Raw genomic sequence first — 72,089 nt, forward strand, 5'->3', positions numbered from 1 at the left:
TGTCTGTAACCTGAGGTACCACTGTACATGTACCCTGGTTTTTGAACTTAATCTGTTCTGCAAGTCTGTTCGACTCTCGAAACCATTTGAAAACCAAGGTGCGGCTTCCGATTGGCTACAGGAGCTTCCTGCACTCAATTGGAAGCCACGTCGAATGTTCATCTTCCGAAAAACCTTCACATACTGGAACACTTCTGGATTTGCTGCATTCAGGAGCCGAATTGTTCGGGAGCCAAGCCATTCAACTACCAAGGTACCACTGTACTGTGGTACAAGTGTGCATATAAAACAACATACAACATTAAAAAATGCATTCCATGTGGAAATATTGCTTTGCAAAAATGTGTACCTTAGGAAAAATTCTGCATCAAAATGCGTATCGTAGGAGAAATTAGCACAAACATGGTAATGAATTTTCATAAGAAACTTTTTTTTTTAAAAAAAGCAACTAATTGGAAAAATGAGAAGCTACAAAAAACCAAGATCGACATATTCACCCATTCCTACTTGCAGATTAATCTTATTTCAACACTGGTCTAGGGACATACACTGGAGCACAGTAGGATGGATAGTGGGCACAGAGCAGAAGACACAGCACACAAAAATCTGTACTCCATTTCCTCAGTGTTGCCACCTGCCCCTCAGTATTTGATGTCTGAGCCACCTCATCCTGCTTTGTAGCAGAAGTGGCCCTGTGTGTGTACATTTCCCCATTATTTAGAAGTGAAGTGAAAAACACTTGCAAGATGATCAGATATTGCAAAAGTATGATTTTCAAAGAGTTTTGGTTTCACTGTCCTAGTTAGAGAAAACCATAGTTTGCTGTGGTATTCAGATCTGTCACTATGGTTGCATAAATAATAATTCTTCCAGTTCAAATCTCAGAGCAAACTATGGACTGTTCAAAGTGACAAAAGAAGGTTGCATGGAAATAAGCATGTGAATGATAGCAAAATCATGGCTTGACTGTGTGAATGAGCCACTGTGTTAACCTGCACTCTCCAATCTCTTGTCTCCAAATATCAGAACATTTTGCATCTCTCCCCTGTGCTTTGTTTTTGAAATGGCAGGAAAGACACAATACAGATATAGCGTTAAAGATCAGAAGCCCAGCCATGTGAATTTCTCTCACTTCGCTTGTTTATTTGATCTCAAAGAATGAAACAAGTTTTCCCTTTTTACAAGGCTGTCTGAACAAACCATTTTTGTCAATATTCAGTAATATGTCCAAATTGGTAACACAGAGAGAGTGGGTCTTAGTGCTCTTTTCACACTCCTGAACTTGAGTAATACAAGGATATTTTAAGTGAATCTCACTCAGTTCAGATTGGGTTGTATTGATTGGTCTTGGTCTTTCATAGTGAGGCAGATGACTGAAATACTGACAATAGTGTTCTCTTACACACAGGCAACCCGACTTAAGCTATTATTGAACTGTTATTTCCACTTTATTGTCTGCCTATAATCTTCTCTAACGAGATCTCCAATGCCACCCTAATTCACCTTTTTAGTCTGCTAAGTGTTTTTCTACGGCCTATGTCTCTTCATTAAAGCCCAGATTTTCTTACACTTCTTAAGTCTTCTCATTAAAAGGTAAAAACTTCACCAGTAATTATTTTTCTTCTTCTAGGCTACACCAAATTTCCAGCCTTTGTTTTTCATCACAGAAAATAATGAGCAAAGACATTAGGATTTGGTTTCTCAAGGGCTAGTGGTACTGAAATAAAGATCCCTTGTCAAATTACAGCCATGGAGATATATTTCAAAATTCTATTAAAAATGTTGTCGTGTATGTAGATGGAATTAATACAATAGAGAAAGAGGTACAGTGAAAGATTTATTTTCAGTTATTTATATTTTGGCAGCATAAGCAAACCTCCTTCATCGTGAGATTTTCTCTAGCGCAAGAGTGGGGAAACCGTGGCTTTTCAGCTGCTGCTAAATGACAGTTCCATTAAGGTTCAGAAACCATGGTCAGTGACCAGGGATAATGGGATTTGTAGTTCAGCAACATCTGGAGGGCCAAAGGTTCTCCACACCTGATCCAATGCATCTTTTGAAGAGTTGGTTGCAAGTGGGAAAGAGCACCAGTTTGGGAAATAGAAGGTGACAGTTATGGCATGCCATGTGGAATTGACATTATCCCCAGATGGAAAAACTCACCTTTTGGTTGCCTGTCAAGGGAGAGACTGAGACTGGAGAGACTGGAGAAGAGAGGGGGCCTAAAACCCATCTTTCCCATCTCACAAAGCAGCTTCCTAATTATACAGCCACAGCATCAGACAGGCCCATTGGCATCAGCACATGGCATGGTGGACCAAATGCTGGGGACTACAGGCCCTGGACAGCCCACCACTGACACCAGCATCCTTTGGGAGAGGTGGCTACAAATGTCACCATAAAGTTTTCTCCGGGATGCTTCCGGGCCTATAAGCATTTTGAAGAAATCACTATGATAGCAGTTTTGGCTCCTCCACCCAGGACTTCTCTTCAAAAGTTCCCTCTGGTAAGCTCACCAAATGTGCTACACCTATAGGGTCAGATTCAATACCACAGCTCCACATTGGCAAGGGACTTCTGAACATGTGGTGGACCTTCCTCTTTCTCTCCTGACCTCTCTAATCCTTCACACTCTCTCAAAACCAGCTCTAATGAGTTGGGGGACCCTCCAGAACAGATTTTGTGGGTGTGCAGGGAGAGAAGAAATGGAAATCCTGTTGCAGCATTCTGCTGGCATGGAATTGGATATGATCCATAGCAATACATATAATATGTGAAAATTGTTCATGCTTTCGTTGTGTGTGTGTTTGTGTGTGCACAACTCGCTTCTTGTTGGGATTAAGAAGCATGGTGAGAATTAGAAAAACTCTGTGTGGATAAGCTCGACAGAGATTTTCAGAAAAGTCCAGCCCCTAAGGGATGAAAGGCATCTGATGGAGCTTGCTGCTCAGAAAAGCTAAAGAAAGAAATGTCCCCCTGCCTCTTGCTCTGTGTTGTAAAATGCGCATGACATGGCTGCCGCTCTGTAGCAGTCAAGGGGGAGGAAGACCCTGACAGGGCCTGTCTCTCAGCAGAGCAGATGGAGAGGCCCTGCTGCAGTCGCATCTCTCCCTTTGCTAATTTACTTTATATTTTCTGTCTTAAATCACACACACACTCATAGGATATTGCTTTCTCTCATCCCCCACCCCAAGTAGCGGCCTAAAAAAGTGTCCTTTAAAAAAATATTATTGATTCTGGTGAGTGCTGATAGAAAGAGACATGCAAATATTACTATCTTGACAAAAAAGACAATGACAGGATGAGATCAGGCTTCTTTTTTAAAAAAAGTCCTTAAGAAACAGAAGTTATCTAATTGCTTATTTTACCTAGAGGTAGAGCAATCTATTTCTATCTATCACATAGTAATGAGAAGTCATTATCTTGAACTCTTCTTTAATTAACATCAATCCTGATTAGTCAGAATAAATTACGCCTTTGTCTGTTACCATAGTAGTAGATCCTCCAATAAAACAGGCTTTTAATCAGACATTACCGTTTGCCCAGCACTTCTGTGTAATTATTACTTTACCTTCCTTCATGGGCAGTGTATTTTGTCATATTTGAGTTATGAACTATATTATAGTACCACTTCTCAGGACAGATCTGGGCATGCTAAACTTCTGCATGTTAATAGTAAAACGTGTATGAAAATGAAGGGAACATTATTAGATTTGTATATAATTGGGTGCAAAAGTACAAAGCAGAAAGTATCAGAGCCCAGGGTTTTGTTTTGTTTTTTTGGCTTGGGGTGGGGAGTAGCAGATATCTTTTGACATGCAAAATATATTTGGGAACTTCTCATTTCAGGTCACTATAAAGCACATTAATGAGGGTAGAGAGTGACACAGACACTCTGGCTGTCAGCTCTCTGCTTCGGTTTATGCAAAACAAGGAGAAAGAACAGGAAAGCAACATGAGCACATATTGTTAGGAGCCCCCCCCTTTCCCCCCTTCCACAGTGTTACAATTCCCAGAGTTCCCTGGGAAAAGGTATCGACTCCTAAACTACTCTGGGAATTGTAGCTCTCTGAGGGTACTTGTTGTTTAGTCGTTTAGTCGTGTCTGACTCTTCGTGACCCCATGGACCAGAGCACACCAGGTCCTCCTGTCTTCCACTGCCTCCCGCAGTTTGGTCAAACTCATGCTGGTAGCTTCGAGAACACTGTCCAACCATCTCGTCCTCTGTCGTCCCCTTCTCCTTGTGCCCTCCATCTTTCCCAACATCAGGGTCTTTTCCAGGGAGTCTTCTCTTCTCATGAGGTGGCCAAAATATTGGAGCCTCAGCTTCAGGATCTGTCCTTCCAGTGAGCACTCAGGGCTGATTTCCTTCAGAATGGATAAGTTTGATCTTCTTGCAGTCCATGGGACTCTCAAGAGTCTCATCCAGCACCATAATTCAAAAGCATCAATTCTTCGGTGATCAGCCTTCTTTATGGTCCAGCTCTCACTTTCCATACTAGGGTACTAGGGGTCTCCTAAGAAGTCTCAGCACCAGGGCTTTTTTTCAGCTGGAACTCATCAGAATGCAGTTCTGGCACCTCTCAGGTTGGTGTCATTGCCATGATAAGAGAAGAAGGGAGGTGCTCATGGTGAGTTCCAGCATCCCTTTTTCTAGAAAAATGGCACTGCTCAGCACCCTTAACAAACTACAGCTCCCAGGATTGTTTGGGGGAAACTATGACTGTTAAAGTGTTATAACAGGGCTTTATATAGTGGGGATGTGGCCATAGCCTAACCTACCTCACAGGGTCAGTATGAGGTTAAAAGTGAAGAAAAGGAAAACCATGTAAGATGCATTGAACTCCATACAGGGGAAGTGGGATGCAACAGGAATGAATGAATGAGAAAGAGCCCTTTGGGAACAGTCCAACATTATGCTAGTAGCACATTATGCCGAGCTAATTAACACACCACTGCCTGCCCTCAAATAGTGGAAAGGTGGGGGAGTATGGACGCTCTTTAGACTTCTGTAGCCAGACCATCTCTTTCCCTCGTTCACAGAGAACTGCAATGGGAATAAAGGAAAACAAGAGATATAAGAGTGTTCCAGATAGCTCTGGAATTAGGTCCTAATTTTTAATCCGGCCAGGAAGCATGAGGAAACTCCTTTAGCTAGTAAAGGATTTAGCACATTGAATGATTTTGGGATGGCCTGTGTATAAATCCAGCTGAAAACATTGTGCAAATGATTTAGAAAGGACCGTCAGAAAGGTGCAATGCTGAACACTCATGAAAACTTGGGCCTTGCCTATGAATCATGATTTGTAAGGGGTTGGATCCTCCCCACAAGTGCTTCTCGTGTCTAAAGACAGATGTAACTGTGTTGCCAGCACTGATGTGAATCACATTTAGCATCAATGTTTTGAGACACGGGAGTGAATTGTGATAGTAATTTCTGTGGTTGTACCTCATAATGCATGAAGTGGGCCTTGTTTTTTGAGTCACCTTCAAAGATGCATATTTTGATGAAGTTTGTGCTAACTTTATTCGTATAAAAATATTTTTTTCTTCATAAAAAGTATGTATGTTCCCAGAATTTTAAGCTTCTGGTAATTACTTTACTATCAGCTATGAAATTAGTGCAATCATGTTTTGGATGGAAAGCTGAGTGGCCCTGGGAAGGTCATGCATGGCCAGGCAAAGACTCTCCTCCCTGAAAGAGAGGGGAGTGGTTGTGGGCGGGAGCCCGAGCACCGCCCAGCAGGGGGCGTTGCCCCCTGCCTCCAGCTCACCTGGCTGGCGCTCACGCCCCCCCCGGTGGCCACCCAACCAGGTGCCACGGTGGGGGCGTGTTCAGCAGCCTTTTGCTGCAGTGTCAGCCTTTCCCTGGCCTCATTCTTCGTCGTCGTCCCATCACGAGTCACCCACCCTCCACTTCCTTTTAGTTAGGGCTTAGGTCATTGGCCTTGCTATGGACCTTAGGTTGGTCGCCCTGGTTGCCCGGGGGGCCTGGTAGAAGTTTTTCCATTTGGCAATAGGCTTTTTGGTTTTTTCGCCTACCTCGTAGCAATCGTCACAACTTTTGTGGTATTGGTGGGTAGGTTAGGCATTGGAATAATATGTTGTGGTGTGTCGAAGTGCTAGGTGTGGCCATCGCCTATGCCTTCAATTTTTAGGGGTATTCTGTTAAAGGAATCTGGCGGTCGTGTATTCTGTCCAATGCCTGCTTGGCGGGAGGCCATGGCACGACCCGCGGTGACAGCAGGGGTGAGCCTATAGTTGGATTAGCATCAACAGGTGATGAACCCCTGGTGAATAAACCCACTTGTTTTGATCCAATGCCTAAGCCAATACCTTTTCATTGCTGTAATCAATAAAGTTGTGGCCTTTTCTAGCCCATTAACCTTATATCACGTGTCCTTGTGTCTTCATTTCACTTCGCGGGGGTCGGGCCCTCAAACCACAACTGCCAGGACCGGTGAGGGGGCCTAATGTGCCCCCGGGAAAGCCATGCAAGGCCTGGCAGCCACCGGGGTTGGCACGGGCTACCTGGGTCTCAGTATAGGCAGGAGGGGAGAGTTCTTCTAGGTACTGAAGACTCCCAAACCAGTAACAAGGGGTGAGGTGATCCCCTTTGGGTGTGTTATACCATTTAGAAAACCTCAGGTGTGGGATTGTTAAGAGAGTGGGTAACTAAGGAGAAGTGCCCCTTGCTCATGAACCTAAGTATTAAGCTGTGAAGGAAGTGGTATGGTGTTGAAAATATTTAATTGTAATATCTACACGACAGAAACTGAGTTGAGCATTTTACCAACTATTCTATAAACCTCAATATTTACCACCTGAAGTGTAATATCTGGTTTTTAGTAATTGAAGTTTAAGAGTTGTGCCTATAGTATTGTGTTTAAGCCTGAGATGTCTTATAGTTCGTTAAAGTAAATAAATCAACTTCTACCTGAAAGAACCCACTTTGTTCCTGACCCACTTTGTTTCATAAACTTATTTTTGTTTAAACTTCTTTTCTTGTTTGTTTGATCAGCTCCTGCCTGAGACTCTAAATCATTACTTTTTCCCTCACACAAGTCCCACACTAGATAATCTGTGGTAAATTGTAGAAATTTGTGTAATTGGTGTACCATGAGATGGGTGCACTATATTTAATTGGGGACAGTTAGTGGAAGTGGATCTGCGACATTATTAATTGGTGGTATTAAGTGGTGGGTCCACTACAGCTTCAGAGGTGGAGGATTAAGGATAGGGGAGAAAATTGATCCAATTCGCATTTAAAGGCCAAATTCCCTAATTTATACTTTCCAAAACAAGATGTGAACTGAAATGCAGCCGCCCCTTCAAAATTCACACTTCTCCGAATTTTGCAATGCAGTTCCCCAGTGAGGTAATGTTTATTTATACCCCGCCCATCTGGCTGGGTTTCCCCAGACACTCTGGGTGGCTTCCAACAAAGGATTAAAAGTACATTAACACATCAATCATTAAAAACCAGGATAAAGTGTTCATGGGAATTTTCTTTAAATCACAAACTGAAATATGGAGAACTGAACTTAAAATGGGAAAACATAGAGCAACTGAAACTCACAGCTTCCCTCTTCCCTTGGGAAGGAGATTCTGAAGTGCCCATTTTTCAGCTTCTGTGGTCCTTAAATTTGTTTCCATAGCCTCATTTGATCTATTCAGTTATAGAAAACTAATCACATTGAAGAAGAATATTAGCAGCCTGAATGCTCTTAATTAAAGCAATTTGGGTTTGGAGTGGAAAAGGAGGATTTAACTAATTAGATATTCAGTAAAACAACAAAAGGATTTCTCTATTGATTTATTCATTCAATATAGTGAACCCTTTTGAGTTATTAACCCATGTAATAGTAATAGAGTCTTAGGCATAAAGAAGAAAAATATATCCCAACATGGAATACATGAGGGGGGGAAATGGTTGGGGTTTGCCGCTAATATACAACTGTTTTTTTTCATTGCTGCCTCAAGAATCCTCATTCAACTTTACAAAAGTACAGCATAAAAAATCCAGTCATGTGAACTAGTGGATATGGATTCATTTGTCCTTAGAGAACAAACATTACTTGGCACTCTTTAAATATTACTTTCCAAACTCACCAGCCACACATACTGAATGTTTTTTAAAGAAAACAATTGCTCATTGGATGAAACAGGCTCCAGACATTAGATGTAAATGTGCAAACCCATTAAAAATGCTGTTTTCTTTGAGAAGATGTCCTATTATTGCTGTCACTGTTGCAGTTGGGTAGCCTTTATAAGCAGTGTTGCGATTTGTGGAATGTTAACTAACAGCCCTTGCAATTCAGTAAAATTCACAAAGAGCACCATCAATCAGTCACAGAAATGCTGTGTATTAGTGATTTTATTCTTTGGCAGTGTCATGCTCTTCTACATAATACATCAGAGTGAAATCAGAGGCATAAACAAAAGATTAAAATGATCGTTCTTCTCTTCATTATCGGAATATAAAATAGAGCACTCTCCTCAAGGGCACATTGCAATTTATGTGTTACATATTGTTATGAACTGTGCTGTCCTCTTATTCAAAGCCCATCTATCTTTGTAATGGCACAGACAGGACATCAGCTTTATAGGATCCTATTGGCCCCTTGTCAGTTCATGTACTATAGCTTAGCCCTCTATTTGAATGAAGACACCCACCAACCACTCATTATTCTGTATTATTACATCCAGCTAACATAGAATTACCAGCAAGCAGAGAAAGAGGTAGGATGAATGACCCATATGGTTTTCTCCAATTCCATTGTAATGCAGGAAATGGGATTTAAGGGGTTCTCTGGTGGTTCGATCTACAAGTCCCACTTCCTATGATACAAAAGAAGTGGGGAAAGCAGAAGAAATAGCCACCCACTCCACCCACTACTGCTAGGTAATGTATAAACTAGATGAACTAACAGAGGAAAGAGATTTGGGGAATTTCTGGGTAGAATTTCTGGTTGTTAAGGTAGTTGAAAAGTTCTCCTTAAGTCCAAATTCAACTTCATTCTACTTGAGTTCAGATATTTATCAGTAAAAAAATTAAAATATGCATCACTCAATCTCAGACGTTCTTCACAATGGTAAATTCAATGTTATGTCACATCACTTTCTAAGCTTAATATTGGTTTTAGCACATTTCTCCCAATATTTCTCCCCTGTAGTCCAGAATGACTATTAGTAGAATCTGTAGCTCAGTCTTAATCAAGCTGGTACCCTTCAGCACAAATATCTCTGGAGGGTATGGCAAAGGCTGTCATAGCTTGAGATACTTCCAGCATCTGGCTCCTACACTACACTACACTTGATCTTAGATAAAAGATTGAGAAGTGATGGCTACTATTAGAGAGTAAGATAGAACATCTTTTCAAAAGGAGCACTCAACTGACCCCAAGATGGTTTTCCTTATCTTCACACATAAAGGTCAATTTTAGGTCAATGAGATGAGCTGCTGGAAACAACACATCAAATTAATTTCAGCATAGTGGTAGTGGTGGAACAAAGATTGTCAGGACAATGATTTTCCCATTTTAATTGAAGCAGTCTAGAATTTCACATTGCTGCCACACCTGCAAGATGAGTTTCACTTTTTATGGCCTACTAATTTTATACAGTTTGTAAAACTAACTTTAAGATGAAGTTAAAATGTAGGTAACAAGTTAGGCTGGCCTAGAACTATGTTGTTGTTGTTGTTTAGTCGTTTAGTAGTGTCCGACTCTTCGTGACCCCATGGACCAGAGCACGCCAGGCACTCCTGTCTTCCACTGCCTCCCGCAGTTTGGTCAAACTCCTGCTGGTAGCTTCAAGAACACTGTCCAACCATCTCATCCTCTGTCGTCCCCTTCTCCTTGTGCCCTCCATTTTCCCAACATCAGGGTCTTTTCCAGGGAGTCTTCTCTTCTCATGAGGTGGCCAAAGTACTGGAGTCTCAGCTTCAGGGTCTGTCCTTCCAGTGAGCACTCAGGGCTGATTTACTTAAGAATGGAGAGGTTTGATCTTCTTGCAGTCCATGGGACTCTCAAGAGTCTTCTCCAGCACCATAATTCAAAAGCATCAATTCTTCGGCGATCAGCTTCTTTATGGTCCAGCGCTCACTTCCATACATCACTACTGGGAAAACCATATCTTTAACCATACGGACCTTTGCTGGCAAGGTGATGTCTCTGCTTTTTAAGATGCCCTTCATGGATCACTGCCTTGTGGTGGCGAAGGGGCTTGAATAACTCAGAGGAACTATGAGCTATGCCGTGCAGGGCCAGCCAAGATGGACAGGTCATAGTGGAGGATTTTAACCAAATGTGATCCACCTGGAGCAGGAACCGGCAAGCCACTCCAGTATCCCTAGCAAGAAAACTCCATGGACAAAGACAACAGGCCTAGAACTATAGAAACCCATTATTCTCACCCTGGTCATTCTATTCTTCTTTGTTTTGAATGTGACATTCCCCTGCTATCAATATTGAAAAGTGACAGGAGCTGAAGACTACCTCCAGAACTCTACATACTAAAAGAGGCACCACCTGAAATATTATCACCTTGATATGTTGGGGGAATGAAGCTCACAGGTATTCATAATGGAGTTCCCCTGTGTCACACACTTGCATGCTCCAACTCCTCTGAGCTCAGTCCAGCTCTGAGCTTACCGCTTGGCAAATTCACATGGAGCGCAGGAAGGAAATGACCATCCCATTTGATTGTTCTGCAGCAACAGGTAATCAGAGATATATGGCCTTTTGAATATGGAGACTGTGGCTAATAGCCATTGATAAACATATTTATGAATATGTCTAATCATTTAAAAAATCTATCCAAGCAAATGGCCATCACCATATCAATGTACTCCATAACTTAATTATGTATTGCGTGAAGGAACATGTCATGCAAAGCATTTATCAGGTAGCTTTCAACATGGAGATGTGTCTCCAACTTCCCTCCTCCCACTTCAGTTGCCCTGATTAGATTACCCAATGACTTTTGCTATGATCCAGTTTACTACCTGTCCTGTGGCTAATGTCTGATCTGCACTTTGATAAGTTTTTCTTCACTCACTTATGATTCTTCTTTTTGTTTTGTTTATTTTTAAAAGCTGTTTTTAACTAGATCTTTAAAAGGTTTATCTAATTTCATAAAACCATGTTTTCCTTGCCTCTTGATAATCTGATCCATTTTTCTACATCAACTGGCTCACTTCTGGCTAGAACATTCTTAAAAATAGATTTGTCTCCTGTGTTTTGGAAATGGTGTCATAAAACACATAAATCACACAATGCATTCCTCACTTTGCTGGTTTTACATTTTATAGATGGCTCTTAGTCTTTTAAATGTTCCAGAAAATCATCAAGCTTTCTTCCTGAGGTGAGAACCAAATGCATAAATGAGAGTCTGTGTTAGGCTATTTTGCCTTCCTGTGGCATATGTTTCACTGTGTTAATTTTCAGAAATTGATCTTACAGCTTCCCTATTCTTTTTCTTTAAACAAAATAAAGACCATAGGCTTGCAATGGCCCTGGAAGTCATCTAGGCCAAGTCACTTCTCAATTCAGGATCTGCAATGCAGAGACATTTACAGTATACCTGGCAGAAGCAACGCTGTACAGTGGTACCTTGGTTCTCAAACAGCTTAGTTATCGAACAAATAGGCTCCCAAATGCCGAAAACCTGGAAGTAAGTGTTCCAGTTTGTGAACGTTTTTCTGAAGCCGAATGTCGAACGTGACTTCCACTCGAGTGCCAATGCATCTACACATGCCTACTTCTCTTGACAAGATGCAGTGACAGTGGTCTTAGGAGGCCAGGTAAGCCCTGCCATTCCTCCCTGCCATCTGTTGCCACCCTTGGCCCCAGCAGTGTGTCTGCACAGCACTGACCTTCCCACCTGCCTGACTCCTCCCAGTAAGCCATGGTGCTATTAATGCTGGGAGGCCAGTTAGCATCTCCAACCATCCCTGCCATTTGCTCCTGAATATTTGCAAAGTAGGGCAAGGTTCAAAACTGGGCTGGTGAGGGATGTGGCCTGTGGAGAAGGGGTGCTGACTGGGATAAATTACAAGGCCCATATAGAGAGGCCTGGAGGGCTGCATTTGGCTCCCACTTCACCACTGCTGCCTTACACTTTTGCCAAAAATTGGATTCCCTACACTTTTCACTCATTGTTCACAGTTCTGTCCTTTGGAACAGTAAAGAACCTATCTGTTTGTCTTCGGCATAGCAGCTTTTCAGATACGAAAGTGCCATCACATCTCCTTTTAAATATTCTGTTTTCCAGAGTAAACATGCCTGGATCTTTCAGCTGTTACTCATAGAATTCAGTTTCCAGGAAACTTCCCCATCTTGGTCGCCAGTGCCCCTCAGTTAAGTTTACCAATGTTTCTCATGTAAGCTTTAAAAACTTTTCAGAAGACTCACAATACTTTAGATACTTTAGGTCAGTGACACTATGAAATTGGCAGATACAAATGGCATGAAGTGCTTTCCACATGGCTTGTTTGTATGAATTGGACCTAAGGTAAGCTTACAGGGCCTTTTAACATTCGGTGTCTGTTCTTTTCTCATTCATATATCACTTTCCTTCCCAGCGCTGGGTGTGCTATATTCATTTATTTCCTTTTCCAAGTAGCATGGCTTAAAAGATAAATTGTGAGAGGGAGGTGATTTGAACATATGCATGTTGATGATACTTATTTCAGTGAAACATTACATATTCCACTTTCCCTTTGAAAAACTCTTCAGCATTAATGCCACAGTCTTTAGAACAAGTACAAAGTCCTACACATTTCAGCATTATTGACTTCCAAATAAACCTGCTGGGTTTTTAATCTAAGTTTCTTGAAGTTTCCTGCTGGACACGACTAGGCAATGCATTATTCCCCATATTTGTAGCATAATTCTGATTTGAATGCATCCCTGGCACTTCTTCTTTGATACCTGCCAGGATATATACCTACAGTATAATCTTGTAAATGTCAAGTACCAGTACGCCCGAGGCTATAATTTAATGCCTACTTTCTTGGGGGTCAGCCCCACTGAACTCAACAGGATGTATGTCTGAGTAGACATTCACATGATTTCACTGAAACAGCATTTCAGAATGTAGAAGGTTGTCAACTGAATCCACAGCAATAAATATGGTTTATGGTAAAAGAGGTGATCATACAATGGATGTTGAACAGGTCAAGTGAAGCCACAATCATGTGAAATATATTTTCTTTTCTTCCATTATCAGATTTACCAGCAGTGTTAATGGTAAGCTGAAAATTCCTATTCAAAGGGCGTATGGGGGTTTTTTTGGTGGATTTTTTTATATACATGGGTTAGCCCCTGAAGTATAATTTCAGTCATTAGGAAACATCGCTTAGCATTATCTTCGCTAATGTTAAATTATGTTGTTAATACAAAATGTGCATCATGCCCTCAAAATGCCATTGTGGATAAATGCACTGAGATAATGAAGCAGAAGTAAACAATAAATATTCATCTAAGCCTTTTTGCTTATGAATTTCTCAGAAGGTAAGAGTCATGAATAGCTGAACTGATCCAACGTACAGGTGAAACATTTGATGCAAGATTTTCTACTAACAAAAGGTCAAAAAGCACAAACAAATATGAGGTGGAGCCCTCACCAGACATTGCTTTCAGAATGATTGGAAGGGCTAGCCATGTTAGTAGCATTGTAGAAAAACCAAGAAAGAACCTTGTGACACTTTAAAGACTAACAAATTTATTATGGTATATGTTTTAGTGCGCTAGAATCTATGTCATTAGATGCAGGGTTATCCTGAGCGATGGTTATGGATGGACAAATCTGTCAATTTTGAATTCTTTCACAGTTTCTTATTTTTCTATTCTTAACTTTAATTTGCCCCATTTCCATTGTTGCACAGACTTGTGAAATTTTGTAAAAAAAACCCCAAAAACAAATCAGAATTTTATATAAAAATCTTCTAAAATATTGTTACGCATTTTGGGTGTGGGTGTTAAACTGTATGTATAACCATGCTAATCTCTGCATCCAGCAAGTGTCAAAATCTAATCAAGACCTTTAATCCTTGGATCCGGCAGGTATTAAAATCGAATCAAGCCTTCTAATTCATGGAAATAACCAAGCTATCTTGCTGGTGAGATTATGGGAAATTAAGAGGCTCTCTACGAGATGGCAAATGAGTGGGACACCCCCTCCCCCCAGCTAAAGCCAGAGTTGAGAGCAGGCAGTGACAGTGATGTGAGCTGGAAGCAAAGTAGCAAAGTGGAGGGAGAGCCATGCCTGATTTCTGCTGGGAGAAGCAAGGTCTTCTTGCAGTTTTAATGCTGTGAACCTCTCCATCGTAGGCTCAGGTTGTATATATGTGTAAATAAACCCTATAGCCTAAAGATACCACAGTCTCTGCTGTGCCTCGTTTCCAAATGAAACACAAAGCTTGGATAAGTGCCTGGAGCCCTGGGAATCCTGCACCACATGGAAATTGGGATGGTATGCAACAATATTTATTTTGCATGCAATTCTGCCTGGTACAGGATTGATTCAAGTAATGTTACCCATCTAGAAGGCAACTTTGTATATTATTTTCATGGATATATGTATGCTTGTGTCTGCTTTTTATGAACACACACATTTCTGTATGCATTATTTGGTTGGAGAACTGGGTTGCAAAATTCAGAGAAGTGTGGGTTTCGAAGGGGAGCTGTGTTTCTGTTCAGGAAGTACTAATCTGGTCAATTTGCAAAATGATAAAATCATTCTCGAAATGACCTTCAGGGGATTTTGATGTGTCAGAACATTCCAACAGCCAGCTATCATGCCAAAAATGTATTGTCTGCAAAGATAAACACTATGGTGACAACTAGTTTGGTTGTATTCCTCTCTAATGTATCCTGCGGCAGGAGGTCTAGTCTGTTGAGCTATATAAAACATCTTGCCAGTGATATTGCATAGCAATGTCTGACTTCAGTGGTTTGGTCACTCTGCACTTCTAAGGCATCACTTTTTATTTCCTCTGGGGCTGCACAAAACTGCCAACTTGGCCAATTTATAGTGGAGGCTCTTTATGTGTGGAGAGCACAGAGAGGAATTGGCCCCAGTGGGTTACACATCAGCAGTGCTGTTGTTTCTGTAAAAGTCAGGCTCCATCCTGATTTAGCGTATAGAGGCTGCAACAGTGAAGCAGGGAGAAGGCAGACAATTCTCTTGGCCCAACTCCCCTCTTCCCCTACCCAAACCATGCTTTTTAAATTAGCGAGGAAGTATCTTGCTCATTGCATAAAATCTAAAATGGCACCACTCCTCATTTCTCCCTCCCAAACTCGGCTCAGCAAGGGGAAGGCAATTGGTTAGGAGATGATGCAAATGAACCAAAGAGACAGTAGACCAAGACTATGTGCAAAGGAAATCCAATGGAATATATCATCAGAAAATCCTCATGAGGTGTGAACTTTTTCAAATCTGTAAATGCAGCAGGAAGGGATCTGGATGCTGGGAACATGACATAAGGGCCCATATTAACTCTGTTCTTGTTAATTAAGCAATTAACCATTTCTGTCCAATGGGCCCTTCCCCCAAGTTTATACTTGTGACATTCTGTGGAGACTCAGTGGCTGGAATGAGAAATGTTAAGAGGGAATATTTTATCAAGCTAAGTGCAAATTTTATCAAATATAAACACCACCAAGCCACCACACCACCAACAGATATGCCTAATCCTCCAGAAAAACAATCTCTCAAAGGACCTGTTGATGGCATTTTACCATTGCACTGTGGAGAGTGTACTAACTTATGGTCTCTGTGTGTGGTTTGGGAGCTGCACGGCCAGGGGAAAAACAATGCTATCCAGGGTTGTAAAGACTGCAGAGAGAATAATTGGGTGCACTCTTCCCACCTTAGATCAAATCTATGCTTCCAGGTGCCATAAGAAAGCGGCAGAGATAGCGCAGGATAGTACGCACTCCGGAAATTATCTCTTTCAGCTTCTGCCTTCTGGAAGAAGGTATAGGGTTATAAAGGCCAGGACTAGCCGCCTGAGAAACAGTTTCTACACAAATGCAATTCTGGTTCTAAACACAGCTTAAGGGGTCTCTACAGTATAGTGTATTTTAAAATGGGGTTTCAGAGTTTTTAGGGTTTTTGAATGTTTTATGTAGTTTTGTAGTAGTTTTATGTAGTTTTGTAGTAGTTTTATGTAGTGCTACGTAGTTCTATGTAGTTTTATGTAGTTTTTCAATTTCATTGTTCTACATGGGACAATGACAATAAAGATATCTATCTATCATCTATCTATCTATCATCTATCTATCTACCATCAATCAATCATCTATCTATCTATCTATCTATCTATCTATCTATCTATCTATCTATCTATCTATCTATCATCTGTCTAAAATACAAAATATACATCCTCATCATACTGCAGGGATGGCAGAGCTCAGGTTTGGCGCTGAACTCAGACCTCTATTTCTCACCCTTGGGGTTCTTCCCCAGTCACTCCCCTTCTTCTCAGGCTACACTTTTTACTAGCCCTACTTTCTACCCTCTATGAGTGTTTCTGCCTGATTAGAATGTGCCCTTGATATCCTATAATGCTTCTTGCATACCTGAAGGATAGACAGAAATGTGGGAGTAGATTAGCATATGTTGCTCCACCCACTTTTGCTTCTAGTGCCGCCCACCAAAGGCAAGTGGCCCCTGGGACATTGCCTAGAAGGAATGTGGCCCTTGGGCCCCTGTTCCCTGATAATACGGAAGCATTCCTTCATCTAAGGCTGCATTCAGACAGCACTTTATTTTCCTGCCTTTTCATTACCTGATAATTCCCATGTTTTATGGGATCTCTCACACAGCATAAAAGCATAGTGGAATTTAGTGAAAATATAGTGCTCATTTCCATGTTTCCAGGGGGAGAAACAGTTTGCAACCCTCTTCTCTTGGTAAGTCATGAGATGTTTTTGTTGTAACTTTGTGAGATGAAATTTGAGGCGGTACTTTAGCATACCGTTCTTTCCTGCCATTTACAATTTAGCACAGCATGGTGGAATATTGATCAAAAAGCCACAATTCCATAATGCAACAGGTACTGCTTTGTAAAACGAATGTTAGAAATTAGAGCAGAAGCACTAGCATTATAACCCGTAAAACTAAAGCAATAAACCTCACATCTGAATGCAGCTTGAGTGTAAGCTGGCTGAACTAATAGCTGCTAATGTTGTATATTCACTTTGCAACAAAAACCAAAAAAACAACTCCCTTTATTTGTTTTTTGTTTTTTAAACTGAGCTCTGCTGCTACAACAGATGCAACTTCCAAATATTTCTCATTAGAAAAGTAATTAATATGCATAAATCTGTTTGCCAAGCAATCTAAAAGTGAATCAAGAATTAAATTAGACGCAACACACTAGCTATTTCTAATTTGGCTTTAAATGAAATTTTAGGGAGGCATTCAGGACAAATTACAAAAACGGGGGGAGGGGGTGTTCTCAATGTGTTGTTGTTTTCTTCATTAGCTTCATAATTCTAAGAAAATAGAAAACTGGTTTTTATTTTAAGATCGTGCATCAATTCAGTAGCTTTGGCAAACATTGTTCTTGTTCCATTGTTGGGAGAGAGGCGGGGAGTGCAATTCTATTGGTTGCCCATGACATCCCAGCAGCCTTGGACACTGTTGACCATGGTGCTCTTTCTGTCACAATGTTCTTTGAGGGTCCAGGAAGTTGTTGCTTTGGGCCTTTCCTTGAGGAGATTTCCCTCTTTCCTCTTGCCACGCCAGAAGCTTCCTTGGGTATTGGGGCTGGGTTGTGAAACTATGGATGTGCCTTGTTCTTCCCTCTACAATGATGTAGATAATATATAGGCAAAGAGCTTATACACTTATAGGGACAGAGGAGTTGGACTCAGAATTGGCTCTTCTGTTACACCAGGCATCCTTGTATCCCACCTGAACTGGGCTCTGGCTCAAAACAGCCCTTCTCTAGAAATCAAGTATAATTCAAAAGCTGTTGCAAGGAATCCAACATCCATCCTGTCTCTAGGAAAGCTCCACACCTGCTTTGGAGCAGGGATGAATTATTTTGGATGCTGCCATTTCCTATCAGTTGTTCACAGCTGGAAGTAACCAGGAAGTTTGTTGTTGTTGTTTTAAATGCATTATGGTGAATTGCACTGGAATCCATTTTAGATGAAGAGTGGTGCATTCCATATTTGGTTTCAAAACTCATGGTCACTCAAGCTTTCAATAGGTACTGCTAGACTTCTTCAAACCCAGCCATTTAGTTCTTCCCTTCATCATGACACAGTGCAGAATTACTGGTGCAATTCAGTGCGTCTCATAATGGCAGGAACCGCAGAGCTGACGACGTCTCTTCTTGTTGAACAAAGCATGCATGTGTTCTCAGTTAAACACACACACACACACAAATAAAAACAGAGTAATGAACAAATAACGAGCTACTTACATCTAAATGGCACAGCTCTGTTTCCAAACGAGTCTATTATTACAGCATGGAACCATGTATGAAATAATTCTGAAATGTTATAACATTATTTCTCAGATGTTGTTTTATAGATTATGGCCTCTGATGGTAATTGCATAGGTCTCAATCCCTCATTTTCGGCAGCTTGGTGCTTTGTACTTGTGGCACCCTATTAAACAGAACCTTATGAAAAATATTCTAAATTTAGTAATAGTCTAAAGCAGGGCATCCGTCAGAAAGCTTGTTCTGTGTCATAGATGCAATATGATAATCAAACCAATCTTTAGCCACAGAAGCCATTGCTATCATCATAATCATCACCACTGCCAATGTCAAATTAGCTCAGACTTTAATTTCAAAAGACACCAACTGTTTATATCACGCTGACATAAAAGCTTTGCTCATTTACTATGTAAAAGAATGAAATTTTACCATCTCCCTTCATTTTCCCTTTCCTTTCTCCTCCTACATTTACCCCAACCCCATATTACCTATAACAGTGATGTCATGACTTTCTATGACAGATACTTTATATGTACTATTGCTATCCAATAAATATACATATACATATACATATGTGTGTGTGTGTGTGTAATATTCACATTATTTCCTTATTTTCCATTATTTTCTAACCGAGTAAAAAAGAAAAGAGTACCATATTTGATACTCTGCCTCCTTCAATCTGTTAATGTTTTTGAGATCCTTTCAAAATGAGTAGCACTCTACAATCAAACTGATTGGCTAGTGATAGTTTAAATTGTTGAAAATTGATGTTAATGAGATTTAAATAAGTGAGAAACATGGATTGATGATGAAAAGTGTGAGGTGGGGGATAGATACAATCCTAACCCTAGAGTGGCAAATTATATTATACTGATATTGCACTTAAGGCTCACTTCAGATATTACATTGGTGGCATGGCTATCAGTAAACTTGGAAATAGAGTGGGCATTTATGCAAAGTAGTAATCTTCCGTAAGGGGAAAACATTGTATAAATGGTGCATAGACTCTAAAGAGAGATCAGGTTATGTAAGAAAATAAGAATAGATCAGGTCAGTGGCCCATCTAGTCCAGCATCCTAAACTCACAGTAGCCAACCAGATGCCCAAAGGAAACCCACATGTAGGAGTTAAGTGAAGAAGTAGTAGTAGTAATAATAATAATAATAATAATTTTATCATTTATACACCCATCTGGCTGGGTTAGCCCAGCCACTCTGGGCAGCTTCCAACAAATTAAAATACAGTAAGACATCAGACATTAAAATTTCTCTATACAGGGCTGCCTTCAGACGTCTTCTAAAAGTCTGATAGTCAGATAGTTGTTTATTGCCTTGACATCTGCTGGGAGGGCGCTCCACAGGGCAGGCGCTACTACTGAGAAGGCCCTCTGCCTGGTTCCCTGTAACCTCACTTCTTGCAGTGAGGGAACTGCCCGAAGGCCCTCAGAGCTGGAGAACGATGGGGGTGGAGACACTCCTTCAGGTATACTGGGCCGAGGCCATTTAGTGCTTTGTGGTTTCCAGAGAGACATAGTATCTCTCACAACTGAAGCAGAGTCTAGCCATTGATAGCATTATCCTATATAAATATGTCGAATCCCTTTTTAAATCCATCTGAGCTGGTGGCCACCACTGCCTTCCGAGTCAACGTATTCATCGAGCTATCCACTATGAGTGCAACGTCTCCCTCATGGTCATGAGTTACGATATAGATATATATTCTGCTTCATGATCTTGGGCTCTACAAATAATAATAAAAAAGAACTGAATTCACTTGTCTGCATGCAAACCTTTACTAGACGCCTGATTTTTAGGTACCCTGGATCAATATGCCCAATGCCTTTAGAGCAAAGAAGGTACTAGTGTTAATTTTTTGTGCAAAAATTTGGGGCTTTCCAAATATTGAATCTGAAAAGGTTTAAACTCATATTTTGCATATGACTTGGGGCTTATTAAAATGTACTTATTTAATTAGAACAGCATAATTTTGTGTTGAGGCTATCTGGTCTAATAAATTCTAGGGATGCCTAATTATTGGCTCAGATTAATTCAAATGGGTGAAAATAGGGTCTCTAAGGTCCGCTAGCTCTGGGCAGTTTCTCATTTCAAAGATTTCCAAACATTGCAGCAATATGAATTTTTAGTGCAGGCACTGAATTCACTTGAAAATATAACCAGAAACATCTTTAAACAAAGAGTATCAGATGTAGAAGCACAAATTGGCAGAGCTGCCATTTCCTCTTCAAGTCTTATGCATTGGTTAGTAAGTGTAAAATATCAGCATCAATGGAAAAAATACCTTTAATTTCCTATTCTAATGGGAAATGGGAAACTGGGCTCTGCTTCGAATGGATAGAATGATTAGTTCAACTGGCAATGTTTGCGGACATACCAGTCCAAAACCTGTGATGTATCTGTAGGACAGCAATATTACAAAATGTACCTCACCATATTCTTGAATGGCACATTGATTCTGATAATAGAGAACATTCTCTGGAGCCCTTTCTAAAGGACATGAAATATTAGGATGACACTAATGAAAAATATTAATTACAATAACAATCAAGCATTAATTAATGGATTGTGAATTATGCATGTTAAACTACTGGTTTTGTGTGTATTGTTGTTTTAGATTGTTTGCCCTTCAGGGTAGAAATTTTTATTTTAATTGTGTACAGGAGTATGTACATTGATGGTGCTATGTAAATAAATGATGGTGATTATAATAATAATACGATTTTTATAGCAATTCATTATATATCTCTTTGTAATAAATACGAGTGACTCAAACCTTGCACTTTATTATTCCAATAAATGATAAGCAACCTCCACTTCCTTACAAACTTTTCATCGCCCAATTTGCCTTCTTATATTATTTGTCAGATGGACCATATAGGTCATTTCCCATGCCTTAGAAAACAAAGAGTCTATAAAAGGTAGGGTGGAATTTCTCCAGTTTTGACAAATTATCATTCCAGCTGCAGTTAGCAAATGGACCATTTCGATGCATTCTCTGATGTCATGCCCCTTGTTTATATTTTTGTGTGGGGTTTAGAATGTATTTTATTTTTAGATGGACTTTAAATGAGATGGTCTGAAGACTAAATTAATAAAAAGGAGGGGGGCCAGATGTATCCCCTCATGCTTTCAATGAAAGCTCCCCTTGCATGCTGAAACAACTGCTGACAATGCCCTGTGTTCAGTGTTAGTGAGAGAAGGATATAACAAGTGTGCATCTAGGGCCCCTTTTTCACTAATGCAAATGAGTGGCTACCAGGCTATGTGGCCTGAGAAATTAGCACTTTCCTGCTAATCTCTAACATACAAATTGTGAGTGGGTTCCCCTGAACACCTCTAATTTTCTGTCCTCTCCCTCCAAACTGATAATGCTGAAATTTGATGGCTGTAAAATAAGTGTGCTTTGTATATCACTGTGGCAGATAACAGAAGCTTCATGGTTGTGGTTAAATGGTGCAGGGGATGACAACACACTCAGTTCCTATGAGGTTGGGAAGGGAGAAAAGTAGGTTGTACCAGGAGAAAAGTTTCAGGTGAGTAAGCACATTTGTTTGGGAAAGTTTTCTAGAGCCCATTGATATCACTTGGCCTACTCTGGCCAATTAAGACACTATCCGTTGCTCCTCAGGGCCACCTGAGACTTCAAGCCCTTACACTGGGAAACAGACATCAATAGTTGTGTCCCCAATGCTCTCTGCAAATTTTGATTTCAGGTAAATGCTAAGACAACCACAGGTAAAATGCTTCAGCAAGAGGGAGAGACTGTGTATCTGGTGCCTGCCTGAAGCATGAGAATTAGAGGGAAAACATGGAGAGCTTAGAAGGGATGTTTAGCTGGCACCTGCATTTCTTTTCTCTTATCTATTTCACACTTATCGGGTGTGTGATTTTTCTGCCCAGCACACATTAGAGTCTGTAAGTAAAAATGACATTTAATTTTAAGCACCAGTGCATACCATTCTTAGTTAATGTACCGTGTCTCTTGGGTGCAGAAGAAGGAACTGTCTTGCGTAGCACTTGCCAGCCTCAAGAAACATGATTCCAGGAGAGAAATCAAGAGGAAGATTCCAACAAAATATGACTTAAACACTATATTTTAAAGTGTCTCTTACTGCCCTTGGGACAGGGTAAGCAGCACACCTAAATACTTTGGCCTAGTTATCACAGTGAATGGATAAGTTGTGAGGAATCCATTTCCAGACTGGAGCACTTCAGAGTTCAAGTAGGGACTGCTTCTCCCTAGAAAAGCAAATAAATAAGCTCCTGTGTACAGAAAAAGTAGCATGAAAAGCTAGACTGTGGCCCTGCAAATGTCACTCGTCTTCCATCAGCTCCACCCACAATGGCCAATGGTAAGGGGTGGGCTCTCCAAAAACAACTGGAGGGCCATAAGCTCCCCACTCTTCCTTTAATCTAGCCTTTCTTCCTGACACACCAGTTTTGTATGTGTGCTATTCTGCTGTTCCTCTTTCTTATTGTCATCAGACCCTGGCAGCCTCCCAAGTTGAGAAACACTGTGGGCAGCTGAAGAAGAGGAGGCGGGGTTAAGTAAAAGCAGCAGCCATCATTGCTACCTGCCTGTTCATTGGTAGCAGCTCCTCCTCTTCCCTTCCTCCTTTTTTTGCCATTGCAGTGACACTATTGGTTGCATCTCGCCACCACAGCAGCAGCGGAAACCGCTGCTTGCTTATTTGCCCTCTTCCTGTGCTTAATAGTGTTGGCAGACTAGGCCATAAGAGAGAGAGCAGGTGTGTGGCAGTAAGGAGGAGACGCCACAGAGGTTGTTCTGATTGGTCAGTGGTGAGGCCCTTCGTGGATGTGGTCCACGCATACCAATCTTTGGACTAGTTACCCTTTTCTGTCTCTCAGCACAACTGGATGTCAGGGTCTTAGGAATGAGACAGTAGCTCCTTCCCTAGAAAGGACCTGGGAGTAGTTTGTAAAATGAAAATTAAATGTATTCCTACATTTAAATACAGTCGTACCTTGGAAGCTGAACACCTTGGCTCCTGAGCAAATTGGCTCCTGAACGACAGAAACCCAAAAGTGAGTGTTCTGGTTTTCGAATGATTTTCGGAAGCTGAACGTCCGGTGCGGTTTCTGCGGCTTTTGATTGGCTGCAGGATATTCCTGCAGCCAATTGGAAGCCACACTTTGGTTTTCTAATGGTTCTGGGAGTCGAACTCCCAGAATGCATTCTGTTCGAAAACCAAGGTACCACTGTATAATGTTGAAACTATTAGGCTACAGGCTACATTTAGGTTCTTGTTCTGTTGCATTGATTCCCATTGCAGACACAGGAGCATAAGGATTTACTTTATATTGACTCAGATCATTGGGTTCGCCTAGCTCAATATTGTCAAAACTGCCTGGTAGTGGATTTCCTTTGAGGCAGGAATATTCTCCAGTCCTACCTAGAGATGCTGGAAATTGAACCCAGTACCTTCTGCATGCAAAGCACGTGCTCTACCATTGAGCTACATCCTTTCCCGAGGTTCCCCATTTCACTCTACACCCTCTTCAGCATGACATTTCTGCCCCAAAGCCTGCTGAATTTGTCTTCAGATTCTTCAGCATATCCTGGTGTACATCACACCACATGTTTGGGTTATTTGTAAGGGCAGAATGGCATCCCTTCATCTTAAAATACTTTGCCAAATATCATAAAGCCGTACAAGAATGGAAAGGAAGAAAGTCGTATCTGAGGGAATAGCTCGTCTTATTAATGCTACCCATTTCTTTATGAAACATTACCGTTCTTCAAAGCTAACCTTAAAAAGGAAGATGAGTTCTAAAGGAGACGGGAATCCACAGATATGACAAGCTCTTTCTTCGCTTCCTCAGAGGCTTCACTGTGACACGCAGGGCACCATCCAATTTGCCACGTTTTTGCTTAAATGGGTGAGAAATGTTGCAGTTTATTTTTATAAATGGAGTCATTGCCTCAAGCCAGTCAAGATTCAACATCTGAATAACCATGTATATGAAACACAGAGATGTTCGAAGTGCTCCACAGATGTCCCTGGAGTGGTTCCCTTGAAGCCGTAGCAGCAGTTCTATCAAGTATGAATCTCAGCCATGATTTTTACGCTGAGGCTGAAAGGTTTGTTTTATTTTGATCGCTTTTTCCCACCGGAACCTCTGGCAATCATGTGGCTATGCAAGATAAGCTCTCTGTTGAAGACAGGGCACTTGTAGCTTACAGAATTTATTAATGCAGAATGCAAAGTTGAAATTACTTGCTGCAGAAATTAACCACACAAAAAGGAAATATGGTTTAAAATTATTGCTATAACTTAGGGCAGGGAAACTTTTTGTCTCCACGGGCCAGATATTTATCAAGATCAGCCTTGTGGGTCAAAGTTGACACATGGGTGGGACTGCTCACTTGTCAACCACATAGACGAGATTCATTAATGAACACTGTTAGTGGAAGCTCTGCCCAGGGGTTTCTGTTTGCACAGTGAGAATTTATCCTCCTCCCTGCGTCTTGAGGGGTATGAGAAAATCCCCAGAACAGCATGTGGGGGAGCTGTGTCATCCTGTCTAGTAAGCTGATATGCTTGTGCAGATGCAGCATTTCATAGAATCATAGAGCTGGAAGGGCCCTGAGGGTCATCTAATCCAACCCCTTTCTATACAGGAATCTCAACTCAAGCATCCATGATGGATGGCCATCCAACCTCTGCTTAAAAACACCCACAACCTACTGAGGGAGTCCGTACTACTGCTGAATGGCTCTTACCATCATAAAGTTCTTCCTGATGTTTAGTCGAAATCTCCTTTCTTGTAACTTGAAGCCATTGGTTGGGGTCCTACCCTCCAGAGCAAGAGAAAATAAGCTTGCTCCATCTTCCATGTGACAGCCCTTGAGATATTTGAAGATGAATATCATGCCTTCCCTCAGTCTCCTCTTATCCGGGCTAAACATACCCAACTCCCTCAACCATTCCTCATACAGCTTGGTTTCCAGACCCTTGATCATCTTGATTGCCCTCTTCTGCACATGTTTCAGCTTGTAAATATCCTTCTTCAGCTGTGGTGCCCAGAACTGGGCACAGTATTCCAGGTGTGGTCTGACCAAGGCAGAATAGAATGGGACTATGACTTCCCTTGATCCAGACTCTATACTTCTGTTGATGCAGCCTAGAATAGCAATAGCTTTGTTACTGCTACATGCTGCTACACCACCACATGTCTCTTCCTCCTCTGAGGAGTGGCAAGAATAGTTTTGTACATTGTACCTTCCACAGCCACCTCAGTGTGTTTTGAGGTCTGCAACTGCTGTCCTAGTGCCATGTAAAATTCCACCCGCAATATCATTCTGATGTCGCAAGATTGGCAAGTGTGTTGTTCCTCTGGCCCATCTGCCCAGATTACTTGTGTAGGCTTCCTGCTTGGGAGCCACAGTGCATGGGACATTTTAAGCTCCATGTTTGGTGTTTTGGGAAGCTCTGAGCATGATCAGTCCTCCTTGGGCTGGTTTGTGGCAGGTGGTGGAAATCCTCCCTTGAGGTTTTTTCTTTTTCCAAATACACACACACACACACACACATTTGTACTTATCCCAAGCCTGCCAGTACCTCCTTCTTTTGCACGGATTATGTCATTTTGGCTATTTAATGCCTTGTACTCAGTGAAATGAGGTCACTATTAGTATATATGATAAAAGAAGCAGTCTTTTCCCAGGTAGAAATCTGAATATATATGCCGCAAAAAAATCCTCTTTTAAGAGCAGAACTCCATTACAGCTGATAGCTGTTACTTCAGTGTAGCTTAATTAGAAACTTAATGCACCATTAATGTAGCAAGAATCGGCGTTAAAATTACAACATAGCTGGCTGAAACTGCTATGAAACTCACCCAATGCTCTGCCTGTCCTTTATCTTATGATTACCTCCCCATCTTACATCTATGCAGTCAAAACTGCAGAGCTTAATGGAATAATCATGTGCATGCCATCTCTTTAAAAGGTGAGATTCAATACTTTTAACACATTATATTTCTCTTACAATGGACTTCTCAAGAAGGAAAGTATGGTGAGAAATTAACTCATCATCAAATAATTATCTTATGAAGTAGTTCACAATTCACTCTAGCCTAGAATGAACAAGGGAAAGTGTGTGCGAGCAAAAGAGATGAAGCCATTTGTTCAGAATTCTATAAAACCTGTTTTCTCCAATACCAAATCTTTATTTTTACAGAGTAAAATTTCATAGGCCCCTTGCTGCACATGGCTGAATTTGAGATGATTTGTATTTTGTTAGAATTTTAAGGGTATGTATTTTGTAATTCTTGCATTGTCCAAAATGGAGGGAGGGTTTTTGAAATGAAATTCAGTTGAAACGATAAAGAATGGCAAAGTATGAGAAATATCAGCTGCCTAGATTGCCAAAGATGTTTCAACCGAAAGGTCAAGATGCGGTTAAGATGTCAACTCTGCCTACATGCAGACAAATAACATGGACAAATAACGAGTTGACCAACGATGCACACCAGTTATGATATCATCCCTTTAGCTCTTGTTATGGCTTTGTGACCTTTTGAGTTATCATCATGTTCCCAATGAGAAAGGAGTATGGATGTGGCTTATAAAATTTATATACATTTATATATACATTTGAAGGCAGCTAGTGTAGTGTAATCGTCATAGTGTTGGACCAGGACCTGGGAGACTAGGTGACCTTGGGCTGCTCCCTGTCTCTAGCCTCCATTTGCATGGTTGTTGTGAGGAGAAACAGGGAAGGGGAGAACCATGCCTGCAGTGACAGCAGAGAAGCAGCACTGGCCTCAACACCGGAGGTGAAAAGAAAGGAGGGTGCTGGCGGTGGCAGTAGGGCAGGGTAGCACTTCCTGTTTCTCCTCAAGCAGCAAAATGGGACATGTTGTCAACAAGCTTTGTTAAATGTTCACATTGGTCTGATTTATAACTGATCATGTGCCAAGCTTAACTTCCTGCTAGCAACTGGTGTGAGTTTGTTGATGGCAAGAGCAGCTTGGACAATTGGACAACCCTCTATTCAGCCACCATGCACTCATATACCATGCTGGCGGTGGCATCCTCCCCTTCCCAGTGATGAAATGTAAGTGAAGGGAATTCCTTACTCCTCTAGTGCTACATCCTGGCCACCAGCAGTGTTTCCTAGTAGATGACTTCCCTAGTTGGCATTGCCGTTTCCCCTTCTTGATTTTGTATTCAGAACCACAACGTGCATTGCTTAGTGACATTGAAAGCAGCTCCACCCCCCCAGCTCTACTATAAATCCAATATTTATTTGTTAAATCCATATTAAGACCCATGTTAACAATGTTTTCTCCTAAAACCGACAAGCTCAGTCCCATAGCCTACGAAGTCCACCTCGTGACTTTGGAATTGAAAGTAGATATGAGAACAGGATGAGTTCTTTGAATTGGAGACTTGCTTTTCTTATTTCCAGTAAGAAAACAATCTGGACTTTGGAATGGAACCTTTACTGTCTGTTCTTTTAAAAACGAACATTTCCAGAAGGTGTCCATTAAAATAGAAATCCAACATCCATATAGAATATTTCACCCATGAAGGGTGACTATTATAGTATAAAAAGGCCCATAAGTCACAGATGCAATGGCAGTCATGAACTATGAAGGGCATTTTCCTCCTTGCACCCAGTGAAATGAAAAGGATCACACTTCTTAGACGGGCTCTTCTGAGGTCTCCTACTAATTTGTTTAAAACCAAATCAATATGTTTATGATGTTCAGCAGTGATATTTCAATATGGGATGAGAGATAAGTTGAGCCATAGCAACTTTCAAATATAATGTTATCATTTAACCCAGTGCTTTGTCTTGCTACTAAACAATAATACTGACAATTTATGGGGTGGGTGAATGATTTCCCCTTATTTATAAAGGTTGGTTTCTATGCTCAAAGCAATAAAAGTTGACTTCTCCTAGGGTAGGTGAATATGTCAATTTTGGTTTCTCTCTGATTTTCATTTTTCCAGTCCTATGTTCAGTTCTCCACATTTTCACATCAGTTTGTGAAATAAATACATATTTGTGAGGGGAAGTCCTCATGAAAATTAACCATTATTTTAGTGCAAATTTCTCATACACATTTTTGCATGCAATTTTTCCTAATATACACATCTTTACAAAGCATGTGTATTTCCCCCTACTATAATGCATTTTTGTGCATTATTTTCACCAATATATGCATTTAGATGCACACTTTACCCTGGTATATGCTTTTTTGTACACATGACCTAGCTGGGGAACTGCACTGCAAAATTCGGAGAAGTGTGAATTTCAAATGACGGTTGTGTTTTGGTTCTCGTATTGTTTCAGTAAGTGAGAACTTGGTAAATTCACTTTTAAATGTGAACTGAATTGAATTTCCCATCTCTTACTTCAAGGCTTACTCATATAGGAATGTTTGGATATAGAAATGTTTCCTACAGGAGCTGGTGAATGATGGATCAGGAAAGTCTCCAGTAAATTGCTCCATTATTTCATCAGTGTGCATAAAACTACACTACCAGGCAGATCATTTCTGCACTAACCCTGGTTGCAATCTAGTTTCAGCCCTGGAGTTCTCACCTTTGCAGCTTTCCTTCCATTTAGTGGATTCAATAACCCTTGCTGAAGTCATCCAGGGTTATTCCCACTAGCTACAAACTTGTATACACAGTAAAATTCTATGGAATCATGTAACTTATCCTTACCACTTCTTCCAAGATCAGGAAGTGTCTCACTCTTTGCATCTTTATCTCCTGTGTCATTTCCCTTAGTTTCCCGAGTGGCCTGTTTCAGTGATGGAAGTTGAATGAGCATTTGGGGAGCAAGGTATTTCCAATAACCTTTCTCATATGTTCCTCATAATTCAAGGTAAGTTTGATAGATGCCTGAGTGGGGAACTTTAGCATGGATCCATCATACTTAACAGCAGTGATGACAGTCGTTAGTAGCGGTCCATGGAAGATGTCTGGGAAGTCAGAACAATTGTGTTCAATGCCAACCAGCATTAGTTCAGAAAGAGGAATCAACTTATCTAGTTTCAGTCTAGAATATGTTTCTTTATATGTAGTAGACTATCAGTGTGTGCACAGAATATGAATTAATTAAAATGAATAATGTGTCCTTAGAAAATGTTTATAGTAATTAATTCTCAATGTAGTGTGGGATATTTGCATAATATCTTGTCAGGCATTAATTATATCCACAGATAGCAAATTATATCCAACTGTAACAAATTGACTGTTATCATTAATTCTGTCACAAATGGGGAAAGATTATACATACTGGTTGTAGCATGGGTTATTTAGCAGGGCACAAGCTATTAGTAGGGGAAATATCTGTCCTACAGAAAGAGTGGGGTATAACTAATGGTAATTCCATTATACTCAATTGTGGGATGACAAGCTAATTTCTATTCCCGGCCTTCCCTGGCCCCAACAGAAGAGAACAAAACAGCCACAACTTGAAATAAAACTATAAAGGAATCTAAGAAACATGGCCATAAAAGAAGTTTACAGGAAAGGAATCATTGTGAAAATAATTGGCAAGGGAGCCAATTGTTCAGGGTTCCAAATTACATGGAGAGTCTTCATGAGCACGCTCTGTGAGTTGGATGGCAACAAGAGGGATGGGGTCAAAGCTTGGCACCCTCATCCTCACATGTGAGCAAAACATCAGTAAGCAGGCAGACTGAACACACATCTGAAATCAACTAGTATTTTTCTTTTGGAAATAAAATAACTCTGGTCCTTTAAAATTAACGGGATAGTTAAATGTATCCTGAATATAAAAACATTTACATAAAGTAGTTACAATGTAAAACTATCCTCCTTGAATATCACCTTGATCTAACAGTGGTAGAAAATGAGTTGATCTGAGAGTGAATGAATTATATCATGTTCTGCATTAAAATTTTGATGTCTTTGCATTGAACTCCATCTGCATATTAAAGATAGGAAACGACTTTACATTCCTTATACTTGTCTGACTAGAAGGCAAAAAAAGCACCTTAATGAGGGTGATGCTTGCTTCTTGAGTTAAAACAAAGAATACGCTCATGCAAAATATTCCTAAAATTATATTAGAATCTGGGTTGTCATATTTCATTGCAGAAGTACATTTTGTCTCAGCTAGTTATATGAAAAGAGAAATATGTTGCAATATTTAGTATCTTCGGGCTTGGAGAGGTGAGGTCAAGAATGAGACTCCATCTGCACTATACATCTAAAGCAACACCATATCACTTTAAACAATCATGTCTTCCCCCCAAAGAATTCTGGGAGCTGTGGTTTGTTAAAAGTGCTAAGAGTTGTTAGGTGACCCCCATTTCCCCCACAGATTCTGTAGGAAGCCTTCAGGAATGCAGATGGTTCTCCATAGTCTATGGGCCAGACCAAAATACTGGTATAATGTAAGATGCCAACACTTTGTGTGTGTGTGTGTGTGTGTGTGTGTGTGTGTGTGTATGTGTGTGTGTGTGTGTGTGTGTGTGCGCGCGTTGATACTCTCTGGGTTGTATTTTTACAGGATAGCCTATTATGACTGAGTACTATAGCTTTTCTGCAGATTATATCAACTCATGGAGAGTGACGATGATGGGGAGTAAAGCTAGTACACTTCTTTCCACTCATGTGTTTAATTTACTTGAAAGTATGACTCCTGTATTGGGCTAGTATCATTGGGAATATCTAAATAAGCTCTGCTGGAACATATCTTTGTCCAATTTAGTCCAGCATCCCCATTCCAGCAGTGGCCAGCCAGATGTCCCCGAGAATTTCGCACAGAGGGCAAGAAAGCAATAGTACTCTCCTGTTGCTTGCTCCTAGCATAAGACACTCAGAGGTACTCTACTGTGGCCGGGGATGTGGAAGTTCTGTTTAGCTATCCTGGCTAGTAGCCACTGACAGACCTATGCCTTTTTTAGGATAAGAGAAATTCAAGGTGGATAAGGATTATCAATGGCTACAAAACATGGTAGCTAGGCTAACTCGAACCTAGTAGATAAATCGCGACACTGCCAACATAAAGATGCTAGCTTTATTCATACTTTCCTTTTGTTTCATCAACTTCTTAGATTTTTGGATTAACCACAGCAAAACCATTCAATGCATTTTAAATTTATTCCATGCAATATCCCCGTAAACTAACTGGAGATAGTGGGAGGAAGACACAATATTGATACAGTTTGTCAGATATAAGTGCTAGCTGTTAACCAATGTGCTAGCTGTTAACCAAACATAGATATCTGTCTTTTTTTACCAACTCAGGACATTGGTCCATCAATACCAGTACTGACTACAATGGAATAGCTCTTCAACTTTACCCAGAGGAGTCTTTCTCACCCCATTTGGAGATGCCAATGAATGAATCTGGGGCCTTCTGCATGCAAATAATGTTCAGTGCTGAGCTACAGTCCTCCAACAATTGCAGCAGTAGCATAACCACAGTTTATATGTGAATGCTCAGAGGCCTTGCTGCATTATTATATAAATTCTCTTTTCACAATGTTCAAATTACTAGATGTCTTGCGTGAGCTGTTAAATGAGCAAATAAGAAATTGTAATGTGTGAAATGGCCCCAAGTTGTTAAGTATTGGTTACAGGTTTTCTTTCTATAGCAAGCCAAACGATAAACTGGGTGTCTCTGGTGACTATTTACTATTTATAACAAATGAGTGTGAAAGTTTCAAGCTGCATCAAAAGATGCTGGGATTTCTGAGTATTCTTTACCTTCTCATCCCATAATACTGCCTTGATTTTATATGGGCCTTTCTGCATTTACCATTTATAGGGGTCTAGTTGCTGTCCTCCACCCCCACTCCTGATTTTTTGGCATGCTGCCACACAAATTTACCATTATTAACCTAGTAATATGGAATAATGTACTGCCTTAACAGCAATTAGTATCACTCTTAAAAACATCCGATCAAGCAGTAACTACACCTGTATCAATGGTAAATGAAGAAAGGCCCCATATTAGTGCTCACCATCCTAAGGTCATGGACCCTCAACAGTTCCATCCAGCATTGCCAATAGTAAAAGATGATCGGAGTTATACAGAGGTCACTATGTTGGTTACTTGTGCCTAGTGTAATAGCCAGCAATGAGGACATCAATGAACAAGTCTATTGAGGCCTTGCTAGAATAATTAAATGGACAAAGAGATGATAAATTAACCATTCTCGCCTGTTTCAACATTAGTTTTTTCTATTCAATCACACTTCACCTGCTAATGAAAGAGTAGGCTTTAAAAATTCAAATGGCTCCACACTTCTGGCCTCTTGCCATCACTGCTGCTGTGCTACTGTATTTTGGAAAAAGTTCTGAGCACAAGACCACCTGAATGCATCTGTATTCAGACCACTAGTATTTGATTGATTATATGAGCAGTTATGAGCATCCTTGTAATGCATGGTCCAATCGCATTGGGTGATGAAATGTACTGTATGAATGACTGACCCTAGTAATACTGCTTTCATCAACAAAACTAATAAATATTCATGTAGTTAGCAAGCATCACGTTGATGTTGAGTTGATGCATAAGCCTTCAGTCTGAAATTATGAGCCCACCTATCTAAGTAACAAACATCCTCTCTGGATTTATGAGGACAGTTTCGAAGTGAGCTATTTGCAACCCATCACCAGAAGTACTTGACTTTGTTAGATGCAAAATTCAAGAATGATTTGAAGACAATTATGTCAGAGCATGTATATGCCTCCTGTTGTCTATGCTCCGATAACTTCTAGGTTGGAGCACTGCAATGCCTCTGAATGCAGCTTGGAATCTTCAGATGATGCAGAATTCAGCAGCCAGGTTGCTCACTGGGGAAAGCATGTAACACCTATCCTGACACTGACTGCCAATTAGTTTCCAGGCCAAATTCGGAGTGCTGGTTTTGACCTATGAAGCCTTAAATGACTGTGGGCCACAATACCTCAAGACCGCCTCTCCCCATGTAAATTGACCTAAACCCTGCAGTCATCATCCGACTCCCTTCTTCATGTGCCCATCAGGGAGTTCAGAGACTACTTAGTATACTCCAGTGGAATTTCATCACTTTAACGCCTTCAGCAATACACAGAGGCATTCAGCATTTCAGTGTCAATTAAACCTTGGAGCTATATAAAAAGCAGTGACAGGGGATTGGCTCTCTGGAATTACTTGATTTCCAGGGTAAGGATGCTTAATAATGGTTTGTCCCTCAGTTTGAAGTGAACTGACCTAATTTGCACTTCCTGGACAAATGGATCTGAAGGACATTATCTTTCAGGTCTCACATTTCTTTGAATTTTGCAGTACAATTCTCAGCTCAAAAGACATACAGTAATGAGTACATTAATGAATATTAGGGGTAGGGTTGCCATATTTCAAGAGGTAAAAATCTGGACTGAAAAAGGTGCTGAGCCCCTCCACCGCCGCTGAGCCTGAGTTGCCCATGCCAGAGCCAGATCCAGAGCCCAGGTAGTCTGTGCCAGAGCCCAGCCAGCCTGAACCAAAATCCAGGAGATTTGCTTTAAAATGTAAAATCCACCCCCCATGGGTATGTAGAACACGCAAAAGAGGACATGTCTGGGAATTCCCAGATGTATGGTAACCCTAATTATGGGTAATATGCTCAACGTCTGCAATATGCATGCAAAATGCATAATTTGTGAAAAACTGAATACCAAAATAATGCATTTTTTCATATGGTTTTCGTTTTTCTTTTTAAAATGCAGATTGATGCAGAAATGGACTTATGAATGAACAAGACTGACATTTCCACTCCTCTCTCACCATTGTTTAGTGCCTATTAATTCCTCATCTGTCCTGGTACTTGCATTCAGTATGACTAAGCCCTTATCTTGAGATGGGATTATCTCTAACAACCTGTATTTGCTACTGAATGGTGTCATGTTATAACAGTATTTGCAGAATATGAACAATTTGCATAATTTATTCTCCTTGTGGTAAACTTTCTAGAAAGCATCATTTTCATTTGCTTTAAGTAAACGAAGACACGTGACTGGGGTATAACTAATGTACTAAACTGTAAAGATCTCGTGTTAAGAAGACGTTAAGTTAAAATAGCCAAACTGAGATTCTTAATTGGAAATGTACATGTCTAGTTATGATTCACTTTGAGACCATTTGCAAAGAGAGCAGCTATTTAAATGCAAATTTATTTTATATTATGTTTTTCACGTATCCATCTAATCGAAAATCAGAACTTGCACTGCACTTGGATTACTATCATACTAAATACTAAGAGCTGCTTTCTGTGCTAGTAATCTATTGCAGCTAATGGAATAACACCAGGGAGCAACTGGGTACCGTATATCTTTTACATGCTACTAAAAATAAAGCATCCTTGTATTAACTAAAAGAAAAGCAATTAACCTTTCTTAGATACTGCATATACACTATTTTATAGATGAGAATTCTAATTCTCTTTAACCCTCATGCTGTGCCTTCATCACTCAGCTAGAACCTGCATCACTTGATGTTACTAATTTAGTCACAAGTGTAAATTTGGTATTTTACATACAAATGAAGCTTACAAAAATAGTGGCCTTCCTAGTCATATTAATTGAGTCAATTTCCAGGAGCTGCTGAATGTAATTTTCAGCAAGACAAAGATCTGGATAGTTAGAATATACATAGAGTTCTTTTCTTTTCTTTTTTTCCTTTTTTTATTGAGCCATTTCAAGTTTGGAACTCCCTTGTGTTTGTGTTTTAAAAGAATGGTGGAAAAAGAAGAGGTTATTATCCCCTGAGCTGTAATTGGTAAAGGAAACAAAATGAACGCTTTGCATATTGAGATAGCTAATTGGGAGTAATCTATTGTGGGTTTTATAATAAATTCATATGCTTTGGAATTCTAGCCTACGTATATAGCACATGTGTCAAGAATAATATGCATTTCTTTAGTCAATGAACTTATTTAGTTGTGCTGGGTTTTGGTAGATGAGTTTATGCAAGAATGTGGTATTTTTAACCTATTTAAAAAGTTGAAAACATAGGGTTTTTTGCTTCTGGGGAACCTTTGGCTCTCCAGGTGTTGCTGGAAAACAACTCCAATCATCCCTGAGGATGTGGGCTGGGGGCAGATGGGAATTGGAGTCTGGACAGCATCTATACAGCCATATGTTTCCTACCCATGTTCTAAGGATTAAATGGTATCGAAATGAAAATAATTTGTTGATTAATTATAACAATATGCATTTGATTTCCCCCTTGATCCTCCTCTGTAGTCACTAATGGGTTGCTATATGACACACTTAGCATATCCCAGAAAATGTATAACAGTCAAGTGTTTCAGGATCTCAGTATTCATCTTCCCAGCCTCCTCCTCCATTTTCTCCAATTCCTTTTCCTCTAAGACAGACTTCCTCAACCTTGGCCCTCCAGATGTTTTTGGCCTACAACTCCCATGATCCCTAGCTAGCAGGACCAGTGATCAGGGATGATGGGAATTGTAGTGTCAAAACATCTGGAGGGCCCAGGTTGAGGAAGCCTGCTCTAAGATGTCCAACTTAATGTTTACAATGTAAAAGAAAGACCCGGATTTGGCTGTGTATACACAAAAACTTTTCTTGTGGAATAATTAGGAGATACATCTAGCTATGGCAGTTCAAAATTTAGCAAGATGCGCTCATTGTGGAATAGTGCAATATGATACATTTGTTAGTGTTCACTTAAAAAGAGCAAAAGTATCAATGGAGCAGTGCTCTCCAATATGTATAGATGACACCAAACCTTTAAAATTATGTTTATTAGTGGATGCAGAGGGTGGCAGAGAGGGGAGGGTAATGAAGAGAGTGGAAAGTATTTTCCAAAAAATGTGTTAATGGAATTCACTGCCATCAGAAGCGGAGATGGCCGCCAAATTAGGAGGATTTAAAACAGGACTATTTAGTTAGTCAGTTAGAGATGACATTTATGACCCCTCCTTTTTGATCTAATGAGCTCAATGTGTTGTACAAGGCTCCCCTTGCTCCTCATTTAAGCCCCACAACAACCCTGAGTGGCAGTGACTGACCTAAGGTCGCCCAGTGAGCTTCATGGCCAAGTGGGGATTTGAACCCTGGTCTCCCAGGTCCTAGTCTGACACTCAAACCACTGTGCCACACTGGCTCTTATAGATTAGAACAATGCATAAAGGATACCAATATCAGTGCTAGACATGATGGCTATACATGTAGTACGTCCAGGGACCATGCTTTCAAACACCAATTGCTAAGAAATGGGCAGGAAAGGATTGTTGCCTTCATGTCCTGGTTTTGGGCTTCTCGGAGGGCTTCTAGCTGGCCACTGTGGAAAATAGAGCATAGGACTAGCTGCGTATTTGGTCTGATCCAGTAGGTCTTATCTTGTGTTCTTATTCACAAACAGACCGTTTCCTTGTTCCTCAGTAGAGATTTTCCAGAAGGATGTCCCAAGAGGCACTCTATGTATTAAAGCTGGAAATTACTGCTTGAACTTTGAAAAGGACTTTGAAAGTGGTTGAGGCTGAATCTGCTAGATATAATAAAGTAAAAGGTTCTTAAATACTGAATTATCAAAAGGTCCCTGTAGAAGGCTGAACACTGCAAATTGACATGGCAGTTGCAACAGTTCTCTTAAAAAATAAATCCATTTTGCAATCTAAGTTGTTCAATGGCAGAGATGCAGTACAATGCTTCAATGATCAAAAACCTTGCCAATTTGAGGTCAGAGTTAAGGTTCCCACATGTTAGCTAAGTCCACAAAGCCAGGAAATTGAAAGCTAAGGCTGACACGTAACAGATGTGCCCCATGATCAGCAATGATATTGTGCTTGCTTACAACCCAGCCTCCATGAATCCACTTTCCCTTCATCTTTCTGGGCTAAATCCAGATAGGGAGCATTGAATGTCCAAGATCAGCAATGATGTTCCACATCAGGCTACACCTGTATTGTCTTCTGAAGCTTCTGAGGAATCCTCCTGTGAGTCAACCCATGCCATGTTTTCAGTGTTACCTTGTGGGATGGATTGTTTGTGTGGAGCTTCGGTGTGGAGCAGGCTGTGAATGTGGGGTTTCAGTATGTGACAGGGTTTCTGTGAAGCATTTCACTGTGGGGATGCATGTGTGAGTTTGGGGTACAGCCCCCATTTGTCCATGGCTCCCAAAAGGCCAGTGATCTTCCAGAACTAAAGGAATAGGCATTGTACAAAGCATCCACCAGCTGGCTCCTACTGTAAACATTGCCATTCTGTGAAAAAAAGGCTTGTGTCAAAAAATGCTTAGTGCTTTTGTCTTATTTTCCCAGTACAGTGGTACCTCAGGTTAAGTACTTTATTCGTTCCGGAGTTCCATTCTTAACCTGAATCTGTTCTTAACCTGAAGCACCACTTTAGCTAATGGGGCCTCCTGCTGCTGCCGTGCTGGCGGATCACGATTTCTGCTCCCATCCTGAAGCAAAGTTCTTAACCTGAGGTACTATTTCTGGGTTAGTGGAGTCTGTAACCTGAAGCATATGTAACCCGAAGCATATGTAACCCGAGGTACCACTGGAGTTGCTGCCACAATTTTATGAGGCAGGAAACCTCAATAACTTTTTAACTGCTGCTCAGAACTTCACCAGACCAATGAAGGATTGTCTTCTATGAAAAGCTTGAATAAACACTCAAGAAAATCTAAACAAAGCAAGAAAATATGTGTATGAAAATAATTGAGCACTGCAGTGCTATTGATTTCCCTGGTGTTATTGGTTAAACATTAATCAGAGCTATTGTAGCTTTATGCAGCATCATTGGTCAGCCTATATGTTTTCAGCACAACTATAGATTTTCTTTGGTCTCTTCATACTTCTTTTGCTTCTCTAAATAATCTTCAGGATACCCAAACATGTGCCATGCCACTAAGCCTCAATGATTATGGTGACATGCAGCTTGTGCCTGCATCTTCCTAGTAACCCAGCCAGAATTGAATGGAATATGATGTCATGCCATTTGTATGTGTGAAGCAGGGAAATGCTAATGTGATTGCACCATTTTTCCTTTCTTTTTTGCTTGTTTGCAGTGATGCTTTACGGGGGAGATGCAGCAAAAGATTTGGCCTAGCAGTGGTCATGCATTTCCATACAGCATGTCGTTTTGGCCTTATAGAATTGACTGTCAAGTAGGGAACATATGAATGTGTGTCAAACCATTCCAACTTTCATTTGCACTTTTATCCGGTGTTTTTATGTTTCATATGGTGGTTTATTTTGCAGAAGTCTTTCTCCTATTTCATTATCTGCAAGGGATTGGACTAGACCCATACTGAGTCTTAGTAATCACAGCATCCTTTTCTAAGTGCTCACAGACTGACTGTTTAATTATCTGTTGTAGGACCTTTCCTGGAATCAGTATCAAGCTCAATGGTTGGTAGTTACCTATGTCTTCTCCCCCCCCTTTAAAGAGGAGGACATATCCCCCAAGATGGAGTATATCCCCCTGGTATACTCCAGAGCTTAGGGCGAGGAAACTAGCTGGGAGATGGCTTGAATGCAAGTGAAGGAAAGATCCAAATGAATGCAACTGAACACTGGTAAGGGCTCATTATCGTGCCTACCTAGTGGCAGTGATGGCATATTTTGCTGCATCTATTGCATCCTCATCATATCTTCCAGCAGAGCTTTTCTGGGTTGGATGGGGCCTTTTACAGGCTGGCATAATAATAATAATAATAATAATAATAATAATAATAATAATAATATATTGTTTATGCCCCACCCATCTGGCTGGGTTTCTGCAGCCACTCTGGGCAGCTTCCAATGGAATATTAAAATACAATAACCTATTAAACATTAAAAGGTGATAGAACCAATGATAGCTCACTGTGACTTGTTGCAAAGCATTTTGAGAATAAAATTGCTTGCATCCACCAAGACCTTGACTCTGCTGTTATAGCAGATGAATCTCACGGGATGTCCAGAGCACAGTCTGGTCCTGTTGTGTCAGATGAGTTTCAGATGGTAAGTCTCGAGGATGTGGACAAGGTGCTCGGATCGGTCAGGGCAACCAGTTGCGCTCTAGACCCTTGCCCCTCTTGGCTGATAAAAAACAGCAGGGAGGGAACAGCCGACTGGACCAGGGAAGTGATCAATGCCTTTTTACAAGAGGGGGTGGTCCCTGCCTGTTTGAAGGAGGCAGTGGTAAAACCGCTCCTTTCCCTGGATTCGGAAAACCTAACTAACTACTGGCCAGTTGCTACTCTCCCTTTCCTGAGCAGGGTTTTGGAGTGAGTGGTCACAGACCAGATCCAGGTGCAGTTCCTCAGGCCCTGAGATTTGAGATGATTTGAAATAGCTAGGTGTTCCCTTACCATCTTCTCCTATTGTGGGCTTTGACTCCTTTGTATCCTTTATTCTGTTATCATCAAGTTGGGCACTGCTTTCCTTTTGAGTGAAAACAGAGGCAAAGGAGGTGTTTGAGCAGTTCTGCCTACTGTCTGTCACCTAACAGCAAACCTGAAGTTTGCAGAACGGTTGTGCAACGTTACATTGCTACATCTGGTGTGCTGTTAATTCTTTACCTAATATGCTATTGTTTTTATTCTCATTATATAACCAATCATATGTTGTTGTGAGTACAGAGCCTGGAGTTGTGATTCTGCTATAAAGCCAACAAAATACCCTTTCACAACAGGAGAATAACAATTCTGCAGGAAGGATGAATAATGTGCAAACACAGTGTTTATAAAGACTAACAAGATAGAGAGAAATTAAACTAGAAGAAGCTCTCCATGGTAACTAAACATCTGTTTAGTGGAAGATTGTTTTACTCAGTGCTATTTTTCTAGAAAAAGAGGTGCTGGAACTTAACCATGAACACCTCCCTTGTTTCCTTATAATGACAATGGTGCCCACCTGAGAGGTGCCAGAACTTAGTTCCGGAGAGTTCCGGCTGAAAAAAGCCCCGGTTTTATGACATACAAACTTTTATCTTGCAGTTTAAAGGGGCCAAAAAGGATATTTTGATCGGGAGACAGTTGTCACTCCTACTGATGCTAACTGAAACAGGATTCCAAACCGAGTTCAGTCACAAATAAGTAGGCATAGAATTGAAAACAATTTTAAATGGTTTCCATGTAAAGGAATGAGACTATTCTTTAAACAGTTGCATGGCTGCACAGTAGCTCGAACCACAATGTCCATTTTATGACATTTGTGCAGATGGTGAGTGGCAGGAGCGGGGCCCTCAGGCACTCATGCAGGGGAGTCCTCCTGGGCAGCAAGCAGTCCTTATGAGGCCCGTCAGGCACCGCCCTGGACCAGGTGGTGAGTGGCAGGAGTGCCCTCAGGCACTCACGCAGGGGCAAAGACAGCTATGATGTTATGCGAATGAAGGCCTACGAGGCTGTAAACTTCACATTTCCAGATTCTTGCAAGCACCATTCATTACTACCTTAGTGTAACAAGTGCATGACTGCAGACCCACACAGATACATAATTTATTTAGTAGAGTAATTGATTTCATGGATTCTAGTCTTGAGGGATGCTCACAACACAGAAAACAGATTTGTTTATTCTCTTGCAACAGAAACACAGAACAACCTTGATGGGGAATTTATTGCAAATATATTATAATCATTATTTTTATTACGTACTCACACTTTTTAAAAATTACAATTTCACAGTTGTACACTCTTTGCAAAGTGGTATGCAAAGACAGCTTTGTGAAGTAGGAAGTCACAAGAAGGAAGGGTCAAGACTGCTGGTGATTTAAAAGTGGAGGCTGACTGCTTTGTCCTTGATGCACTGAAAAATGGGGAATGCTATTGTAAACATTGAAAGGGCAATACTAAATTCAGCAACAGAGAAGACAAAAATTCTATCACCAGCAGTTTCCATTGATTTGTTGCGTCAAACATCCAGTTTCTCTCATAAATGGAACAGACCTCCTGTTTAAAAATAAGGAGAATAAGAAACAAGATAGTTCATCCTAGGAAGGTCTGCTAGTATTCTGAGATTATTGGGGAAAAACTGAGCACTCTCCATTTATTGTATACTTTACAAGCTCTATTGGGGCGTTCAGCTTGTGGTTCACAAGTTATGCTGGTCTAATTCCTCATTTCCACAGAGAGTAGCACTAATAGCCAACGGCCTTGCACTGAGGATAAGTGAATTCAAGTGGTTCCACTTGGCAACGTTTTTGCAGCAGACAAACATATCCATTACCCTCTGTCATTTTTTAAAAGAGTGGATTGCAGGAGCCAGACTGACTTCTACAGTTCACTATACAGGCATATGCAAAGAGGGCTAGATGGTCACTTTACCCACCGCCTGTTTGAAGCATGCTAAGTTGGCCCATGCTAGTGGTTCACATATTGACATCCTGGGCATCGGTGAACTAAAATGGACGGGAATGGGCGAATTCAGTTCGGATGACCATCCTATCTACTACTGTGGGCAAAAATCCCGTAAAAGAAATGGAGTGGCCCTCACAGTCAACAAAAGAGTGGTGAAAGCTATACTGGGATGCAATCTCAAAAATGACAGAATGATCTTGATACGAATCCAAGGCAGACCTTTTAACATCACAGTAATCCAAGTGTATGCACCAACTACTGGTGTTGAAGAAACTGAAATTGACCACTTCCATGAAGACTTACAACACCTTCTAGAAATGACACCAAAGAAGGATGTTCTTCTCATTATAGGGGATTGAAATGCTAAAGTAGGGAGTCAAGAGATAAAAGGAACAACTGGCAAGTTTGGCCTTGGAGTTCAAAACGAAGCAGGGCAAAGGCTAATAGAGTTCTGCCAAGAGAACAAGCTGGTCATCACAAACACTCTTTTCCAACAGCACAAGAGACGACTCTACACATGGACATCACCAGATGGCCAACATCAAAATCAGATTGATTATATTCTCTGCAGCCAAAGATGGAGAAACTCTATACAGTCAGCAAAAACAAGACCTGGAGCTGACTGTGGCTCAGATCATCAGCTTCTTATAGCAAAATTCAAGTTTAAACTGAAGAAAGTAGGAAAAACCACTGGGCCAGTAAGACACAATCTAAATTAAATCCCTTATGAATACACCGTGGAAGTGAGGAACAGGTTTAAGGATTTAGATTTGGTGGACAACTATGGATGGAGGCTCATAACATTATACAGGAAGCAGCAATGAAAACCATCCCAATGAAAAGGAAATGCAAGAAAGCAAAGTGGCTTTCCAATGAGGCCTTACAAATGGCGGCGGGGGGGGGGGGAGAAAGCAAGCAAAATGCGAGGAAGATAGTGAAAGATACAGGAATGCAGATTTCTAAAAAATAGCAAGGAGAGACAAGAGGGCCTTCTTAAATGAGCAATGCAAAGAAATAGAGGAAATCAACAGATGGGAGAAACCAGAGATCGGTTCAAGAAAATTGGAGATATTTTAGGAACATTTCGTACAAAGTTTACCATAATAAAGGACAAAAGTGGAAAGGACCTAACAGAAGCAGAAGACATCAAGAAGACGTGGCAAGAATACACAGAGGAATTATACCAGAAAGATATGGATGTCCCGTACACCCCAGGTAGTGTGGTTGCTGACCTTGAGCCAGACATCCTGGCGAGTGAAGTCAAAGGGGCCTTAGAAAGCACTGCTAATAACAAGACCAGTGGAAGTGATGATATTCCAGCTGAACTATTTAAAATTTTAAAAGATGATGCTATTAAGGTGCAACACTCAATATGCCAGCAAGTTTGGAAAACCCAGCAGTGGCCAGAGGATTGGAGAAGATCAGTCTACATCCTAATCCCAAAGAAGGGCAATGCCAAAGAATGCACCAACTACCGCACAATTGCACTCATTTCACACGCTAGCAAGGTTATGCTTAAAATTCTACAAGGCAGGCTTAAGCAGTATGTGGACCAAGAACTCCCAGAAGTGCAAGCTGGATTTCAAAGGGGAAGAGGAACAAGAGACTAAATTGCAAACATGCGCTGGATTATGGAGAAAGCTAGAGAATTCCAGAAAACATCTTCTTCTGCTTCATTGACGATGCAAAAGCCTTTGACTGTGTTGATCACAGCAAACTATGGCAAGTGCTTAAAGAAATGGGAGTGCTTGATCACCTCATCTGTCTCCTGAGAAATCTCTATGTGGGACAAGAAGCTACAGTTAGAACTGGATATGGAACAAGTGATTGGTTCAAAATTGGGAAATAAGTACGACAAGGCTGTATATTGTCTCCCTGCTTATTAACTTATATGTAGAATTCATCATGCGAAAGGCTGGACTGGGTGAATCCCAAACCGGAATTAAGATTGCCGGAAGAAATATAAAAAACCTCAGGTATGCAGATGACACAACCATGATGGCAAAAAGTGAGGAGGAATTAAAGAACCTTTTAATGAGGGTGAAAGAGGAGAGCGCAAAATATGGTCTGAAGCTCAACATCAAAAAAACGAAGATCATGGCCACTGGTCCCATCACCTCCTGGCAAATAGGGGAAGAAATGGAGGCAGTGAGAGATTTTACTTTCTTGGGTTCCATGATCACTGCAGATGGCGACAGCAGTCACGAAATCAAAAGACACCTGCTTCTTGGGAGAAAAGCAATGACAAACCTAGACAATATCTTAAAAAGTAGAGACATCACCTTGCCGAAAAGGTCCGTATAGTAAAAGCTATGGTTTTCCCAGTAGTGATGTAAGGAAATGGACCATAAAGAAGGCTGATCACAAAGAATTGATACTTTTGAATTATGGGGCTGGAGGAGACTCTTGAGAGTCCCATGGACTGCAAGAAGATCAATCCTATCCATTCTGAAGGAAATCAGCCCTGAGTGCTGGAAGGACAGATCCTGAAGCTGAGGCTCCAATACTTTGGCCACCTGATGAGAAGAGATGACTCCCTGGAAAAGACCCTGATGTTGGGAAAGATTGAGGGCACAAGGAGAAGGGGACAACAGAGGACGAGATGGTTGGACAGTGTTCTCGAAGCTACAAACATGAGTTTGACCAAGCTGTGGGAGGCAGTGGAAGACAGGAGTGTCTGGCGTGCTCTGGTTCATGGGGTCACGAAGAGTTGGACATGACTAAATGACTAAATAACAAACAACAAAGTAGTTCACATATACTCCAAGCCTCCAGTGTGGCTGGAGTATGGTATTTTCACCAGCCTCTTGATTGCAATGGACACAACTGATGAATCCTATGCTGGACAGAACTGCCATGTTTTGCAGCATCCTGGGGCATCCCTGACATAAGAGGGTCTAAATAATATTTCCCATCTTTCCTGACTTCCTAGGGGCTGAGTATCCCAGCATCTATTTACTCTGTGTTAAAGTTTTGCCACGGAGAAGTGGGGGTCAATGGCTACTAGTCACGATGAGTGTGTACTATTTCCGGAATTGGATGGATATGTATTAGCTATGATGGGTGTGTACTATTTCTGGTGGTACACCTCTCAGTAGCAGTTGCTGGTGATAGTGCTATTGCATCATGTTTGTGGGCTTCCCTCGGGCATCTGTTTCATCACTATGAGATTACTGGAGTAGTTGGGCCTGTGGGCTGATCCAGCACAGCTCTTCTTATATTCTTTACCCTCCAAATTCTTAATTTTCCAGGGACAGTCTCAGAATTACAGAAGCAATCCCGGTTTCTGATTTGATCCCAGAATCTTCTGATTTTCCTTGTTCCTCCCTTTCATGTCTCAGTGAACAATTAAAAGTGGTGGGGAGAACAGACCCCCAAATTCCAGTCCTTTCTGGAAACAGGAGCTTTTGGTCTATGTGTTTGTGTAGGTGCAAAAACAGAGTCCTATTTATACTGAAAATAAAATACCTGCACCAAATGAAGGAAATGGTGAAGCTGGCCGACGAAGCCCTTCCTATAATTTTTAAGGAAAGGGTCACCAATCCACTTTAAATTCTTTAATTGCAATGCTTTGGCAGCCAGCCATTTTTAAAGAAAACGCAGAGCAAGCAAACAACTTTCTAAAATACTTTGTAGATACCTCTTCTTCCATTCTATATATATTTAAGAAGCCATACTTTCCCAGACTGATAAATGTGATCTGAACTTGGCTGGCTGCAGTGGGGTAACCATTCACAACATTTCAGTATTTGCTTCATGAATTTCTATGGAAGTAGCCGAAGGATGGCTTTCCAGTCACCTTTATCCAACTGCCTCATCAGTTTTTATGAAGCTAACACACAACATGGCCTTAAATAAAGGCCTGAAGGATTGTTGCAAAGGAATAATAAAATAACTTTTCTGAAGTCAATAGCATGTCTCTGTGAAAAATAGAGCATATAGAATTCAAATTGGAAGTCAATGTGCAAAATATTTAATAATGCTTTTTTCAGAATGTGAAAACTTGTGTGGCAATATTCAGGCATACTTTTAACTGGTACTTTATTTTTAATGGGTTATGGGCCGCCCTGGATGAATACCAATGGATTTCCAGTGAGGGTGTTCTCAACACTGCCATCATGTCAGAAGGTCGTTCTACCTTTCACATCATCTCTGCACCATGCTGTTTCAAGGAAAGTATTCCACTCTCCTTACTGTAATGTTTATAGTAACTCCTCTGGATTGCCTGAAATATTTCCATGCCATCACCTGGCACTGGCGATTAACCTTTCCAATTTAAATGGGAGGGTCCACGTGGCAAGCCACACTGAGGCCAAAGAAGGACAGCTCACCATGAGGTTAAGTTAGTATATACGGTGAAGTAAGATGTTCCCTCTGGAACACCTTTATTGAACATTCTAGAGACCTTGGACTGCAATTCTGTCACCACATCTGACCTGTGTACATTGCAGTACTCTGCCAAAGCCTGCACTCAAAATTCTGAAATGTTTTATTTTTCTGAGAAAGAGGCTTCTGTGTTTGTAGTTTGGTGCTATCATCATCATCAACATCATCAATACTCTGCCCGTCTGGCTGGGTTTCCCCCCCATCATTAATTGCTAGAGAAAGGTAACACCCACACCCACAACATTGAAATAATTGGCACAACACTTGTATCTAGTTCCTGGATGACTAAACTTGGCAAGATCTTTACTATAGCTTTCCCTGTTAGACAGGTGGCTAATTCCCCCCACCTTTGAAAAAGACTCAAAAGCCAGCATATTGGTGGAATGGTTATATTTATTGAAATATAATATAAGATCCACAAATCAATAGTGAATTAATAGGTGAGAGCAGGTGACCTTAATTTGCTCAGTTGCCCTACACTATATGCCAATGCTACCAAAGAGACCAAATTCAACAATAAACAATAACTAGTCGTACCAAATTCATTTCTTTCCATTAGCAAGTGAGCAGAATGTGGACAAGTAGAGGTCGGATTGGCCAGATCTGCTCTACCACAATTGGTCACGCTTACCCAGGTGACCTCCTTGCCACCTCCCCTCAGGGAATCCCAATGGAGTCTCCTTCAGGTAAGGGGTAGGGCATGGAGCAAATTCACTCCTGCTAATGGTAGAAGTGACATTATTACAATAAGGATTTCCCCCTTTCACAAAAAAGCAATGAACATTAAACCACGCTGTTTCCTTTTATGTCATTATGCAGGCATGATAGAAGATGACCACATTTTCTTTCCAAATAGCATTTTAGGCTCTCATCATTGGCAAGGTTCTGCAGTGAAATGTTGTCATACAATATAGGATTCTGAAGGGAAAGCACACCAGATGATTTTTTTTATAGCAGATATATTAATCATTTCTTCAAACTAGAGTTCCTGAGAGATTTTCCAGTTCTCAGTGAAATATTATGCACTTCATGAAACCAGAAAATCAATGCTGAAAAATGTATTCTATTCATTAGATGCACGCCTGTGTTCATTGCGTTGTTTCTTCTGCCGTGATTTACACTGGGTTTTGTTTTCCGCAGCTCCAAACTAATATCAGCATAATGCTTGATTTATTCTAACATGCATTATGATGAATGGAACAATAGTAAACAATTTAGGTATCAGGGGGGACAAAATTGGAGGGATCACCCAGGAGGCACAGAGGAATGTCACAGGGGTATATGTGTTTTTTCACAGTAGATAATTCCAAATAAATCACTGCAGATATGGAAATGTAAAGACGCTGAAAACCACATGGGGAGTCTTCCCGAAACACTTACATGATTTGCCAAATGCTGCTCAGGAGGACTTAAGTCTTCCCAGAGTTGGTTTTCAGGGCTAAGGAAGCATGTAATAATGTATGGGTGCCTTTTGTGAATATGCAGTGCCTTTCATTAAATTCATCACCACATGATAACCTCAAACATCTGCTGAAGTCCACGAGGATCCATCACTGAGCAGCTGACATTTAAATATTTTCACGTTACATGGAGTACAGTTCAGGGAGGGGCATTGTGGGAAATTTAAATGGCAACTGCTTAGCACCAAAGTTACGGTAAGTGCTGCCACTACCCATTAAACCCACAATGCCCATGGGAGGAGAAGGACTTGACTGGCATAGAAGGGAGCCTTCCAAAGGGCAATATACAGAGAGCCCCTTCAGTCCTGGGGTTGCCTCTGCTTTTCATTTAGCTCTAAATAGTTCCATAGCCCAAACACAAGTGTCATGGATTCTGGGGCTTGACCAAGTACCGTATAATTTGAGATTTGGACCTAGGTAGATGAACCTGTCAGCTTAAGGCATAGAAATGAACAGAGGCTCACAGCATTGGCTCTTGCAGTTTCCAGACAATATGAAGCCTGTGAAGTGAAACCAGACATAATATAAGTACCAAGAAGGTGGTCTTCAGCTCTTGCCTAGCAAGTAAACCAGTACCAACTGTCAGGGACTGGACAGAGGAGGAATGGTGGAGACCACCTCCCCAGCTTGACCCATCCAGGGAGGAGGAAGACAGTTTAGATTTACAACAGGGGTTTGAGGGAGGTCACAGCTCAGAGGCAGATGAGGAGAAAAGTTGGGGAATAATAGAGGAGGAGGAGGAAGCAGTAGGGGGGTGATAGCCAATGGACACAGTGACTTTAGAAAGCATTCCAGACCACCCCTCCCAGAACCCGGCGAGCCTTGAGCTCAGAGACAGAGGGCATGTAACAGCACCCATAGGAGAGATGACAAGAATGACGAATGAGGAAGTGGGAGAGACAGGGAGTGGAGATTCACTTGGGACAACGCCACTATTCAAAAGGCTGGGTTCTATAGCCTCTCTCTGTAAATACTGAATAAAAAGTGGATGGTAAGAAACATTCCCTTGTCTTTGAACGTTCCTGGGCAACCAGCTGGGAGTCGCTAGCAACTACAAACTGCACTTATATCCTGTCTTTGTGTCCAAACTGATCCTGGGGGGCCCTGAGTTGGAGAATGGACATGCCAGATTTCAAGCCAGTGTGGCACAGTGCTTCAAGTATCAGACTAGAACCTAGGAGTCAAGGGTACAAATCCCCACTTGGCCATGAAGCTCACTGGCCAGTCATTGCCTCTCAGCCTAACCTGCACCACAGAGTTGCTGTGGGGATTAAATGAAGAAGGGGAAAACCATGTACACCAGCTTGACTTCCTTGGAGAAAAAGCTGAGATATAAATGCAATAAATAAATAACAATTTGGAGAGGAGCAGTCCTGGTCATCATTTCCCAGGTTTTCTTCCCCTACTGATTTCTTCACCTCATACTGATAACTTCCCAACATGCATTAATAATTACATGATCTTAGACCTCATTAATGTACATTTCAAAAGAGTTCACCTTTCCATTTTTCCTCCCACTATTAATTTCCCCTTCTGCCAGGATTTTGGTGGCTGAGAGGCAAGCATAATTTCATTTAAGATGCAGGCACATTATATGTTTGGCACTGTATTATAGAAGTATAATTCAATTTTTGTTTTCATTGCCAAAGATCTCTTTCCTTCAGCAAGCATAGCCTGCAAGGCCCACCCTATCAAGTGTCCAGGAGCAGCTAGGCTTTCCAAGTCTGGTACATCTTTTGTTTCAGAAGTGAGTCTGGACATTCTTTATCAAGAATGGACCAAGTTACCATCTAACCTTATGATCTATCCCCTGTTGAGGGTCAGGCCCTGACCAGCAGATGCAAGTAAGCCCATAACCTTCCATAAGCAGGAAATAGGTGCAATGCTGAAATAAGGCTTGCCATACATCAGGAAATGTCCTGGTCTTCGGGTGTAAAAATGGCATTGGGGGGAATGTATGGCAACGAGAAGGAAAAAGCAGCAAAAACAGCTCCAAAAGTTTAAATTACTATTTTGGGGCGTTTCCCAGAAAAAGCTCAACAATTTTGGTGGGCTTATATTAGAAGAGGAAATAGTTCCAGGTGACTCTTAAAAGCCAGGACTTGCACTGCCAGGGAAAGTGAAAATGGGAGTATGGAGATGTGTGTGTGTGTGTGTTTCTTGGTGGTGTCTAGGGTTTGCTTAGGTTGGAGTCCTCATATGTGCTTCTTTCAGAAAACTAAAATGTTTTCAGTAAACATCTTCCTAGAACTTTTGGCAATGTTCTTAACTGATGAACCAGGGGGGTTATCAACTCCCTGAAAGTGGTGCCAATGGATTTCCAAGAGACAGTGCCCTAACAACAGGAAATCAAAATACAGTCGTACCTTTGTTTTCAAACAGCCTAGTTCTCGAACGTTTTGGCTCCTGAACGATCAAAACCCAGAAATGACTGTTCTGGTTTTCGAACATTCTTTTGGAAGCCAAGCATCCGACGGGGCTTCCACAGCTCCTGATTGGCTGCAGGAGCTTCAGTTTTTGAATGCTTTGGAAGTTGAATGGACTTCCGGAACAGATTCCGTTCGACTTCTAGAGTACGACTATACTTGAAGCAGATTTGCTCCTTCATTAGAAGGGATGCTATTATTAGTCTAATTCATTTATTCTCTTCCCTCACAAATGTGAGTACCATTATGCAAAGGAGGACAGCAAGGACAAGCCCATTTGCCCATTGGTGACATGTTCCTATCAGCTTTCCTGCAGCCCCTCCCCACCATCTACTTTCTTAACTGCATGGGGTAAAGGTAAAGGTACTCCCAACCTAGGTCCAGTCGCGGACTACTCTGGGGTTGCGTGCTCATCTCGCTCTGAGGGAGCTGGTGCTTGTCTGCAGACAGCTTCCAGGTCATGTGGCCAGCATGACTAAGCCACTTCTGGTGAACCAGAGCAGTGCACGGAAATGCCATTTACCTTCCCGCCGGAGCGATACCTATTTATCTACTTGCACTTGATGTGCTTTCAAACTGCTAGGTGGGCAGGAGCTGGGACTGAACAACAGGAGCTCACCACATCATGGGGATTTGAACTGCCAACCTTCCGATCTGCAAGCCCTAGGCTTTGTGGTTTAGACCACAGCACCACCCACGTCCCTTAACTGCATGGGGAGCCTACTCAATTAAAGCAGATTCCTCATTGCTTCAAACATTCAGCTTCAATGGGATCATCCTCACCCTCCATCTTGTGGTGATTGTGTGTGGGTGAGAAGAATGTCAGAAGAAGGCTATTATCTTGCTAAAATCCTAAAAGCATTGAGTCTGCTTAATGGAAGGTGTGGCTTTAATTGAAAATATCTGTCTAAGACTTCCTTTGTAGAAGCAAAATAAATGCTTAGTTGGGAAGTGGGGTGGTGGTGGGGAGAATCCTAATTTAGAAACAACAGTGATCCATTTGAGGTTTTTGGTTTTTAAAAATGAAAATAATCTGTTTTAGGAAGATTTTGCTTTTTTTCTGTTGTGCAAGCTGGCTATCGTAAACCCGGCTGCCTTTCAGATTGGCAAATCAACTAATCACTGTAAAATGCAAGTTGTATTGAATGGGTAATTGACTACAGGTGCAAAGAATTAAATATCCATTTTTGCTGCCAGAGGAATAAAAGAAAGAGAAAAGCCATCTCCTCAGTGCCAGCGATCATTTGGAAGCTGCTGTTCATGGACTGTGCTGATAATCTTGCCAGAAAAAGAGGACTTCCCCATAGCAATAATGCCGTAGAACGGAAAAGTCAACGAAAATCTTACAGCAAGATTTTCAAAGGAAACCATGCAATGCAGATACAGATAAGGTTTAAGAATAAAAAAATCAATTCAAGCAAAAGATAGACCCTTCTGGCAGATAACAGCAGTGACTGCTTTTCATTTTTCTTGCGTGTGTGTTTTTTTTTTATTTAAAAAATACTGTATTGCACAATGAATTCCCATTGTTCTCAAGATTAATGCATTACAGCACTAGTGAGCAAATATTTACAGCTAACATTTATTATTGATCATGTGTGTGGCAAGGGGTAGAATAACAATATTATTTCTGGATGAAGAAGAGAGGGTTTTGGTTTTTTTTGGACCTCATTTATCAAGTTTAAAATGCAAATATTTACTTAGAACCTAAGATTGAGGCTGCTGGGTCAAGCTAATGGCCCATCTAGTCCAGCATTCTGTTCTGAAAGTGGCCAACCAGATGTCCGTGGGCAGCCTGCAAGGTGAATGTGAGTGCCACAGAACATCTTTGAATGCCAAGGGGGGGGGATTAAATCTTTGGCATAGCCAAAAGAATCGTGAGGGCTTCTGCCTGATGTTTCCAGTCTGAGCAGACAATACTGGGTGAGATGGACAAATCATCTGACCTGGTATGCAGCAGCTTCCCATGCCCCTAGGTCTGTCTTTAAGAAACATTGATGAGACCTTCAGATTTTTAACCCTCTTTTTAAAGTGAAAACTTAATGTGTTGATTGCAGTTGTTGTTTCTGGGTGGAAACCAAATCCATAGGGTTAAACCTGTTGTTGTGTAGACAACCTAAGAATTACTCAGAGTGAATTCTATAATCCATCTTTATGTTTTAGTGATAGCTGAATCCTGCCCCTTGCGTATTAAATATATGCCCACTCTTTCTACACTTCTCAGTTCTGCCATATGAGAGCAAGAAGGCTTTCATTAGAACCATGGACTTCAAAAGATATATGAAATATGGATCCTGTTCTCAGCTAGTTCTGCTCAAAAACAATTCTTGTCCATTGCTTGCAGAGCCAAGGAAGAAAAGCACGAGAATAGCAGCAGTAGAAGAGAAAAATAACGAGGTGGTGGGAAGGGAGTGAGTGAGGGAATTAGCAGGTTTCTGTATATACAAGCATTATTGATGGAAAAATAATTGTGTATTGACTATTCAGATGAAATTCCATCACTGGTAGCAGAGGGAACCGTGAATTTCATTGTTTTCTTATTTTCCACACTCCAAGGAGTTTATCCTCTGATCAGATTGCCAGCCATTTACATGCAGTCCTCCGATTAGCACTAATGGGAGCCAGACATGCTAATCTTCTCACTAAATTCCAACGGAGCTATGCGCTTGATAAATCCCACATGCTGTGATAGTTTAAGGGACCCATAGGTATGCAGCAATGGCATGCTTATTAGCTCTTTGGCCGTGGACTGTAACTCTGAAAAACCAAGCTCTGTCCTTGATTTAGGAAAGCATGTTGCTTGTTGACTTACCTCCTGCACTGATGTTTTATTGAGTGGGGTTCATACATAACACAACATTGACGGATTAGTCATCTCCATCAAAGCAAATTTTTAGAGGATGTTCAGGAACAGAATTTCTAGCTAATTGGATCAGATTACATTTCCTCTAATATTTATGGCTCTTTGCATGCAAAACACACACTCTGTGCTTGTAAATGTTTAGCAGGAAGCACAGTTTATCATTTTAACACGCATCCTGTTTCAATTTAACAGTGCCTTGCCATTTTGAGTGTTTTTGTGATTGTGGCGCAACTTTTCATCTGGGATGCATTAGAATCATAGAGTTGGAGAGGACCTTGTAGACAATCTAGGCCAACCTCTTGCAGTCAATCAGAGGTAGCCAGTGTGGTACCCTCCAGAAACTGCTAAACTTCTATCAGCCCCAGCCAGCATAGCCAATAGTCAAGGATGATGGGTGTTATAGTCCAGCAACATCTGGAGAGTAGCACATTGGCTGCCACTGGACCCTTCCAACTCAAGGTGCAGGAAATCCAGATTTTGACTGTCTCCAACAGAGCGTATGGCTCTGTTTGAAGACCTCCCTTGAGCGATCACCTTCCACCCAATAACTGATTCCGTTGCTGAACTGCTCTTATTGTTAAGAAGCTTTACCTAATGAATAACTGAAATATACTTTTTATTTATTTGTTGCATATACATCACACTCTCTTCTCCAAGGAGCTCATAATGGTGTACATGGTTCTCCCCCTCCACATTTAATACCACAACAACTTTGTGAGGTAGGTTAGGTTAAGAGGCAGTGACTGGCCCAAGGTTACCCAGTGAGCTTCATGGCTGAGTGAGGATTTGAATCTTGACCTCCCAGGTCTTAGTCTGACACTCCAATCACAATATTGCACATATTTCTAATATTGCCATTTGTGGCAACAGTGAATAAGCCCTTCACCCCATTCAATGTGACATAGAAGTTAAGAAGCACAGGTGGCAAATCCCATGAGGTAAAACAGTAGTCCCCCAATGGCACCATCCCAAAAGGGAGGCTCTTCGTTCATATGACCCAGTGAACCTCTGACCATGAACCAACACAGTAAGATGTCAACTTTGACATTTTCATCTTCTTTTGTTGTAAAGGGGATGTAACATAACAAAACGCTTTCTTTGGTGTGCTTAGTTTTGTTAATGATTGCAAATTCTTCATGCCATCCAGTCTCATTGCAGCAAACAGTGTACAAAACTTCCGTCTAAGCATGTACAAGCACACAAGTATTGCCCAGATATGCTAAATGAAAGTCATTTTTGCAGGACGTAGGAACCTGTTCTTGTTTAGAAGATCTTTTGAAATTGCATCATGAAATTGTAATTGTCTGGATGCTGCATTCATGGGCTGTGACAGTTCAGAAGGGAAAAAATACGAAGACGATTAGCCACTGAGACATTGCATTAAACTCTTACCTATAATGAGTACGGGAATGTTGAAATAAAAGCACAGTATCATAGGGGTCCTTCATGAGTGACTATCTGATAAATAGCAGTCATTTTCATCCAAACAAAATCACCCTAGAGAGGCTCTTTCTGTTATGATGCTTTTGTGAGTCTGTGAGGAAACTATTTCAACTAGAGATAGGTGAAATAGTTGGTTTCATGGCACTGCACTTCCAGGAGTCCAAAGGAACTAAAATCCAGCCCATTGTAACCTGACCAACTTTCCCTCGCCTTAGTAACATGGTGGATGTCACACTTATCCAAATGTGGGTTGTGTTCTCAAGAAACAGGGAGAGAGAATGTTGCGAAGAATTATAAATTTTAATACAAATGCCCATCTATCTGGCAATGCATTTTAAATCATCCCATGGACATTCTTTATGGCCTTTTCTCCCAGGTGTGCAGGCTCTGCCAAGTGAAAAGGTGATGCTGATGGTGGTGGAGGAAAAAAAAATATGAGTTTGAAAACAGTGCCTTTGTGGTCATGGATAACGTAGGTGGGTGTGATAGCACTGCAAAGGTAAAGGGGACCATTAGGTCCAGCCGTGGCCGATTCTGGGGTTGCTGCGCTCCTCTCGCTTTATTGGCCGAGGGAGCCAGTGTACAGCTTCCAGGTCATGTGGCCAGCATGACTAAGCTGCTTCTGGTGAACCAGAGCAGTGCACGGAAATGCTGTTTACCTTCCCACCAGAGCAGTATCTGTTTATCTACTTGCAAATTGACGTGCTTTCAAACTGCTAGGTTGGCAGGAGCAGGGACTGAGCAACGGGACCTCACCCCGTCGCGGGGATTCGAACTGCCGACCTTCTGATTGGCAAGTCCTAGGCTCTGTGGTTTAACCCACAGCTCCACCCGCATCCCTAAAACAGAAACACACCAGTCTATTATTGCCCAAATCTGTTAACGTGAGACTGCCCTTGAAATGGCAGCTCTGATTGGCAAGCCCTAGGCTCTGCGGCTTAAGCCATTGTAGAGATGCACAAAATCCAGTTTCTGAGCTACCCATGAAAGTACTCTAATATAGTCTCTCTTTTTTTTAAGGAGCATGAATGATAAGGAACTCACAAATTGTTTGACTGCAGGACAGATCTCCAATCTTGCCTTATTTGCTCTTCTTTCCAATCTGAATGTTTCCCATCATTCTTTTGTTTTCAGAACTACTTAGCACAGGTACATACATATTTCTTATGTTTGTTGGCTTTATCTAAAAGTATTTTTTCCCCCTACTGGAGGACAGACAATGGCACATTCACTACTACTTGTGATCTTTGCACACATACCCTCCAGAAATATGCCAGCAATCAGTAAAAATGCATAGTTATTTTTAGCTTAGTATTTCCAAAACAAGTTCTCAGGAAAAATCCTCCCTGTCTCTCCAGCAGCGCTGGCAACTTTGATGGAGAGCTGCCAGGATTTTTCACTGCATAAAATAATAGGGAAAGATGAGTGAAGCAGAAAATGGAGAGAAGCAGCTTCTTGAATGGAATAAACAAAATGCTGTTGAAATGGCATAGCTGAATTGAACGTGTCATCCGATAAGCATCTATATTCAAATCCTCAAGGCTATTCTGGTATATGCACACAAATCAATCAAAACTAAAGACCACAAAAATTGTCTGCAGTAGTGGTTACCAGCACTGGCTTGTGAGATCCTTCATGAGCTTTGAGTCCATCAAGATTACCCTCACTTTGATTTGAGGAAAGAGAATCTAGGTCTTTTCACAAAGTGACCTCAGTTTAGTTTAGTTTAAGCGATTATGGTTTAGTATTATGAGAACAAGCCACAGCGAATCTCGGGCTCATGTGCTCTCCTTCTTCCCTTTTCCTCCAGTGTGACCATGAAGAAGAGATTGGAGGCTTTTGCCCCTATTTTAATTTATTAACAGTTTTAGCATTACATCTCCACTATATAATGGCGTTCATTTTAGATATAGTCTGTTGAAACCAGCCAGCTTCTCACTCTACAGTTTGAAGTTGGCATGTTTCAACAATATGTTGTTAAGATTAACCAAGTATATTTGGTGTGAGCAGCATGCTAAACTGTGGTCAATGCACAAGAGAAATGCAAGTCGCATTCTTGGAGACACACTTTAGTAGATGTGGAACATGTGCAAGCCTCAGGCTCACTTAGGCTAATCTGTGCTGTGATAAACTATGGGTTAGCATTATGCCCACCATGTGGTGATTAATGACAATGTACCAGTTTATTCAAATTAAAATGAAATACTTCATTTAGGAACCTAAACAACCCAACAGTCTGCGTCCATTGAATAGAAAATGGTTACTTAAGATCCTCAGTGGCATAGTATATGGTAAATAATATGTAGGTCTTCAGAGGGAAGACTTGCTATCAAAGAGAGATTCTATATTTTAAGATTTAGATATATTTCATAATGAAGTGCATAATGTTTTGAGTGAATCTACCACATATTTACCCTGGATCAGGATTTTTTTTTATCATTGCCAGCTTTGTACCAATGAGCATTCTATATTCTTCTAATGTTGGTCTTCAAATAACTTAACGCTGTTCCTCAAAGAACAGAATTCTAAACATTGGTGGGGGGGTCTTAGGTCCTGTTGGGGGGTGGCATATCTGTGGCCCTGGTTCTAATAAGAGAGCAAAACCTAGTGAGGAAAGGAGCCACATCTCTTCATATGTTGTATTGCCAACAGTCCTAGTCTTGTCCCCTCTGTCAACAGAAAGACATATGTTACTTGGCCCCTGCCAGCATCACTCAACCTACAGCTCTGTCCTCTCTTTTCTTCTTCAAAGAATGTGGGAGTCATAACACCACATATATTTTCCATGACTCTTAGCTCTTCCCCATATCTTATAACCTGGCCTCACCTGATAGATATCTACAGTAAATAATAGTAGATAAAGTTATAGAAGAATCCAGCAATTGATAATTAATTATTTGCATTCTTGAACTATTCTTTAATCCTGTGTGTGTGCACTCTTTCTTTCTTACACACACACACAATGCTTTTTTCTGGGGGGATGCAGGGGTACACATACCCCTAAACATTTTGTGAATCTTTGTATTTTTGTCCATTTGCTGTATTTACCGTATTTCCCCCGATTTGAACTATAAAGTGGTAAGAGTACCCCTAAATGTTTTTAGGGGGGAAAGTACTGCACACACATATATGCAAACACATGAACACCACATTCCTCCTTTTTCCTCCAAATGCCACTTTTATTTCTACTCAATTCCATCTTCCCCTTCTCCAGTTCCTCCTTTCTCTTCCCCTCTGTCAAAAGGACTAAAATTGCCAGAGAGAGAGAGAGATCATTCTTTCTCCCAGCAAGGTCTTCCCTTAACTCCACTCCAAGTCATTTACTACACACATATGAATCCCCTCTTTTTTTTCCTTCCTGTCCCCTCTACTTTCTCCTGCCCCTGCCATTAGAATCTTGGGAAACAGGCAGTGAAAACAGCACAATGATGGACTTAGTGCAAATATAGTATAGACAGACAGTGAGACATGAATGAAGAGTGTGGAGTGCAGGACAGAATATAAGTGAATATTATCTTGATGTGGGAAGTGCTCAATTAGTTTATTATAAGGGGAAATGTCAATTCAAGTTGACTCAAATTGATAGTGTTCGTTGAAGAGTTGGCCAACAATGACAATGTGGTGGCAGATTAAATGTTTGACAGTATTTTTCATGAGAATTAATGACTGTGATAGGTGTTTCAAGAATAAGAAAGTAATAGCTTGGTAATATGACCTGGTAAGAAAATGACTGCAGTACAGTAAAAGAGGAGCACTGTAAATAGGAGAGAGTACACTATTGGGGTTTTAGAGGAAATTGTAACTGACAAAACTGAGCATTGACCCCATTTGTATTTAACGTTTACACAGTGCATACACTGTCAAGAGATTGGAATATGATGACACACACATAACAGTAAAAATCACCTGAGCTATATGGAGCCGAGTTATTCTGTCCAAAGGAATAACCAATACAATGATGATTACAGTGCTTTAGACTGATTGAGCAAATGGTTTCAAATGGTTCCTAGGCAAGATAATGCCTGCCTTTATGGAAAAAAAGGGAGAAGAGAATTGAGAGAATGAAAATCTTTATGAATTTATTTTTGACATAAATATTTTCATTGCAACCCAGCCAGATGGGCAGGTTATAAATATAATAATAATAATGATAATAATGATAATAATGATAGAAACTACACCGAGGGACTTTCCAAGCCCCAATTCCTTCCCTACTACCTGCTTGCTATAAGGAAAGTATTGATTTCCTACCAAAATAAGATACAAAATAGAATATCTGTTCTTATTATGCTAAATTATTTGTTCTTATGAGGCGACAGAGAAACACCGGGAGCCAGGCCTAACCCAGGGGAGAACCTCAGTTGTGCCCCTCTCTCTGGCCCTACCAAGACCACACACCCTCTTGAGTGGTTTGGCTTGGCTGGAATCATAGAATTGTAGAGTTGGAAGGGAACTCAAGGGTCAACTAGTCCAATCCTCTGCAATGCAGGAATCTCAACTCAGTCATCCCTGACAGATGGCCACCCAACCTCTGCTTTAAAACCTCCAAGCAAGGAGACTCCACAGCATCCCAAGGTCCGTTCCACTGTTACATAGCTCTTACAATCAGAAAGTTCCTCTTGATACACAAAATCTCATTCTTGTAAATAGAAGTCATTGGTTTGGGTCCTAACCTCCAGAACTGAGAAAACAAGCTTGCTCCTTCCTCCATGTGACAGCCCTTTAAATATTTGAAGATGCCTACAATATCTTCTCTTAGTCTTGGCTAAACACACCCAACTCCCTCAACTGTTCCTCATAAGGCTTGGTTTCGAGGCTGTTTATCATCTTGGTTGCCCTCCTCTGCATATATTCCAGCTTGTCAAGATCCTTCATAAATGTCAGCGAAGCTCAGATGCTGACAGGAAGAGAAGAAGCAGGCACAGGGAGAGGACAGTTAACAGCAGAAAGCAGAGAGGAGGGGGAGAGCAGCTGTAATCTGAGCTCTGACCAAAGGGACAGACAGATGTGTGAGAACTACGATAGTGGGCAAGACGTTGGAATGCAGAAAATACGCTCTGCCAATCTTGTAGGATTTCGAAAGTGGCAGTTACTGGAAGAGAAGGTGGGGGCTTCCGTGCTGGGGAATGGGGAGCTCAGTCCGGGCAACTCCATCTTCTGGGGAGGACGATGAGTAGAGGAGCTCCATCTTAGTTTGTTGTTCTAGCAATAAATCTGAAATAATTAACAGCCAGAGTCGTCTTGTGTTTCTGGGTGAAACTAAGTCGTAACAATAAATTGTGGTGCCCATGACTGGACACAGTATTCCAGGTGTGGTCTGACTAAGGCACAGTTCAATGTGTCTTACAGTTCAATGGAACTGTGACAATGCCTCTTATTTACCTGGATGGAGAGAGGTGTGTTCATGTGAATGCATAGAAACCTGACTTTTGAGTGGAAGTAATGTAGCCAACAAAAATGAGCATCACAGATATTGTGCTGCTCACTTTTGACCCTGGCTACACCCACCATTGGAAGATTGTTCCCAGGCTAAAAAAGGTTGAGACATCCTTTTAAATTACTCTTATTGACTGACTTCCATTCTCCAAAGCTTTAGGATGTGATTCTGAAAAGAAACGGTATGGATTTCATAATGAGAACAAGTAATCATATACCATATTTCATTCTGCCTCGAAAATCAAGTGAGCAATATTTCGCAAAGAAAAGGTTGGGTGGGCCTAAATAGCCAACTGACATTTCATCCTATAATTGTTGCATTACCTCCAATTTTCCTTGGGATTCTAAAGGTTATTCTGCTGCTGTTTCCCTGTATTTGTCACACTTGACTCACAATCTTTGCAAAAAACCCTTTCCCTTTGTGCCCATTGTCAGATGGAAATGTTTACAAAGCATCCATATGGCAACAAAATGAGTTTCAAAGGGTAGAATAAGCTCAAGGGTTTAGGACAGGGATGGGTCACCATGGTGCCCGCCAAGAGTTGGTCAACGGCAACTTCCATCAGCGCTGGGCAGCATGACAATTGGCCATGGCTGATGGGAGTTACAGATCAGCTCTATGTGCAGGACATTGCATTAGCTGTGCCTGGTTTGGAAATAAATGATCAAGGGCTGGATAACAGTTAGTTTAAGGGAAAATGTAGATTCTCTCCCATGCAAGGATGCCTCTACCATAGGCACATTGAGCTAATGTGCTGCATTTCAGTTTACCTTTGGCCAGTGTGACAGACACATAGAATTGAACATGTGCTCAGCTGCCATATCTTCCTTTTCACTTTCACTGCTTTGTGCTAAGAATAAGAGTCTTGCTGAAATCACTGCTACAGTGAATAGATGCCCCTGTATGATCATTTAGCCCCTGTCTCTTAGTACAGATGAAGAGAAACACCTTTCACAGAAAGCAGCAGTGCTCTAGCAGGGCTAATACCATAATAAAAATCATTTATTCTAACGCTGGCTAGAAGTATTAATTTCAAAGAACAATTAAAATCTTGATTTTTCCTTAGTATTTCAAAGTGCTTTTGGTTGGTCCTGAATACCAAACCATATTAAAGAAGAAAACCTAGTCTAAACTCTAGTTTAATTACAGCTAGCCAGCCTTTCAACTGAGCAATGCTGAAATCTCACAAGTAAGATGTGATCGTACCATACTTAACATAAGAAGAGCCTTGCTGCATCAGGTCAAAGGCTCATCGAGTCCAGGCTGCTGTCTCACAGTGACCAACCAGATGCCTATGGGAATTCCACATGCAGGATCTGAGTGCAATAGAGCTCTCTTCACTTGTGATTTCCAGCAACTGATATTCAGAGGCAGACTGCCTCCGACAGCAAGTTGTGGACAATGAGTGGACTTGAACTTACAACCTTGCCTTGACATTGGTTAAGAGCGGTGGACTTGTAATCTGGTGAACCGGGTTCACGTCCCCGTTCCACCACATGCAGCTGCTGGGTGACCTTGGGCTAGTCACACTTCTCTGAAGTCTCTCAGCCTCACTCACCTCACAGAGGGTTTGTTGTGGGGGAGGAAGGAAAAGGAGATTGTTAGCTGCTTTGAGACTCCTTAGGGTAGTGATAAAGCGGGATATCAAATCCAAACTCTTCTTCTTCTGTACACTAGCTGGTCAATTACGCCACTCTAGCCCCTGGCCATTGTGTGCTCTTTGAAATCCAGGTATTTTAATCAGCCTTCCAAAATCTGGTGCCTTCCAATGTTGTTGGACTTCAACGCCCATCAGCCCCAGCAGCACGACCAATGGTGAGAGTTATGGTCTAAAACATCAGGGCAGCATCAGGCTGGGGAAAAAAGCTGATTTTGATTAAGCTCTACTATTACGCTCTGTGACACCACATCGCTCTCAATAAGAAACACCCGCCCGGGTTTGCCTTTATGTTATTTTCCACCACATCTCTCACTTCAGTTCCAGCTCACCAGGGATTTCTTTGAGTAGAAAGCAGAAGATTTCCCCTGGATGACTTTGATTAAAAATCTGTGTGCTATTATAAGATTTGCCTGCCTACACACAGATCTACAGAGATAGGCTTAGATAGAAATAATTTAATACAAATAGATTAGCAATATAACGGTAAATATGAAATAAATGTCCTACATGTTGCCAATATACAGTATTATATTTTATATTTATGTGTGCTAAGATGGCTAGATTTGGAATTGTAAAATGGAATTCATCTTCCAAACAGATCTCTGTTATAATGAAAGCAGTTTTCAGCTTCTCATATTCTGAGCAAACTCTAGGTGGTGCTGGTGATTTACACTAAACAACTCTTTAAAAAACAAAACAGAAAACAGAGTTTAGAATGGGGCTTGCCATTTTTTAAACTTTTGCAACAAGCAGGAATATGTAGAGAGAACAACTTTCAACTATAATAGTTATCCTTTCCATAAGTCAGAAATGCAAAGTCTGTTGTGCTTCAGAGACTGCAGATGAAGGAGAACAAACTTTCCCAACTTTATCCCTTGCTCCTTTCTCTCTGAGATTTAAGCTTGTTAGACTCACTTTCATGCGCTAAGTGATTACATGCCAAAAGCTAGAGAGTGAGTGTGATGCATAATACATTCTTTATAGATGTTAATTTACGCAATTATGTTACATGCGAGAGTTGCTGAGGGGCTGAGTTTCTGTGATGGCAAGCTATCTGTGCTGATTGATGGCATTAATATCCTTATCTTAAAGTGTAATTAGACTTTTAAAAAAAAGCGTCAGTCCCACACATGGTTGGTTGGCACCAGAAATTACCTCCCACTAAACAGATTTCAAAAAAAAAATGAAACTGGTTTTCCTTCTTCCCCTTTTCCTTGTAGGTGTCTGTTGACTTGATCAAAAATTCAGGAAAACAAACCTATTAGTAATAAAAATAAAGTGAACAAGGAATAAAGGGAAGGCTTTTCTCCAATAATGTGCAGCAAAGTAAATTAAGCTATAAATTACAATGTACAGAGGATGAATTGCTTTGCTGTGGCTGAGTTAATCAAAACACACAGGAGAGGCCACTGAGTTTGAAAGCATTGTTGTAATTAGGGTCTTGACTTCTATGTTTTGCATTTATAGGATTTGCACAACTCGCATTCTGTACGCGGTACAAACCTGTTTGCGAGAAAAGGTAACATTATCTCCAGCTTTGACCTGGCTAATGAAAGTACAGAGGGACACATTTTGACTTGACCAAGGCAGGGCCAAGTTAATCATTACTTTAACTGTACAATAGGAAACGTTTTCTTCATGGTTGAGAGGGAATACTATGTGGGTTTGTTTTTTTGATGTTTTGCTTTGTTTTGAGAGAGTGAGAGAGAGAGAGTGCATTTCTGTACAGACTGGCAGCTAGTCAAGCTGATCTCCAGTGGGAAATTGAAGGGGGAAGGTGAAGTTCTGCCCTTATGATAACAATCTGTAGACAGAAATACAAGCAAAGGTTGCTGACCAGCTAGCAACCTGCTGATTGCATGGCAGGGGCATTGTGGATGCCTCCTCCCAGGTCAATTGGGGGAGGGTAGAGAAAACTCAGGACACTGTTGTGGGTGAAAGCAGACACAACTTTTTACTATTTGAAGTGACGAAGGCAGGGTTGACATATAGTTGGGTCAGGATCTGTTAGACCCTAAGATTTCCAATCTAAAGCTCAAAACACCATCCAAGCACTGTTGGAGCTGATCAGCAGGGACCCAGTGTCACGCACGCCATGCAACTGGAACCTGGTTGGTAACTTGAGAGGAGTGGCACCATGCCCAGCCAACCTGAGATCAGGCCAGGAACTTCTGCGACTTCTCAAGACCCCTTAGGAGGGTCCCCCTTATGTTTCGATCCTTTCCACCTAATTTGTGGTGAATTGCTAGGATGGACAGTGCCTAAGAGTCATGTACTATCCCCTGAGAAAAAGGTGAAAACCTCTCAACCAAAGGTCGGTTGTGGTTGACAGTATAATTCTCTTCTGCCACTGAAAACCAGCCGCAACTCATCACCTTAGTGGGAGACTCTAAAACTGAGGGAGAGATGTCTGGGAAAACAGTCACCTATGAGGAGAGGAAAAGGCTGGTGATGGAGCTGGCGAGCCCATTTAAAGGGCCCGTTGTCCCCTGACACGAATTCTACTCATTTTGATCCAGAGCAGATTCCAACTTATAGTTAGCAGAGTAAAAACTTAAACACGTTGCAGGATTCCTGAAAAATAAACCCAAGGCAATTAATATTTCATCCAGCAGAGCTTTACTGCTACTGAAGGCAAATGGGCATAATGGTCACAAATCCAATACATTCAGGACTGGCACTGTCCATAAGAAATCCAGGTGCAGCAGACTTAACTTAAACTGACACTAACTTATAATAAGACTAAACCTTAACACCGCATCAGAAGGAAGAGAGATAGAAAGAAAAATCCAGGCTCCTTCTGGCCTTACTTTTATAGTCAGCATGACCTTGACAGAAAGAGATAACAGAACCAGTTTGAGCCAGTTTCTCTGAAGGACTAACCCAAACATCATGGAACTTCTGCTTGTTTCTAGGCAGAATAAAAACTTGCATGTCAGCTAGAATCTTCCAGCTTGCACCAGTTTCTTTCACACAGAGAAGCTTCTAGAACCCACTTGAATTAATTAGAATAGGAAAGATCACTACACATCAGATCAATACTTTCTGTACCAAGAAATGTAAACTAACAGTCCAACCCCCTCACAAGATCTGGCCCAGCACCGTGAAACCTCCAGCGTGGGAGTCAACCTCCCCCACCCAGCCATGGAGGCGTTTGTTCTACCTCATAATCCAGCTCTTGCTTGTTAAATTAGGTGAGCTGTTGTTACCCAAAGCTCACACTAGGGGATGCTAGACCAGGCTTTCTTAACCTTGGGCCTCCAGATATTTTGGGACTACAACAGCCAGAACTTGCTAAGCTTAATAAGTAATAAAGAGAGTCTGAACAAAAGAAAAACCTTAGGAAGAGTAAAAGCTTGCTGGCAAGAAAATATTGTAAAATGGGTTTTGGGTGTAAAAATGACGTTGGGGGGAATTTTGCCAAATCGGAACCCCCCAATGACAATCCAAGGTCAGACTCATTGTAAGGTAGCTTCCTATGTAAGAAACACAAACACACACAGACAAAATAAACAACACTCGAACATAAAAAACCCATTTAAAATAGTTCCTGTACAGATGCATCCTGGGAAAAAGATCTCCACTTAAAAGGCTTGCTGACAGAGAAAGGTACTCAGTAGGTGCAACAAACAAACAAACAAAACAACAGAGATGACACCTGTAATATCTAGTGGTAGGGAATTCAAAAGTGTAAAGCAGGGGTCAACAAGGTTTACCTTGCCTCCCGCGGAGATCACTCTGTGGGCCAGACATGATTTCTGGCGCCATGGAAGCAAATCCCTGCTCCATGCTGCGTAGGTTTAGAGCAGCATGCAGGGACTTGCCGATTAGGTGGCTCGGGTTGGGGAGCGGCTCGTGAACCGTTTAAACAACCCCCATGGGCCACTTGTGGCCCATGGGCCCCAGGTTGCTAACCCCTGGTGTACAGTGATATATATATATATATATATATATATATATATATATATATATATATATTTGCTTTCGTAGATTTTCACGGGTACAGGAATGCAGGTTTTGGTGTCCTCGGGTGTCTTCCCGTGTAAAAGTTGGGGTGTCTAGGCGACGTTTCGACGAGGTCTCACTCGTCATCTTCAGGCTGGTGCTTTCGGCTTCTTGTTACTGGAACAGAGCAGGATCTCAGTGTTTGAGTTCCTATAAATACTGTTGAGGGGGTGTGGTGTATAGCCTCCAATGTTCTGGGCAGAGAGGAAGTTCCCAGGCTAGTGTGCCTTTTCTTCTTTTGTTCCTTAATTACTTGAGGGATATCTTGAGTGATTTCTTGAGTGATATCCTGAGTACCACTTAGGTGGGTCATTAGGTGTGGATTAGTTGCTAAAGTCTTTGTGTCTTGACCTCTTGAACTTTGTGAAGAGTTTTTCTGAGAAGATGGCTGTACTGCACTTAGTTGTGCTCTGGCTTGGCTTCGTGTATAGGGGCGAGCTGTGGTTTTGTGGCCTGTGTCAGCCAGATCTGTGTAGGGATTGCAGGGGGGTGCAGCATCCGGAGGTGCCACCATGGTTTGGCTACTGGATGGTGTCTGTAATTTATCTGTGGAGAGGGTCTGGGTTTGGGTCTGGTGTGGTTGATTGGTGATGGCGTTCTGTGTGCCTCTGGATCTGGTGTCAGTTTTTGTGGGGAGGGCTAATTTCCAGATGTCTGTCAAGCGGGATGTGTCGTCACGCTTGTTCATGTTGTGAGGGTGTTTCTCTATCTAGACCCAAACCCAGACCCTCTCCACAGATAAATTACAGACACCATCCAGTAGCCAAACCATGGTGGCACCTCCGGATGCTGCACCCCCCTGCAATCCCTACACAGATCTGGCTGACACAGGCCACAAAACCACAGCTCGCCCCTATACACAAAGCCAAGCCAGAGCACAACTAAGTGCAGTACAGCCATCTTCTCAGAAAAACTCTTCACAAAGTTCAAGAGGTCAAGACACAAAGACTTTAGCAACTAATCCACACCTAATGACCCACCTAAGTGGTACTCAGGATATCACTCAAGAAATCACTCAAGATATCCCTCAAGTAATTAAGGAACAAAAGAAGAAAAGGCACACTAGCCTGGGAACTTCCTCTCTGCCCAGAACATTGGAGGCTATACACCACACCCCCTCAACAGTATTTATAGGAACTCAAACACTGAGATCCTGCTCTGTTCCAGTAACAAGAAGCCGAAAGCACCAGCCTGAAGATGACGAGTGAGACCTCGTCGAAACGTCGCCTAGACACCCCAACTTTTACACGGGAAGACACCCGAGGACACCAAAACCTGCATATATATATATATATATATATATATATATATACACTACAACTCTTCCTTTTGTAACCTCACACTGGTATTAGAAGACAAAAATATTTCTGACCTCCTCCAAAGACATATAAGAACACAGCAGCATCTCTTTGAGAATTCTTTTCTTCCTTAATTGCACTGAGATGATAAGGAAGAAAGTGTGCCATACAATGTGGATCACTGGGGGCACATTGCCAAGGGATACTTATTGAAGTCTTGGCCTGGTGTTGGAGAAAGGCAATGCTAGACCCAGTATTCTCTCTCTTCCTGGAACTTTGCACTCTCAGCTGCCCAGTCTAGTCTCTCTCTCTCTCTCTCTCTCTCTCTCTCTCTCTCTCTCTCTCTCTCTCTCTCTCCTCTCTCTCTGTGTGTGTGTGTGTGTAAAGGTAAGCAGAATTCTACATTCCACTAGTTCACCAAGCACAAAATAGATCATAAGCATATCATGTGGTTCCCCCCTATTTGTCTTTAACTAATGGAAATAATGGTATAAGAGCATCCTTTTAAGCATGAATATACCAGATTTTCCGCATCCCTGGCCAGGTGTATCATATAACTCCCCAAATGTCTTTTGAAGCATGCCCTGTATGCTTTCTCTTCCTTGTGGGTGACTCTTTGTAATGCGGCCTGGTACATTGTGCCATCGTTTGCCTTATGTGACATGATGAAACTTGAGTTCACAACACATTCCAGGAAAACTGGAATTAGTTTTTCTTTTAACACCCCCCATACACACATGCTCTCTCTCTCTCTCTCTCTCTCTCTCTCTCTCTCTCTCTCTCTTTGTGGTATGATGATGACAATAATGATGATTAGATCATGCAGAGTCTCAGATTACAGAGCGCAGAGGTAGTTCATTTCCAAGTCACTCAGCAGGCACACAAGCATAAACAAAGAAAATATTTTTAGATTGGCAGATGGCAGTCTTTTTCTCTTAAGCTTTAGGATGAAATGCATATAGGTGCAAAGAAATCACAGAATCATAGAACTGTGGAGTTGGAAAGGACCATGAGGTTTATCTAGTGTGTCTAACCCCCCCCCCCCCCGCAATGCAGGATTCTTTTGCCCAACATGGAGCTAAATAATTCTAAATAACAGAGAAATAATTCCTCATTTTTCACATGGCTTAAGTGGTTGTAGTGTAACAGTGCAGTTGAAAACAGAGCAGGTTACAACAGGTTAGGTTAAAAACAGGTTAATTTCCACACTTCTCTTAGAAGCAGCATTGCTGAATGGATTCATTATGCTGGAGAAGGTCAGCACACTCCATTATTCTCTGCAACAGTTATGGAACATCATTTTTAGGTGCATGGATTGGAGGTGGACTTTGACACAGAATGCAAGGCTAATGAAATATTATTGGTTCTATATTATTTATAATAGCCTATACCAGGGTAGGGACGCGGGTGGTGTTGTTGGTTAAACCACAGAGACTTGCTGATCAGAAGGTCGGCGGTTCGAATTGCTCAGCCCCTGCTCCTGCCAACCTAGCAGTTCGAAAGCACGTCAAAGTGCAAGTAGATAAATAGGTACTGCTCCGGCGGAAAGGTAAACTGCGTTTCCTTGTGCTGCTCTGGTTTGCCAGAAGCGGCTTAGTCATGCTGGCTACATGACCCGGAAGCTGTACGCTGACTCCCTCAGCCAATAAAGCGAGATGAGCGCCGCAACCCCAGAGTCGGCCACGACTGGACCTAATGGTCAGGGGTCCCTTTACCTTTACCTTATACCAAGGGTAACCAACCTAGTGCCCTCCCAAAATGGCTGGACAACAACTCCCATTATCTCCAGGCCATTGGCCATGCTGACTGGGGCTGATGGGAGCTGAACGATATCTGGAGTTTTTGCACCATGTTGGCTCATTCCTGGTCTATACAGTCTTTCCCTCTGGGTTATTCATTTTTCGTTTTCTTGTCTTCCTCATGTAAGGCAACTGCTCTACCACTGAGCAATGGCTTTTCTAAAGGGTCTGGGGCCACTCCTGGAATTTGCATTTGAGTTTCTGAGACTGTCCCAGATGTTGCATCATTCTGGGGCATTCTTGCTGGTTGGTGGAGAGGGCGGCTTCCACTTTCCCCTTCAAATGCCCTGGGCAAATAATAGTAGGAATAATTATGAGAAAATAATAGTGGCTGTCAAGAAGGGATTGTGGAAATCAGTTCTGGTGGCAAAATAAAAGGGAGGGAGAGAATGAATGTAAGTAATGAAACAAATCAAAATGCAAATGAATGAATAATGAAACAAATGAAATTTAAACAAATGCATAAGAAAAATGAGCAAGGGTTTTAATTATGAAAACAAATGCAGCAATATCTTGCTTTACTCCCTCTAGCTGTGGCCAATGATGTGCAGATGCTTGTGCGAGGATGGCCTTGAGGCATGGAATAAGTGACAAGAGAGATGGGAGAGAATTTGTCACAAGGCTGTTTTCCATGGCAGTCTTTGAGAGAGGAATTACAAGAAATATAACGTTGCCTGACTGGTTGTAGGGATTCTAGCCTAGGAGTGCAAAATGCATTCCTAAAAAAATACATCTCACCTTTCCAATTTTGCAGATAATATCAGCTGACCTTGGGCCAGCTTCCTAAAATTCATTTTAACAGATACAATCTCCCTTATAACTACATCTGGCAAATCTTGGGTGGGGGAGATCTGCCTTGGGTGTCCTCTGCCGTTCTTGTATGGTTGTTGAAATGGATTGATAGAGATCTATCATTTCTATCAAGAAATGTATTTTACAAATAAAATAACAAAATAATAATGCAGAACCACCAGAACCATGAATGACATTTCTGTTTTGCATTTTCTCTGGTATGTCAGATGTTTTTGTTTTTATGTGTCAAGTGGGGTAGCTTTATAAATTTACATTTGATTTTCAGTGGCCTGTTTACTACTATTCTTCACTGCTCTGAAGCGGATTTAGCAACGAGATGTATTTTCATTTTGCTGCATGAATACACTAAATCCAGCCATGAAGCTTGACCAAAACAGCTGGAAAGCAACACTGAAATTAAAGCGACAGAGTTACCTCTCTAATCTGCTGAGCAGTTTATATAAATGCTGTTTACATAAAGCGAATCCCCAAACAGACAAGCTTAAAGATATTAAATCCAGGCTTTGTAAATGATGGGCAAGCTACAGAGAACAATCCCTGGTGTGTATGCTTTTCTTTAAACTAACAAGGTTATCTACCATCAAAAGCCTCTTAGGGTAAGCTTAATTAAAGCCAATGGAGAAAATATGTAAGCAAAGGAGTCGTTTTTTGGCAAAAAAAAGAGGGGGCATATTCAGTTTACGTATTTGTGGAGTTCATGAACAAAGGTATTTTTGCCTAGATGCATCGAAAGAGACAATCAATGCTCATCATATATCAAAATGAGGTGTGGAAGCGTGTCTGCCATATTTCTGTCTTAAGAGCAACATAGAGACCATCACTGACACTGAGTGATCTTCACATGATGTAAAAGTCATTTTTGGAAACCTGGTGGAAGCTAACAGAAGTTTAGTGCTGATTTCTGTGTTAAATGCTTTCAGAAAAAAAAATCTGTTTGCAACCCCATTAATCCAAAAAATCTTAGGAGTTCTGCGCTGTACTTTCTCCTACCACATTCATGGATCGTGCCACTGCTGCTCACGTGATTAAATCTGCGGTAGTATTCTGACATACAGTTATTTCCTGCCATTTTCATGGGTGAACCATGGGGGAACAGAGGCATGAGTGAGCATAAAGGGTGGTGACAATGTCCTAGGACACCAGCCATTGTGTCACACAATGCCCACTTGGTGTGAACGAAACTTAGGCAGTATATCGATAAAAAGCTGCAGTTTGATGATGCAGCAAAGAATGCAAAGCTGAGATGGAAACACTAACACAATAACCACCACATCTGACTGCATCCTGAGGGCCTGTATACTTCGTGCATTTAAAGCACATTGCTTTCCCCCAAAGAATCCTGGGAATTGTAGTTTCGCCTTACACAGCTGCTGTTCCCAGCACCTTCAACAAACTGGGTTCTTTGGGGAAAGTCACAGAGTCAACAGAAATTGCAGAGGGAAGGGACACCATGGGTCATCTAGTTGCAACCCCCTGCAGTGCAGGAATCTCAACAACAAAAATCAGAATGTGCTTTAAATGTGGTGTGTGTGCATTTGTATGCAGCCTGGATTGTAAGGCACCTCCTTCACCATCTCCAGCACAGCAGAACCTGCTCTTGCTTGCAGACAATCGATTTCAGCCTCACCAATATCTTCATGTATCAGCAACTCAAGGGGGTTCATGAGAGATTGATAACGGCTCTCTGGTTCTCCTGCCCAGAAATGCCATACCAACTCTATATGCAGGCTCTCTAAATTAAACCTTTCAAATCTGGGCTGGAGGCTGGTTGAATGCCATTTCTTGCCTCAATTTAAAATCTTCCGTGTCACCCCATCTGCCAGATGAAATGCCACGCTTCTGAAATGCCACTGGCTTAGAAGGCTGGCATGCAAACAGTTTGCTGTTTGCCTCTAATCTCTACTATGTGTGGTAGAACATTTCCCTGTCATTCTGTGCTATCGAGCTACTGCCGAGCTAAAGAGGCCCGGGTATAAATCTCAGGCTGATGAAATGGATGAAACATGACAGCCTGACCCCAAATGCTCATAAATAATAACGCTTCCAATTTTGTGAGACATACTGTACAAAGAAGTTCTTTGGTTACCTTGGCTGTGAAGCAACAGCCTCAAAACTCCCCGAAGACAGGGGCTCAACCCCACCCCATTCTTTTCTGTTAGAGTTGTAATGAATCCTGAGGCAGGGGAGAACTCACCTTAGAGCTGTTTCTGTGGTGATGGTCATGGCAACGAAACCGTAATTTCCTTCCACCGTCCCACCATTAACAGTCAGCTGCCAATGGAGCCGTTCTGAGTAACTGGAGGGTTGTTGCACCATAAGCCACAAGATCTAGGACTGTCTTGAATCTGAGTTGAATTTCAGCCTCTATAGTCAAAGCACTATGGTGGTCAGCCACTCATAAATGCTAAACACTGACAGGGTACAGTAGGTGGAACAATTGTCACCTCTGCCTTTTCTTCCTCTCCTCACCTGTTTTGGGTCCATCTGATTGATTGATTGATTGATTGATTGATTGACTGACTGACTGACTGATTGATGTTACAGGTCTTCAGAAGCCAGATATTCAAACATACCCCATCTTTTTTCTTTTCCTTTGGCAGCTCCTTCTGCCATACTTAACACCACTATTTAAACATGAGAGAGTTTCAAGAACAGTTTGCTGTTTGACATGGATAGTTTTATATTTACAACAAATACACACAAAAAACAACCTCAAACC

General features: G+C 41.4%; 1 long non-coding RNA gene across 1 annotated transcript; it reads left to right on the top strand.

Moving 5' to 3' along the window:
• The first annotated feature begins 21,772 nt into the window (after positions 1-21,772).
• On the top strand, positions 21,773-35,861 carry LOC309368485. The gene is made up of 5 exons (XR_014167776.1): positions 21,773-22,613; positions 24,331-24,387; positions 29,258-29,354; positions 31,751-31,937; positions 34,202-35,861. It is a non-coding gene; the product is annotated as an uncharacterized lncRNA (long non-coding RNA).
• Positions 35,862-72,089: the final 36,228 nt, after the last annotated feature.

The sequence above is a fragment of the Podarcis melisellensis genome, assembly GCF_964234715.1.
Source record: "Podarcis melisellensis genome assembly, chromosome: 4".
NCBI lineage: Eukaryota > Metazoa > Chordata > Lepidosauria > Squamata > Lacertidae > Podarcis > Podarcis melisellensis.